The 62718-nt window shown below is 31.6% G+C and overlaps 1 protein-coding gene and 1 long non-coding RNA gene across 3 annotated transcripts; one reads left to right on the forward strand and one right to left on the reverse strand.

The window, feature by feature from the left end:
• Window positions 1-18634: 18634 nt before the first annotated feature.
• Window positions 18635-31831, reverse strand: LOC111705948 (oxalate:formate antiporter). 2 transcript variants are annotated; one of them, XM_023478662.1, is made up of 13 exons: window positions 31527-31831; window positions 31241-31306; window positions 30726-30804; window positions 28183-28261; window positions 26821-26886; window positions 25890-25984; window positions 24050-24187; window positions 23306-23551; window positions 22118-22287; window positions 21225-21307; window positions 20802-20929; window positions 19916-19981; window positions 18635-18990 (listed from the first exon to the last, which is right to left on the reverse strand). In XM_023478662.1, exons 1-13 carry the CDS (start codon window positions 31604-31606, stop codon window positions 18853-18855), a joined length of 1434 nt encoding a protein of 477 aa, XP_023334430.1. In that variant the 5' UTR covers window positions 31607-31831; the 3' UTR covers window positions 18635-18852. The 2 variants fall into 2 exon arrangements, with proteins under 2 accessions (XP_023334430.1, XP_023334431.1); XM_023478663.1 differs by lacking the exon at window positions 26821-26886.
• Window positions 31832-33465: 1634 nt separating this feature from the next.
• LOC111705949 (uncharacterized) lies at window positions 33466-38909 on the forward strand. Its single transcript, XR_002766108.1, has 2 exons — window positions 33466-34045; window positions 38700-38909. It is a non-coding gene; the product is annotated as an uncharacterized LOC111705949 (long non-coding RNA).
• The last annotated feature ends 23809 nt before the right edge of the window (window positions 38910-62718 follow it).

Genomic DNA, 62718 nt, shown 5'->3' on the forward strand with positions numbered 1-62718 from the left:
GAACGTAGCGTTCATACAAATTCAGAAAGTTGCAACCTTCAATTTGGATCGTAAAATAATCAATTTTATTCCAAACAAACGATTCAGATATTATAAACAATAGTCATAGATTACTTTTCAACGCATTCGTATAAAGTTAATATTTCATAATAGTTTATATTTTGTTTTTTAAAATAATATTTCGCTGAGGCTGGATTTTCGAACATTCCTGGAAAATATAAAAATGTCGTCTTCATTATCACAAAAAATAAAAAAAATATTATTAAATATCAACTATATACGAATGCGTCAAAAAATTATCGATGCATATTGGTTGCAATATATGAATAATTGGTTTGGAATTAAATAGATTCTTTTTTACGATCCGAGTTGAATGTTGCAACTTTATTTTTCGCAAAGGGTACCATTGTAAATCGGGCATTGCAACTTTTGCAAAGAGGATCACTGGAAATAATACGCTTGCACAGCCATTTTAAAGAGTTTTGAAAATAAATTTTACATTTCCTCAGAAAATCGATGTTTAATTTTCTTGGATCTCTAGATCTCTATGTATAATAATGTAGCGATCGAGAAAATGATGATTTTGTGAACAGGGAATATTTACCCTGTTTCTATTTTAGTGTTGTTTATCTCGAGTGAATAGATTTATAAATAGAACCCAGAGCATTTGGGTCCGAAAAGAGTTGGGAATTCCGACCAACGATTCATCTGGGAGTTTGGAACAACTAGGGATTCCCGGAAAGGACAAGCAGGTCAACCTGAAGGATCTAGAGAGTTAGTTTAAGATGATAAAATGATCGTGGTGTTTTGATAAGACTCGTGTACCTTATCCATCAATCAACCTATAATTCGTTTGCTTTTCTATTATTAATAGACTATTGTATCGTGACTCGTGTTAGGTCATTAGTGTGTGAACTTGATATTCATTTCGAGTAAGGTTTCGACTTTTTGAGTTTTTCATATAAAACGATAATTCCAACCGATTGTTGATGTGAGTTATCGAGAACAAGTAAACTAGGGATAGGATTGAATACTAGTAAATAATAGTTCCCTTCCAATATAAATAAAAGGATTTCCTTGGACACTTTAATATATTGTTATGTGGTATTGTCTCCTTGTTAATAAATCATAAACTAAACACTGAAGTGTCTGTCGGGTTGTGTGTCTGTTTGTACCTTTGATGCTTTGCTAGTAGGTGTTTTCAAGGTTTTGTGCTTTATCAAAAAGGAAGTAATTTTTTTGCAACAAACTCAAATTTTCTAATACATTTATCTTTTCAACCTAATGGTACTTTATTATTGCAAACTTAGACATTTTGATCTAACAGAATTCATAGTTTGATATCAGATATACCAAAGCCCTCAATTCCTTTACAGGCACGATTTGCTCCTTGTTATTACTATTTACTGTGTTATTTCTCTTCCTATATTTTTAAATGAATTCAATATCGCAGATTTTTCTGGTATCTTTGGTGGATTTTTGAAATTTAAAAAAATCGAAATTTTAATCATCCTGAGTTCAACATTAATGATTCCAAGAAAAGAATAACTTTTTAGAAAATTGAATACTTTCAATTTATTAACTTTTCGGAGGAAAGTTTTAAATTTTAATTCCCAAAATTCTGTCACTAATAAAACTGGAGCAGAGGGATAGAGAATTAGAGAAATGTGCTGAACCTAAAAAAGTTCCGGAGAAAGAAATTCCAGAAAAATTCTCCTGGTTTTTAACTTTTAAGTAGTATTTAGAACATTAATTTAACCAGAACCTAGGAGATCAAAACTTTTGTATTTTTAACCCCTTCAGGCCGAACTAGTCCATATATTTTTAACCCGATCGTCACGTTTATTTATTTTTAATATTTCCAAAGATCCATACCTATTAGAAGCCACAAAAATCCAGTAACGATAAGACAGATCTCAAAAATGTGACAAAGTACTGAGTCTTTGCCACAAATTTGATTTTCTAATTCTTATATTTTTACAACCAAATTGTTGGAGACCTCAGATATTTCAAATTATGATTTCTGCTATAGATCAAATAATTTGAATTTGAAATATCAAAGATTGCAAAGATTTAGGAATTAGAAAATTTAAGTAAGTGGGAAATACTCAATTCCTTAAACTCTTAAATGCTTCAAATAAAAAGTGGACAGCTAGATCAGGTGCTTTAGATTATATCCCATACCAAGGTTATAATGCAAGGAAAGTTATTTTAGAGGTGTACATCTTTTGTACTGCAGTGTACTGTCTCTGGGCGGTAATGTAAACACAAGACAGATGTCGAAGCCTTGACATGGGAACCATCTTTCACATGAAAAATCAATAAAATATTCTGGTCATACTCATAGGAAACTATTATGTGAAATATCAAAATTATCAACATTTAATGCTTTTAACCTCCTCGAATTCGTAACGAACACTGGTACATCTATTCGTGTTTACATATTCCACCCAGAGAGAACTGGTTTCAATATGTAAGCAGAGTATGCGCAACTGCAATTAAATTTTCTTGCATTATGACCTTGTCCCATACAAAAGTCCTGACCTCAAGACTCTTTAAGGATTTTTTAAAATTTTGAAATCTTGAAATATATGAATGTTGTAAGACATTCACTTTGTGTTGAATGTAGAGACATAAATTAATTTGTTTTGAGAATTAAAATTAATTTGAATAATAATCTAATTATCATCCTATGAATGGGAAGTTTCTGGCAAAGTAGTAATCCTAATTTCAAGTTTCAACATGTAGGTTAGGGTGGGGTGAAACTCCTAATTTCAAGTTTCAACATGTAGGTTAGGGTGGGGTGAAACTCCTAATTTCAAGTTTCAACATATAGGTNTGAGAACTTAAGACAGGGTATCGTTATTTAAAAATTTCAAGTGTCAACATGTAGGTTAGGGTTGGGTAAAAATTCTAATTTCAAGTTTCAACATATAGGTTAGGGTGGGGTGAAACTCCTAATTTCAATTTTCAACATGTAGGTTAGGGTGGGGTAAAAATCCTAATTTTAACATATAGGATAGGGTGGGGTAAAACTCCTAATTTCAACATACGGTAGGGTGGGGTGAACATCCTAATTTAACATATGGGGTAGAGTGGGGTGAACATCCTATTTTCAAAATGTAGGTTAGGGTGGGGTAAAACTTCTAATTTCCAAAATGTTTAAGTAAAGGGCACAGGGTGCAGTGTTAGTGGGTGCTTAAAAAATTAAGGTATGTTTAAAAGATTTCCACTTTCCTATCAGCAAATTCAATTTCATCTTTAAGATAAATTCTTCCATTAAATTTCCATAATTTTTAATGCTTCAACTCTTTCCATGAAAAAAAGTCTAAATGGTTTTTTAATTTAAATTTCGTAATAAATTTTCCGAAACTGAGATGTGAGAGAGAAATATTTTTAATATTTTTATTTAAGTCAGATTATTAAATTCAATCTTTGCATCGCTATCTTTAAATAGTTGTAACTTGTTGGTCGGCATAAATGCATTGTAGAGGAAAAAACCTGATCATATTGAGAAACATAAATAATCAAATATTGTACACAAAATAATGTATTGATTAAAAAAATAGAAAATAACAACGGTTAATCGTAAGGGGTATTGAAAAATCAAGACACTGATCAGATTTATCCGCCTCGGATGGAAGACGAATTTCCATTCGTCTTCTCTGATCAACTATTTCGTCAAGACTGCGATCAGTTCGGCTTATCCAGGTAAAATCCTCTCGTTTTGCAGGTGGAGATTGGGTTGTCTTGGACAACGTTTAAATAAAACACGCTAAGAGGGGCTTGGATTCACCAAGGAGCGTGACTTCTGGCTTGGGTCAAATAGATTCTAGTACAATAGATGGCTACGTAGAATTTGTACACTCTCAGTACAGCTGTATTCTGACGTCACAAGTGTCAACTCAGTTTTTGTGTCCAAAAAAATTATTATTAATTGTGATAATCTTAGAATAAGGTGATTATCATACAGTAAAATAAGTGCAATTTTATGTGTTTTTTAGTTTCTTTTTTTTTACTTTTTATTTAATCTTGAAAAACATGTCAAATAATGTGAGAAAATTTCATTTTCCTTCTTATATTTGACACTTGTGACGTCGTGTATAATCGGTTCATTTCTCTAATGCCACCTAGTGTACTTGATAATCTATTTGGCTTGGGTTTATTTCCATTGGCTAAATCTTGTATACAACTAGGATATGAGGCGGTTGTTATCCGCCCTACTACTAACATAGCCTACAGACATATATACACGTGAGCTTTCATGCGTACAATATCATACTTTATGGGTAACCCTTTTTGTAATATGCAGGTTTCAAACAATTTTCAATGTAACCTAATTTAGAGCCTAGGTCCAAGGATACGAGTTGGTAAAAAGAAAACCCAATTGTGCAAGAGTTATCAAAAAAGTTGGAGGAACTTGTGAAACTCGGTCAGTAATTGATTTATAGAATTATCGTAATAAAACTTACAGTTATGACCCACATAAAGCGGGATCAAAAGTATAACAGATTAAATTATAAAAATATATGCATAGAAAGTCGTCTTTATTGTATTGATATATACGACAACAACTATAGTCTATCAAATAAATTCTAATTTGAGTGAGTGAATAAGTTAATTGGAAAATTTAGTGTAACCTTCGATTACAAACAGAATCAATTGAATATGAAGTAAATAAAGATTGATCATGTTCTTTGAAAATTCTGAATTTTCAAATTCTCTCCACGAGTATTCAATAGAATAAATTATGGTTTTCTAAAGTTAGTTGTTTACAATAAAATATATCTCAACATTTTATTTTTCTTTTCAAAGTCTTATTCAACTCTTTTTAACCCTAAAAAGTTGAACTTGGACAGTTATAAATTTCCAACTATAGCTTTATAGTTAGTTAGTTAGTTAGTTAGATAATTAAGTTAATTAATGAGTTAGTTAGTTAGTCTGTTAGTAAGTAAGTTAGTAAGTTAGTTAGTTAGTTAGTTAGTTAGCTAGTTAATTAGCTAGTTAGCTAGTTCGTTAGCTAGTTAGTTAGCTAGTTAGTTAGTTAGTCTCTTAGTTAGTTAGTTAGATTAGTTAATTAACTAGTTAGTTAGTTATTTAGTTAGTTAGTTAGTTAATTAGTTAGTTAGTTAGCTAATTAGTTAGTTAGCTAGTCAGTTAGCTAGTTATTTAGTTAGTTAGTTAGTTAGTTAGTTAGTTAGTTAGTTAGTTAGTTAGTTAGTTAGTTAGTTAGTTTGTGATTGATCCATTGATAGAACGGGTTAGATCTTAGCCAAGTTTCTATACAAAGGTATCTTTGTAAGAACTTAGATCTCAGTACAAAACTGGGGTTTGCTTTTAGACATACTATCATTAGCGTACACTGTACAATGTACAATGCACAGTATATAATTCTACCCAATTTTCCATTTACAATTTGAGAACTTAAGACAGGGTATCGTTATTTAAAACCCGGGTTTTACGAACGGGGTTAAGGAAAAAGGAAACTCGAGAGTTTCGTTCAACGATACTCTTTTAAATTTCGGGCTTACTTACACCCATACAAAGATTTTCACATAATATTACTGAAAATAGCTAAAATTTTTAAAGCCGAACAAAATTTTGTGTGTGTAAATTTCTTTCAATTTTTATACAGCTTAATGCGCTAATGACTAAATAAGCATACTCATTCTAAGGATACCAATGGAATCGAGTATTTTCCGCAAACTCAAATTTTCTAATCCTTATATCTTTGTAACCTGAACTTAACTTAGAATATTTGATCTAACATTATCCATAGTTTAAAATATCTAAGGTCTACGACATCTGACTGCAAATATATAGAGATAAGAAAATTTGAGTTTTGGCAAAAGCTCAATCCCTTTTAACAATTTCTTGAATATTTCTTGATAATCTATGTTCTATGCTAATGTCAAGTAAATATGTAAAGATGTATTAGCAATTGTTTCTCATGTATTAAAGGGCTATTGGGAAGAAACTATTTTGAAGTTTTAATATGTAACCGGATACATTTGCTTTTAATATGTAACCGAATACATTTGCTTTTAATATGTAACCGAATACTTTTGCTTTTAATATGTAACCGGATACATTAACTTTTAGTATGTAACCGGATACATTTACTTTTAATATGTAGCCAGATACATTTGCTTTTAATATGTAACCGGATACATTTATACATTTGCTTTTAATATGTAACCGGATACATTTGCTTTAATCCTCCATTTGCGTAAAATCAACAGGAGCTACAAGGTCGCAAAGTAGTTTCAGTAATGTCGCATCAATTTTACCTTCTTCTTCTGTCCAGTGCAAGTGTAATAAAAATTCAGAGCTGAAAACTTTAGAATTGTGGAAATCGAGATTAATGCTTGATCCTCTCTTTTTCTTAATATCGAGACTAATCTAATCTTGTACTTGTATCCTGAAAAGTGAATAAAATTCAACCAATCAGAGTCGCGTATATGAAGCCGATAAATCGAAATTTTGCGCGCCATTTAAGATTAATATACAGAAACGGGAGGGACTCTCTTATTTTTAAAAACCGGTTTTTGATTTTTCTCTACTATATCCAAGAATGAACGGTTTAAGAAAAAAATCAAAAGTGTGTCCATTGGATACTCAGACTAAGTAATCGGTATTAAGGATATCTCATTCTAAAGTTTTCAGCTCAGGTTATATAATAAATATTTATATCAGTTTTCTTGTCAGCACTATTCTCCTGAAACTTAAGCTGTTCGTACTTTATCAAATCATCCGCAAGATATTGGAAGCTATGAAGAAGAAACCAAATATGTCTTGCAGATGACAAAACCAAATTTAGATCTTACAAAATGTGGGGCGAAATCTATCAACAATTAACATACATTGGCCCATTGGGTAACTCTAGTTATAATTTGAAATAGTCAGCAAAACCTAGCAATTTTATCATTTCACAAGCAACTCCAAAGTTTTATTGGTAGCTACATCCAAAGAACTAGATCGAAAAAATGAAATTTTATGGTCTCACGATCCCTTGGGACATACTGTTGCAGACCGCCCTTAATACTTAAACTCGGCCGAACTCCGCCCCTAGATTAATTCATGATTGCTTTATGGATACTGGTGTCCAAAAAAGTGACGACTTTAAAATTGTCTTTATTCTTTTTCTTTTTTACTGGGACACCAGTAAGCTTTATGTGAAGATAACCAAATAAAATGTTTTCTATGAAACTGTGTAATTTATTAACAAAATTAACTACGGTGACATCCAGACGATTTTTAAAGTCAAAAACTCTTTTAAACCAAGCTCAACATATGGAAAACAGTTTTAGGGTTACAAAGGAATTGAGTCTTTGCCACAAACTGATTTTCTAATCCCTATATCTTCACAACACAATGTAGTAGACCTTAGATATTTCAAACTATGAATTCTGTTGGATCAAAGAATCTAAGTTTGAAATATCAAAAGTTTAAGCCATAAAATTGAAAAGATATAGGGATAAGAACTTTTGAGTCTGTGACAAAAACTCAATTCCTTTATACAAGGGCCCTTATAATGACATTAATATGCATTTTATCTAAACAAATTTGGTTGCAGTAAGACCCAAAAAAACTGAGGAATAGGAAAAGAAAACTCAAATTATGATTTTTAATATTTGTTATTGTCCAATGGACATACAACTCAGCGATTGTACAGTTAGCATTAACCCATTTTATTTAATAAAACTTATTTCACAAGATAATGGAAACACTATATATATATCGTACTGCGTAGCTGTCTACACTGTAACAAATGTAACAAATATTCCGAGTACTATATCAGGGAAACCTGATACCTTATCTATATTCCTTCTAATAACTATTGTCATCATTTTATGCATACTTCGTAAACAAATAAAAGATTAACTTTATCGTTCATGAACCTTCTAAATATATTTATGTCACCCTATTTGACCTGTAACCTTATGTTTCAATAAATATTTAGTTAAGTGTAAAATTTTGAAGTTGAATATAGACCTGGCTTAACCCCAAGGTAGAGAAGACAGAAATACAGTGCGTTTTCTGTGGTTAAGATTGATTCGGAAAGACTGGCATTTTGTGACATATATTTCTCAGTTGTGTGAGTCCCCTGTATGAAAATGAACCCATGATACGAATAAGCAATAACTATGTTCGGAATTGTAATGAGAGAAATCTTTTGAGATGTTTACGGCCCACGTTATTTTGAGATGTTTACGGCCCACGTTATTTTAATTCATATTGTACTGCATCCACTGTTTTCTGGTCACCACTGTATATACAAAAGTTTTTAATTTGAAGTCTAGTACACATTAATCATCCTAAAAAAATTTTACGCCCTGATAAATCCCACCAAAATCCAGCAAAACCAAAATAATTCTCAGGGATGACTCTTCACAGAACAGGTAGCGTATAAGGATTATAGACGCGTACCGGTCGTCGGATAAGGCCATGTACATGTCGTTTGAAAGTGCGCATTACCGCAACCTTTATGTACAGGATGCACAGTAGAGTAGGGCGCTATCTTTAGATTTTAAACTTGAAACAAACTTTTCAGTCCAGGAATAGAAATTCGTTAATCTTAATAATTTCAAATGTAAACTCTCGCGAGCGGAGCGATAATGAATAATAACTATTGTTAATTGAATTGTTAAAGTGTAAAAACCAATGTAATAACAGCTGTAAGAATAGTAAATCCGCGTCAATGATCCTTCTATGCTACCTGTTCTGTGGGACTCTTTTTATTTTCCAACTTACCCTTGTCCTTATACTTCACCGATCTGACAAAACATAGATTGGATTATTGAACCCTGGCTAGAGGAGAAGATGGAGCTACAGGGTGTCCCAACAGACAGAAGGAGATGGAGTTGCAGTGTATACCAATAGACAGGAGAAGATGGAGCTTCACAGTGTCCCAACAGTCAAAGGAAGATGGAGGTGCAGGGTGTCCCAAGAAACAGGATAAGTTGGAGTTGAGGAGATGTAAACTTAAGTTGAGGAGGTTTAAATGTAAGTTGAGGAGGTGTAAGATAAGGAGGTTTAAATGTAAGATAAGTAGGTTTAGATGTAAGTTGAGAAGTTGTACGCGTAAGTTGAGGAGGTGTTAATGTAGGATAAGGAGGTTTAAATGTATGGTAAGAAGGTTTAGATGTAAGATAAGGCGGTTTAGATGTAAGATAAGGAGGTTTAGATGTAAGTTGAGGAAGTGTAAACGTAAGTTGAGGAGGTGTGAATGTAAGATAAGGAGGTTTAAATGTAAGTTGTGGAGATGTAAATTTAAGTTGAGGAGATGTAAATGTAAGTTGTGGAGATGTAAATTTAAGTTGAGGAGCTGTAAATGTAAGTTGTGGAGGTGTAAATGTAAGTTGAGGAGGTGTAAATGTAAGTTGAGGGGGTTTAAATGTAAGTTGAGGAAGTGTAAACGTAAGTTAAGGTGTGGATGTAAGTTAAGGAGGTGTAAATGTAAGCTGAGGAGGTGTAATTGTGAGATAAGGACGTTTAAATGTAAGTTAAGAAGGTAGAAATGTTAGTTGATGAGATGAAAATATAAGTTAATTATGTGTAAATGTATGTTGAGAAGGTGTAAATTTATGTTGAGGAGGTGTGAATGTAAGATAAGGTGGTGTGAATATAAGATAAGGAGGTGTGAATGCAAGTTAAGGAGGTGTAAATGTAGGTTAAGGAAGTGTAAATGTAAGTTAAGGATGTGTAAATGTAAGTTAAGGAGGTGTATATATCAAATGTAAACTATTGCAAACAATCCACGTGTAGTAGAAATTGTTCTATTTTCATGTCACGTTTTTTAAAACTAAATATTGACACCCAGAAATTTATGCAGAAACCAAAATATTTGTACATGGGATATAAGTTAACCTTAGAGTAAATATAGGGGTATCATGGCTTTTATGTTGCATAACATACTTTAAAGTACAATATACAGTATAATACAGAGTGTCCCAAAAACTTTAAGGATCAAGTGACGACTTTTAAATCGTCTTTGATTAAAAATAATTAATGCTATTCTAAAAGTATCCCTATTACTTGCATAATATATGACTTTCTTCCAGGTACATATTACATATAATACCACATTCTTATCGGATTTACTACGTAGCCAAATCAGCAATATTATTGTCACTCATTTTGTGTAATAATTATGATTATTCCACGAACTAGGTGTAAATAATAAGAATTATTATTATTTCTTTTAATATTATAACAATAATTTTGATTATTACACTTTCTTCCTACACATAATATACTATAATTTCAGATACACTGACTGCACATTCTGGAATACTTAAGCGTCGTAAAATTTATATTTTATGCAAACCAGGTTGAGAAAACAAAAATTAAATCTTAATTTCGAAAAAAAATAATTTATTTAGTATTCGTTTTCTATAATCCTTCATTGTTCGCAAACGTTTTTCGTAGATTTTCAGGAATTTTTATTAACATTACGAAATTTGAAGAATTTCAAGAAATCTGCGAACAGATAAGAATAAGAAATAAGAAATTCAATATATAAATAAGATGATGATAGAGAAATTATTTATTCTTACATTGATTTCTTCACAAATTTCTATTGAGAATTATGTTTTTATTAGCAACTAATTAGTTTACTATGGAATTTTTGTAACATTTTTCATCTTGATTCTTCAATCATTTTTAAAAACCGATTCTCATAATCATCCCCCAGAATAAACATTACAGGAGGATTTTGAAGATTAAATTTAGCGCTCTTGCTGAAAAATTATACAACGTAAAAAAAGTTCTAGAAATGAATCTTGAAAAAATGGCTCTACAATACTGCTCTTTACGCTCAGGGGCGGATACAGGATTTAAATCAGGGGGGTGCTAGATTAATTTCGGACCAAAAACATCCAGATTTGGGAACAAATTTTTTTTAAAGATAGATAGTTTTCCTCTTTTGCACTAGGTCTTCTTTCCCTTAAGTGCTATTTAGGAGCTATTCTGAAATTTCAGGGGGGTACAAAGTTCCTGCCCCCCTCCCTGTATCCGGCCCTGTTAACGCTCAACTACCATGTCTACCCAGTCTTTTCCTTTATAAAGAGAAGTTTTTTTTAATTGGCAGCTTCTCTGTGTTTCCTTGTTTTTGTGTATCAAAACCCACCCCCCCTCCCCTCTAGAAAAAGGCCATGAGAATAGGTATACAGTTGAAATGCACATTCATAGTCCAATTTTTTAAGGCCAGCTCATTGAAAAAAATAGACTGATAACTTTAATAGTTTGGGCGCCATGGAGGGTTGAAAAAATGCCAAAAAAATTATAAAAAGAAAATTCAAAATATTTTCTTTTGTCTTGAGCAGCTATCAAAGTGTGACACATGTTTCAACATCCATTTTTAATGGTTTTTCAAAAATATAATTTTAGAATTTGTAGCTTCTGCTTTAGTCACAGAAAGGTTATGGGCTATTTTTTTCACAGGCCGGACTTATTACCGCCATATGTACCCTACCCTATGCATATAAAAAAAAATGTGTTTACAAAAAATCCTTCAAATTACTATTCATCAAAAGTCAGAAAATTTCATGGTGATAGTGTCAAAAATGAAAGTGCTAGGACAATAATACTATAGAGGGGGCGGGGCGCCATATGCCCCCCCCCCGCCTGTTTAGGAATAATAGCTTTATATGTATCAAGATTGAAATTAAAAGTGGTTTTTATTTTATTGATAAAATTGCACACGATCATATAATTTAATTACAAAAACTATTTGGGGACCCTTTATGTTTCATTTAATCCTTGAAAATTTTATTTTTGTTATGCAATGCATGCTTGAAAAGGACCGTGCAATGCATGCTTGAAAGGGACCGTCCAATGCATGCTTTAAAGGGACCGTGCAATGCATGCTTGAAAAGGACCGTGCAATGCACGTTTGAAAGGGACCGTACAATGCATGCTTGAAAGGGGCCGTGCAATGCATGCTTTAAAGGGACCGTGTAATGCATGCTTGAAAGGGACCGTTCAATGCATGCTTGAAAGGGGCCGTGCAATGCATGCTTGAAAGGGACCGTGCAATGCATGCTTGAAAGGGGCCGTTCAATGCATNGTAATGCATACTTGAAAGGGACCGTGCAATGCATGCCTTAAAGGGAACGTGCAATGCATGCCTTAAAGGGAACGTGCAACGCATGCATGAAAGGGACCTTACAATGCATGCTTGAAAGGGACTGTGCAATGCATGCTTGAAAGGGACCGTGCAATGCATGCTTGAAAGAGACGGTGCAATGCTTGCTTGAAAGGGACCGTGCAATGCATGCTTGAAAGGGACCGTACAATGCATGCTTGAAAGGGACCGTGCAATGCATGCTTGAAATGGGCCGTGCAATGCATGCTTGAAAGGGATCGTGCAATGCTTGCTTGAAAGGGACCGTGCAATGCATGCTTGAAATGGACCGTTCAATTTATGCTTGAAAGAGACCGTGCAATGCATGCTTAAAAGGGACCGTGCAATGCATGCTTGAAAGGGGCCGTGCAATGTATGCTTGAAAGGGACCGTGCAATGCATGCTTGAAAGGGCCGTGCAATACATGATTGAAAGGGACCGTGCAATGCATGCTGAAAGGGACCGTGCAATGCATGCTTGAAAGGGACCTTGCAATGCATGCTTGAAAGGGACCGCGTGCAATGCAACTTCATTTGATCAATGACATGGAAGATATAGTCGTTTTTCTAGGTTTAATTCTATTAGTTTCTGGTTTCCTCCGTGTAGTAGTTCTAGAAATGTGCAATTCACTTTTGTAGAGAAACCACAATGGAAAATTTTCAGTTATCAAAATTATAAACTTATACGTTATCAAAGAAAGCTTTCTAAATTAGCGCTTGCAAGTTTAAATTTTGTTATAATATGCATAATAGTTTGTGCAAACTTTAAATTCAAACATTTTCTCTTTGTAGATTATATCTTTGTACTGTTATAAAGCTTAGATATCCCTTCTGGAAATGTCAGACTGGATGTACTTTTGTAATTATAAAATTTAATAATTACCAAAATATTTAAGTTTAAAATTTTCCACTCTAGAAATATGCTTTGCGGCATTTTTCTTGAAAAACTTTAAAATCTACAACTCACCACTTTCAATCTCATATAAAATAAAGCAAAAGTTAGCAAAACTGAATTAAATATTAAGATTTTGAGAAATTATTTAAACATCACAAACTCTCAGATACCTACTTACTTATTGATCGGATTTTTTAAACTTTATATCTTTTTACATTTATATTCAAATAGCCTGCTACACAATTGGACGCTTTTTCATTTTGGAAATGCACCAATGCAACCGGAAACATCCGCGAAGTTTAATATCTAACAAAGAGTCAATGGTTGCAATTTAATAAAAGCTGAAAACATTTTTACAATTTGATTATCATTGTGTTTTAAAATCATATTTTGCAAATTTTCCAAGAAATTGAAATAAATTGAAAAAGCAGAGCTGAAGTTGCATTAAAAGCAGGAAACTGACAGTTCTAAATGCATGATGTGTTTTAAATATTTAAGCAGCACTTTGTTTATACTTTTCAACAAAGTGGGTTTTATTTATGTTTAAGATAAACCATTAAAACAAAACAAAAAAGGCTTTCATCAACTTACTTACTGAGCTTACATCAGCTCATTTTAAAAAGAGTGTTTTAGTTTTTTAACGAGTATTGTGATAATTAATAATATGGATGCAAATGCTTTTCAATAAATGTTTATCCTTCAAAGGAATTGATTTTTCAAAAGAAACTGAAATGTTCTAACTCATATATCTTTGCAACCTGATGGTGTAAACCTTTGACATTTCAAACTTAGGCTGTATGATCTAACAAAACTCATAGTTTAAAATATACATGGTCTGCGACATCAAGGTTATAATCGCAAGGAAAGTTAATTGCAGTTGCGTATACTCTGCGTACATATTGAAACCAGTTCTCTCTGGTCGGAATTTGTAAACACGAATAGATGCATCAGTGTTCGTTTAGTATCCGAGGAGGTTAAAAGCATTAAATTTTGATAATTTTGATAATTCAAATAATAGTTTCCTATAACCAGAATATTTCATTGACTTTTTATGTGAAAGATGGATCCCATGTCAGGCTTCGACATCCGTCTTGTGCTTACATTACCCCAGAGACAGTACACTGCAGTACAAAAGATGCGTACACCTCTGAAATAACTTTCTTTGCATTATAACCTTGTACGACATCATATTGGGTTGAAAAGATATAGAGATTTAAAAATCAGAATTTCTGAAAAAGTTTCCAGAATTAAGCTGTGGAGTAAGGCCATTCCTCTTTATATCCCGTGGTGGTCATATTTTGCAGGGATTAAGTATTTATCATTAAGTTTAAAATTGTCATTGGCCACATTGAACATTATTTTAAACGCTTGATCTCGATATCAGAAATAGGAAATACAAATTTGATGTATCCTTGATAGGGTTTAAATATTGCATAGTTTTATAGACATTCAGTAAAGTTTTTTCAGAATACAGTTTTGAAATGTTGGAACCTCATCTTTTTAACAATTCTAAACCTGTTCAAGTCTTAGGAAAATTAACAAAGTTTTGTCAATCACTAATCACTAATAGCTGAGCGTTTTTCGTGAAGAATGATCGTTCTTTTACGGGAACGAACGGAACGGAATGTTTTTAAAGAAATTAGGAACACAACGCTCAATTACCATAGTTCGTAATTTTTACATTTAACATATTCGCGAACACTTTTTACAGAAAAGATAAATTGAAAATGGAATTTGCATTTGTGTGTTGAAATAAACCAACCCTTTTACTCGGAACAATGTTAGGAATAAAGGAATATTTTTGATTTCTAAGAGTGCAATCCGACTCAAAGGATAGAGTGAGAGTGGTTTTAAGAGTGCTGTGGGGGGGGGGAGAAAAGATTTTACAATCAATAAATCTATTCTAAATAAAATGAAAAAAAGATAAAAGATGCTGCTCTCGTTATTACATCCAAATCGAGTTGTTTGTCTGTCTCTCTCTGTCTGTGTCCAATAAACGTCAAAATGGCTGAACTGATTAAACTCAACTCACTTGACCCCAGGGAAAGTTTATGGATGGTCAAAGATGGTCTAAATATTGCCAGGAAAATATTGTAGAAATTCATCATTTTTGAAAATGTGTAAAGGAATTGAGTCTTTGCCACAAACTGAAATGTTCTAATCCTTATATCTTTGCAACCTGTTGGTGAAAACTTATGACATTTCAAACTTTGATTGTTTGATCGATCTTACATAATTTACAGTTTGAAAGATCTAAGGTCTGCGATATTGGGTTGTAAAGATATAAGGATTGGAAAATCAAAGTTTGTGGCAAAGACTCAATTTCTTTAAAATGAAAAATCTACGAAATACGATTTAAAACAACAACAAAAGGGAAGCTTAAATAACAACGGTTACCATCAAAAGTTGTTACTAAAATAGGGCGCGAAGTGCCATTGAAATTAATTAAATTTCTGAAACTGATGCCAAAATGGACAAAAAATCTTTACTTGCAAAAAAAGCTTTTTCTATATTCAAATTGTAAATTTTGTATGTTTGAGTGTATGATTGTATTCAAAAACATTAAAACTAAATTTAGAAAATAAATAAAAGTTTTCCATTGTTTTCTAAATTGCATAAGGGGGTTAGGCTCCAAGACATACTGTAAGAACCAAAAAACTGCGTAATAGGAAGACGACTTTTGAACTCCAGTTATGGACTCCAGCCCAATGAATATGGATACATTATTGTTAATTGTGCACAAGCCATTTTAAGTAATTTGTTAAGATACTTACGTAAAATTATATTTGCGTTGTAAAAACATCTAATGTACTTGAATGTTGTTATCATGTTGTCTTAACTTTTCCACAGTTTTCTGGTTCTCACTGTTTAATAAAAAAATTGAATATGAATAATAAATATAAAATATAAAACCTTCTTTGAGTATAAATTTAGCTTATTTTGATCTTATATGATCATTAGCTGATCAATCATCACACGCACCTCACATCTTACATAACTTTTTTCTATTTATTTATAAATAAACTATTTTTATTTATGTATAAGTATTGCATATTATAAATAATGCGTCAAGATATCCAATATGTATAAGATATATATTATTAAAGCTCATTCAGCCAGGGCTATTATGTGTTATTCTGAATACAAATTCAACTGTTGCCGCATTACACACATTCAATGTTTTTTATGATAGGTCGGTATATTTGTATACCTGATTAGAAATAGGCATATTCATCTGTGTTTGAAAATTCAGTGTTTTTGGTTATAAGCATTTTTATAAAAAAAATCTAAGTAAATTGAAAATATTGTTTATCAGTGTTTTAACATGGTGTAAGAAGAAACACTGAATAAATTGTGCACGTATATAGAATCTCTGAAGTTTCTAAATTCTAATCCTTTATGGGTACCCCTGTAAGCCCGAACAAAGCAAAACCAATCGAATTATCGAATGGTGCAATGAAGACGACATTTCCCGTATATTGAAGTCAAGAGTATCTAACCTTAATAAACAATCTTGGAACAAACAGACATTTTTGAAAATGAACCATGTACCATGATCCAAGTTTTATGTTATATTATACTATGTATGTCGGGCACCTTCTTGATTTATAAAAAACCATTCGTTCCACATTCGTTAAGTTGGGATCGTTTCCATCTTAAAGTTTCACCTCCGTTCGTTAATTTTCCAAAGTATGCGATTGTAAAATATCAAAGATCTGCGACATTAGTTTTCAAAGTTTTAGGTACGAGAAAATAAGAGTTTGTGACAAAGACTCACTTCCTTTAATCAGAATATTTAGGTAACTTTCAGTTCACCCGCCGCGCCCGATTCACAACTTTACCCAATTGTTCTTTATCTTAGTAACAATAAATATTGTCATTTTACCCTCCAGAAAAGTGTTACATTTTGACAATACCTATCTTGTTTCTGCTGCACAAATATACAAATATCAAAGTTACTTAAGAACTGTAAAGCAATTGATAAAAAAGATAATTTTGAACTAGAAAAAGAAGGATCACTCAAATCGGACATCTAAAACGTTTAATGGAGTATGTACAGTCCATTAAGATTATATACAGTAATAATCAGAAAGCTTTGTATATGGGAAGACGACGTTATAGTCAGTTTTAAGTGTATTTGATTTTGTTTAAACGCAAATTGTTTAACTAGACACTTATTAAACCACTAATTAATTGAAATGGGTCTGTTTACACTGAACAATTACTGTGTCCCATGCTCATTGGACTAGTTAAAGTAATAACCTAAAGGTCTATAGGTTGTCTTTCTATTTCAAAGTTTTTTAATTATACTGTATTACTTTTGCATAAATTTAAAGCATAAATAATTATTTTTTTCTTTTTTCAATATTTATTTAATAAAACAATAATGTTGGTAAGTTACCGAGGTATTTATATTCCAGGGAAGCTAGGGATATGTTATCCAGACTAAACAGTTTTATTTTGATACAATTATTTGAAAGAATTCGGAAGATTTAAAAAAAATATATAGAAGTCGATCTAACACGATTTGATTTTCAAGAGGATAAAGGAAAATCTGACAACAGTGTTTCCCATTTAACACGAATAAAATATATTTTATGTCGGAGTAAGTGACGACATTATATTATTATTGTCTTCTTGTAATTAATGAAAAAGTTTGAATGTAAAAAAGTAATCTAAAAATGTTGAACAGATGGAAGTCGAATTAGAAGTCGTCACTAGACTTGCATGTTAGTAGGGACTCCCATGTATCTATGTTATAGTAGGGACTCCCATGTATCTATGTTATAGTAGGGACTCCCATGTATCTATGTTATAGTAGGGACTCCCATGTATCTATGTTATATATAGGGACTCCCATGTATCTATGTTATAGTAGGGACTCCCATGCATCTATGTTATAGTAGGGACTCCCATGTATCTATGTTAGTAGGGGCTTCCTGTATCTATGTTAGTAAGGACTTCCAGTATCTATTGTTACTTTCTGTTTTTGCGATTACTCAAAAAGTATCGGTCGGAGGATGCTCAAATTTTTTGACTTTTCTAACTATTACATACCCTTTCATTAAGCTAAAAGCTGTACTTTGTATACCAAATGCCCGACTCGTCAGGTATACTGCCTAAATGCCTTATGTTATCTTTACCAGACTAAATCCAAGTTTAGACCAACATTCAGTAATTGGATTTCAACATTCTAAAGATCTTTGGGAAGTTGTAAAGAAATTCTGCGTGATTTTTGCACAGACATCTCAACAGGGAAGTTGCATAATTTTTGCACAGACATCTAAACAGGGAAGTTGCATAATTTTTGCACAGATATCTCAACAGGGAAGTTGCATAATTTTTGCACAGATATCTCAAGAAGTTGCATAATTTTTGCACAGATATCTCAACAGGGAAGTTGCATAATTTTTGCACAGATATCTCAACAGGGAAGTTGCATAATTCTTGTTTTTCTTGAATACACATTTAGGTTTTAAAAATTTTGCAAATATTTTAGCATATTTGAATTTGCTGGGTCAAAGGCTTATTAAAAATGTATCATAGTTAGAGAATTTTTAGCAAAAAGTATAAAAATTTTTGCAAATTTTGCTAATTTTTTCCAAACATGTATCATATGTTATAGATTTATTTCAAAATAAGGATAAAGTCTATTTTGCGTAAACTAGACGACAGTCGAAATAGGGTTAAAGCAAAAAGTGCTGAATCAGATTATGAAGTGAATTCGGTTTGTCTAAAGTGTCCGATTGGTCTGTTTCAAAATCTCGGGTATAAATTCGTCTTCATGTTCCATACTTTTATAGGACCCTCTTTACAATACATCATCCTCCTCAACTGAACTTGCTCCTGTATGCTTCAGATGAAAGATGTTTAGGTAGAAAGAACACTGTTACTAGACCCAGAACTCCTATAACTGCAGCAACCACAAACATACCAGAATATCCCAGGAATGCATATACAACACTGATCTAGAGTAAACAAGGTTTAGATACAGCTGGTTAACCACAAAGGACGACTTTAAACTCGTAAAATATCAGAATCCGAAGGTAAAGTTACATTTTATGTCTTGAAATTATTCTTTAAATGGATCAATAACTTTTTTTTAAATGAGCGAAATAAGTTTACATAGTGGCAGGAAATCATATATAAATAGGCTTTCAGGAGCGCTCCGCGCCCATCTTCTATTTAAATTGTCGCGTTTATTGGATACATACAAACAGATAGACAGACAGACAAGCAAAGTATATCAAATATCAATAACTATATAATAAGTAATCATTAAAGAGCAAAAATTATAATTGTACCATTAGGAAAGTTTAGTTTTGTTTTCAAATCACTTTCGTTGTTAAATGTCGTCTTTTTTTTGTTTTACCATTTTGTTATATTAATGCTTTTAGAACAATTAAGTTAATGAATGCATTTCATGGTTTAGAATTTAGAAAGATAGTGAGAGATTGAATTGTAAATTAGATTAAACTAAAATCTAATTATACATGCAGAAGAAAATGCTTTCCGAAATTTACATGAAATATGTTTGAAATCAATTTTAACTTTTGAATTTTTAAAATTACCCAAACATTTCATTTGTCCGAGTTACCCTGCAGTAAGTTTGCTTATGGTTTTAATTTTTGATATTCACAGTTTTGTAATTTTATATTTATTAGTTTTATTATTAAAGAATAACTATTTTCGGGGTTACACACACAGAATAAGACTCCGGAGACTATATTTAAGGTAGAAGACTTATTTTTAACCTGGAAATAGTCATTTTGAAAAATCAAAGGTCGTCTGTTCAGGGCTTATTCATAAAAAGTCCCAAATTTCAAAAATTAAAATTTTAATAGAATTAAAGAAGACGGCCATCATTCCACTGTTTTGTGGTTAATAACCTACCTTAGTCAGTACAAAGATGAAACCAGCGTAGGCTATTGACTGAGTAAACATTAGTCCAAAGTTTGCCTATAAATGAAGGATCTTGTTAATGACTAGTGGGAGTGCCCGGCGCTGCCCAGGTTTATATTATAGTCATTGTTAATGGGAAGACTGCGTTATAAAAGTCCTTAAGTGTAATTGATGTTGTTACAAAGCAAATAGTTTAACTAGACACTTATTAAATCATTAATTTAGTGAAATGGGTTTGTTTACACTGCAAAATTACTGTTTTCCATTCTCATTGGATTTTTTTTAAAGCTAGAACTTGATAATAACAGTCGTCATCCTATTTCAAAATTTTCTGGTTCTCACTGTACTATGTCGTCTTCCTATTTCAGAATTTTCTGGTTCTCACTGTACTTTGTCGTCTTCCTATTTCAAAGTTGTCTGGTTCTCTCTGTACTTTGTCTTCTTCCTGTTTCATAGTTTTCTGGTTCTCATTGTACTTTGTCGTCTTCCTATTTCAAAGTTTTCTGGTTCTTTCTGTACTTTGTCGTCTTCCAGTTTCATAGTTTTCTGGTTCTAATTGTACTTTGTCGTCTTCCTGTTTCATAGTTTTCTGGTTCTCATTGTACTTTGTCGTCTTCCTATTTCAAAGTTTTCTGGTTCTCTCTGTACTTTGTCTTCTTCCTATTTCAAAGTTGTCTGGTTCTCTCTGTACTTTGTCGTCTTCCTATTTCATAGTTTTCTGGTTCTCATTGTACCTTGTCGTCTTCCTGTTTCATAGTTTTCTGGTTCTCATTGTACTTTGTCGTCTTCCTGTTTCATAGTTTTCTGGTTCTCATTGTACTTTGTCGTCTTTACATTGTCAAACAATTTGGACACACTTTATTTTCAATCAATTAACCTGATAATGATCGGGGCCGAAACCATCATTGATCGCTGGAGCAATAATTGGATAGATCCCAGGGAATGCAGCAAATAAAACAGCCATACATGTTCCGTAGCAGCCCTTGGCGGCCATACTGTCGGCATCTAAAAAACAAAAAGTTAAAAAAAAATGTGATATTTTTTACAAAAGTTTTATTTCTTCTGAACAGAGATCAAAATAATCTTTCTGTTTTCTAAATAGGAATGACGAAAAAATTTCATTCAAAGACCTTGCCCGAATTCCAACGATCTCCATCCATTCTTTCAAATTTTTGAAAAGTCTAACCCCAATTATTATCTTATTATCTTAACTTTTCTTTAAAATTTAAAATCTCTTCAAACATGAAGCGATTTCAATGCATTTAATTTTTTTTAAAATCTTAGATAAAAAAGTGTATACCTAAATATGGAAGAAAGGGGAATAGTGCAGTTGTTATTGTTACAATTGTAGCTAAACACATGTAGCAACCTCGAAATCCAAGTCTAAAATAAAAAACAAATATTTATTGTGGTCATCGTTTTACACTTTGTTGGTTCTCACTGTCACATCTTCATGCATATAATACTTCACCGAATTTTTGGCTCTACATTCCAAAATGTTGTCTTATAGTATTTTCTTATTTTTTTTGTTATCAACTTAACATCTTTATCTGATCAATAATGTGGAAGATATTGTCGTTTTTATGGTTTAAAAAACTTTTTATACTTTTCTTCTAGAGAAATTTGCAAAGTCACTTTTGTAGAGAAACCACAATGGAAAATAATCGGATTTCATGATTATACACATTAATATCTATTTCATACTCATGGTCAGACAAAGCTATTGAAGGTACCGTTGTGAATCGTTGAATAAAGAGTCTGCAGTTCAACTCACATTGGTTCAGTGGTTTACAGAGGTATGGTACCCCATGAGCCCAAAACTTAAGACTGGATATCGTTATGAAAACCAGTTTTGAAACCCGGGTTTCACGAATAGGGTTTAGGAAGTTTTGTGGATATCAATATTTTTGTTATGAAATTATTCTATTTAGTTTCTTCATATTCTCCATTTTTTTCGAATCTCTTAAATCAAAATCTACAAAAATACTAAGACCCCAAAAAGTAAAGTCGGGAGTTTCGTTCAACGATACTCTTTTAAATTTCGGACTCAGTATAATAATTAAAACTGATCGTGAAGGCATTTTTTAAAGATTTCCACGCGCAGATTTTATCACTAAATATATTAAAGATTAAAGAAGATATTTAGGTCATTCTCTTCTGTTTCGTGTGACAACTTGTAAGTACATAATTTACCTATCGTAAAGGAATCCCCAAAATATTCGGCAGAGACCATTAAAAACATTGCTGATGACACCGATCAGAGCAAAATAATGGTCGTCGTTGATAAATGTGAGTCCAAAGGTTTTCGAATAGTTTGAAATAATTCCACTTGTCAGAGTTATATTAAAGAATCCCATCCAGGTCTGAAAGTAAAAGTATTAAAATGATATTCTTTAATTGAAGAAAAAGTCAAGTGTATATAATATATATGCCCGAGCATAACTCATGAATACATAGATTGATTTGTTTCAAATTTTGATTTGGGGAACATTAAAAATATTCTTTCTTAGTTGATGAGGTTAAGTTTTATATAAAAGTTTAGTTTACAGGTAAAGCTGGGTTCCCAAAATAGTGATATATTGGTATTCTAATATCCAAGCTTTTACGCCAAAATGCGTACATAATACTTTAAAAACCTGGTATTTTCTGCAAGCAAATCTTCATATTAGCCTAGTACATTTTTTTGAACAATTCGTTTTTTGAAATTTTGTGATTAGTCCCTGAACACTATAAAGGCTGGGGGGTCTAAATCTTTAAATAGCCCATTTGTTCAAGGACAGCTCGTTAAAAAAAAGACCGATAACTTTTATAGTTTGGGTGCTAGGGAGGGTTGAAAAATGCCAAAAAATAGGTCAAAAAATGTAAAAAATATTTTTTTTGTTTGAAACAAATATCAAAGTGTGACACATGTTTCTGCGTCCATTTTTCAAGAGCTTTTCAAAAAATAGTATTTAAATCTGAAGCTTTAGTAATTTTTTCCACAGGCCGGACTTTTACCCCCTCCCCCCCCTGTACCCTATCCTATGCAATTAAATCTCAATTTAGAGCAATAAACGATCTAATATGATATGGGACATTAAAATATAAACAGTGTCCGAATTTAATGAATTTGAGCTGCGTCTTAAATCCGCCAAAAACCGTTTTCAATCAAGCACCGGCTTAAATATTGAAACATTGAATACAATTTTAAGTGAAACCAACTATATTTGAGCCGTGGCTTAAATTTAAGCCACCGCTCAAATTCATAAAAAATCCTTTGTTTTTAGATGCGCTCAATAATTTATTCAAAGATTTAATCCAAATCGTTCTTTTTTTGTTAATACTCTAATTCTACTTCAGTGCCGAAGAAGATGCATACTGAAGACGACATTTAAAAAGTACCTGGTAGAATGTTCTAGTTCTGAGAACTTGTATCGGGGTTAGACTGAAGGTCTGGGTCATCTGATCAGTGGAAGTTTTATCCTGGATACTTGACATCTCGTCCTGGTCCTCCTTACTCTGGTTGGGTTCGGAGATAAGGATGGTTGCGATGATACCGAGAGCTCCGAATACACCTCCGAGCAGGAGAAACATGTTCGGAATATTCTCCAGAACTTCAGGATCAGTGAAGTATTTGTCGCATTTGCTCTAATAAATATGATTGATCATTGGATTTGGGAGGTCGGATTGGATTTTATTAAAATCTAAATATTTATTATGGTTTATAAAATTCAAATTACAATTCAAACAATGCATATAAATCACATAACATTGGTTTAGCTGATAATTTTACTCATAGCCGTAGCTTGCCAGACAATGGACGTTATTTTTAGATTGCTAATGTATGAGTCGACAGGTATATCTAGCTGGATTCATCCTTTTGGAGCAAACAAGTGAAAAATTCAGCAATTTTTCCTTTTTTGTTGGACACAGAAAACATTGACATTGACATTACCCTAATATTGGATGGGATAAACGTGGGGGGGGGAAGGGTTGATTTAGGATTGGGTTCTTGTTTTGTATTGTCAAAGGGTATGCTTGCAAGAGTAAGGAAGAGGATTTGATCAAAATATGAGATTTTGTAAAACTTGGTATAATTATTTCAACTTCTTTAGAAAGTTTGAAAATTGTCCACGAGTTCCTTACCTCTTGGGTTCCATTGAATGTACATTTCTCATCCACTGTTGCCTTGATATTATCCGGGTTGACAAAACTAGTCTGGACCGGGATCCAGATAAGAGATCCGAACCCATACCCTGATAAAACCAGACTGCTCACCAAACCCTAGAATTATAATAATCAGAACAATCCCTTTAAAAAAATATTTATATACAGTGAAACCCTTAATAACGAATACATCGAAAGAATTCATCAAATGTCGTATTCTTCACTAATTCTGATAATGGAATGTTGCAGATATTTAGTTTTTTAATTAAATGATTATATGGAACTCTTTAAAACTGTTCCCGCATATTCATGGATATTTATTTATTTTCGCAAATACTGAAATTTATGAAATATAGTATATAACTCATTGAAAAATTGTCAAGACGACATTTGATAAATTCTTCCGATGTATTCGTTATTAAGGGTTTCACTGTACATATATTCATGATTTAGAAAAAAATGGAGTTAAGTTTTAAACTTATTATTTTTTATTTATAGAGTTTTTTCTAATCCATATATCTTAGCAACCTTCGTGGTGTAAACCTTCTATTTTTCTAAATTAAATTATCTAATCTAACCGAATTTTCAATCTGATATATCTCAGGTCTACGACATTGGGGTGCACAGATACAGGGATTCGAAAATAAGCGTTCGTGATAAAGAATAATTGGTTTTACAGGTATTTAAAAACTGTTTTCGTACCGTCTAGTTGTTAATGTGTGCAACTCTGTACTTTCGTGTGATTTTTAATTAAATCTTTTATTCTCATGTTTTTGGTAAACCCTGTTAAAAATTGATCGGTCCAAAAACTTCCTGTTCAGTACAGAGTGATAACCAGAAAAGTCTGTAATAGAAAGACGACTTTAACACTCAATTCACTAATTTAAATTGTCCAATGATCATCAGACAGAACAATTGTGCAGTGAAAACAGACCCATTTCACTCAATAAGTTAATTTTAAAGCTACTGCTAAAACATTTGCTCAAATATATATTTATTACTTGAATGTCGTCTTATTCCAGAGTTTTCTAGTTCCTTGCAAACTAATGTTAATATTCTAAACTATAATTTCTATTAGATCTATTCTGGTAAAATTTTAAAATATCTCAGCAGTACAGTCAATCACGCATAGTTGTAAAAACAAAGTAATTAGAAAAACAGGAAAATAATCTGAGCTGGGAAGCTGTTTTGTTGATATCGAGATAAATGCATGATCTCGATCTATTCTGCAAATTAGTTAAATCTTTGTTCGATATCCCGCACGGTAATCGTACCCTAATGAATAATTGAAATGAAGAGATTAAGCTTTGATCCTTAAATTAAAAGTGATCACACTGGATATTGAGATCAAGTTACCAGCTAAGATTAATAGTAGTTTTATGCAAGTGATTAGTTCAGATGCATATTATTACTATTATGATTAATTTAAAGGATATTGGCGGACGTTTGTGTATATTTAGGATTGCAAAATGTCTAGTGCAATAGTCAGACTTTAATGCATATCAGCTCAGCACTCATCAGTATTAAATAAATAGCTCTAATTATTCTTGAAATGCATAGCTGTTAATGCACTAACAAGCATGTATTTACAGGGGTGAAGTGCAGGAAGGTTGGCAATGCACACAGATTTGATGAAAACTGTTGAATAAAACGACAACTTCGCAATCTTATGTGCATTTGATTTTGTTTTAAAGTAACTATTTACACTCGTAATTTGAAATCAGCTATTAAGTGAAATGAGTCTGTGAACACTGCACAACGTAGATCAGACAAAAAAGTCGTCTTCCTATTCCTCAGATTAATGGTTGCCTCTGTATACCTTCATTGAACGTGGAAACCACTTCTGCGCTGCTCCAATAGCTGTCGCATAAACAAAACAGAATCCAATACCATGCATTGCCATTGTCAGGACAACTAAAATTAACATATATCAAGGAAATTTTTTGTGAAAACGTTTTTTTTGGCTAAATAAAAATTCAGTTTAAAATTATTCTTCATTTAAATGCGTCTAAAATGTTTAATAATTTAATAAAATCAGTTCCATTATTTCACTTCAAAGGAAAGTCGTTTCTATAAAAAAAAATTGGAGCAAAAGATTTCGTTTTCAAATTCAAATTGAGGGACTTGGCCGATTCACAACAGTTCCCTAAACACCTATATGTGATCACACATCTGAATTAAATTGTCGTTTCTGCATTCTGACAAAGCTTTTCAGAGAACCATTATGAACCGGACATGCCACTCTATAAATATAAGGCAACTTGAAGTTAAATAATGGATGAAGAAGAAAGATGAGATCCAAAAAATCAAGTAATAAAATTACAAACTTGAAAGAAAAAAGATTATTACTTAATAACAGATTGAGGAAATGTATTTACCTAACATTACTATTTCCCTTGCGTAATCTTGTTATTTACTTAATATATTTTTTATTTCACGGAAATATGCTGTTCACTGATATGCTTTCTTATTTAATGAACATTTTCTGTTTACAAAATGTATTTTTTATTGAATAAAAATTAAGCTGTTTACTTTAGCTTTTTTTCAAATTATATATTTTATTTAATAAATATTTTTATTCACCGAAAATTTTATTTTACCACAAACTTACATGTTCTAATCCCTATATCTTTGCAACCTGGTGATGTTAACAATTGATATTTCTTAGACTATTTTATCTAACCATATTTTATAGTTTACGGCATAGACTCATGGTTCCTTAGTTTTTTACATAAATATTCAATTCTCACCCAATGAAAATTTGTTTTTAATGGTGACACTGGTCAACAGAAATCCAGCACTGTAAATGAATGAACCTTAAAAAATGCATTGTTCAATATCTTATTTTAAGAAATTTATATTTTAAGCATGGATTATGTTTAGTAACTAATACTGTATTAGCTTTTCAATTAAAGGAATTGAGTCTTTCACACAAATTCAATTTTTGTAATCCTTATATCTTTTCAACCTTTGATATTTCAAACTTCCATTATTTGATCTAACAGCATTCATAGTTTGAAATATTAAAGGTCTACGACATTGGGTTTTAATGATATTGAAATTATGAAATCAGAGTTTGTGGCAAAAACTCAATTTCTTTCCATAATTGAATACTAAAATCGTGCTTGACCATATTTGTTTTGTCAAACTAAATCTGTACCTAAACCAAATATCGTTTAGATCGAAGACAATTTGAATTGACTGGGGTTGCGATGTACTTTTTCATTAATTTAAGTTAAGGTTTTTCTTAACTTAAATTAATGAAAAAGTTCACCGACAAAGGGTCAAAGAACACAGGGTCAAACGACACAGGGTCAAACGACAAAGGGTCAAACGACAAAGGGTCAAACGACAAAGGGTCAAAAGCGCGACAAAGGGTAAAACGACATAGGGTCAAAAAATGGGACAAAGGGGCAATTTTTTTTTGAATTTTGACATCTGATACAGTTAGTATTTATTCATTATCATTTAGGGTTAGGTTAGGTTAAGACACTTTCTGGGCCGAGCGCTGCGGCTAGGACAGGTTGGGGGGCCAAGCGCTGCAGCCACGAGCTAGGTTAGTTAAGAAACCTTCTGGGCCGAGCGCTGCAGCTAGGCCACAGGGGGGTTAGCGCTGCGGCCATATGGTCAATTATATCCATGTCTAACATATAAGATCCATGTAAAAAATTGATAGGAGGGTTGCGAGTTTCCTATGATTCAAATCAAAAAATATTTTTATCATTTTGACCTTTTGTCGTTTGACCCCTTGTCGCACTTTTGACCCTTTGTCGTTTGACCCTTTGTCGTTTGACCCTTTGTCATTTAACCCTTTGTCGTTTGACCCTTTGTCGTTTGACCCTGTGTCGTTTGACCTTTTGTCGGTGAATCTTCTCTCTGGCACCGATTATTCTCCTTAAACTCTATTATTTATCAATTATCTTTGCAACCTGCCGGCGAAAATATATTTTCAACATTGACTGTTACGTTTGGTAATCATAGGCCGACGACATAAAGTTTTAATGATATAAGGTTTTAAAAATTTGAAATTAAAGCGAGTAATCAGTTCCAATATGTTTAAGATTTTGCTTTGCTAAATGAAAAAATCTATTTTATAAAATTAAATTTCCTACCAACTAGAATTGAAGGTCTGACCCCTATTTTTCTTGCAACAACTCCAAGGAAAGGCATGCAAAATCCTTGCAGCAAGACCTAAAAAACTGGAATTTAATACCTAAAAAAAACAATTAAAAATGAAAAGATATTAAAGAGCCTATAAGCAAATAAAAGTGTGCGTAAATAATGCCAATTATCATTTAGATCAAAGTGAATAATTACAGTATATCTAAATATTCTTTGCTTGTCTATTAGTTTGTAGCCAATACAATTTTGTGTGGGACCTCATATGACCTCAGGAAAGGTTTATAAATGATTAAATTTCTAAAATTAGCCTCCAACAAAATTTAAATTGTCATTAAATTTTGAAAATCCTACTAAATTTTGTCCTACAATAATGTCTCCTTCAATCTTTTGTCTTACGGTAATTTGTCCTTCAATAATTTCTCCTCCTTTCATTCGTCGAACAATAATTTGTCCTTCTATAGTTTGTCCTACAATAATTTGGCCTACAATAATTTGTCCTTCAATAATTTGTCCTATAATAATTTGTCCTACATGATTTGTCCTTCAACAATGTGTCCTACAATAAGTTGTCCTACATTAATTTGTCCTTCAATAATTTGTCCTACAGTAATTTGTCGTGAAATAAATTGTCCTACAATTATTTTTCCTACAGTAATTTGTCATGAAATAATTTGTCCTACAGTAATTTGTCATAAAATAATTTGTCCTACAATAATTTGTCCTCCAGTAATTTGTCCTACAGTAATTTGTCATTAAATAAATTGGCCTACAATAATTTGTCCTCCAGTAATTTGTCATGCAATAATTTGGCCTACAATAATTTGTCCTTCAGTAATTTGTAATGAAATAATTTGGCCTACAATAATTTGTCCTCCAGTAATTTGTCATGAAATAATTTGTCCTACGATTATTTGTCCTACAATCGTGAAAATCTTAATTAAATGATGTAAATGCGTTATTAAGATTTTTTTTAAATTTTAACTTTATCAAAATATTTGCTAACGGAACCTTTTTTCAACCTCCATTGATATTTCAACATTAAACAAGATAATATAGTCCAAGGTCTAAACCATGTGAAGAATTAAGGATTATACAATATCAGAGTTTAAGGCGAGTAATCAATTCTTAAAATGTGAGACAGTCAGCAATGCCAGCACTACCTTGAAACTCAAGATTTGCAATCTTTCAAAAGCAAAGTCATCAAGTGTGACACTTTATAGAATCCAAAAACTATAAAACTTTAAAGGGTTTAAAGGGAATGTGCTCGGTTTATACATCCATGTCATTCACAACGGTATCCTGTAAACTTGTATACTGACTGATAAAAATACAATTATTGTTGTATTACTAACTTTAAAAGGTTTAAGTTCTGTCAATATTCTTCCTTTTCGTTGTTGCATAAACCTGCAAGTAACATGAAATCCTGGCGACAGCCATTGTAAGAAAATTAAGCACTTATATGAAAGAGATATGCGTTTTTTAAGTTTGCTGAGATTTCTTAGATAAATCATATAACAGGGGCGTACTGCAAGGGTGAGCTTTTGGAGCGCGTAAGCGCGGTGAAATTTAGTCTTAGCGTGACCCCCAAGGGGTCGTTTTTACTCACCTAAAAAACCTTATTAAGGAATATGTAAATAAGATTGATCTAATCGAAAGAATTTTATAAATTATTATAAAATGGAGAACAGATCAATTGATAAGAAAATTGTAGACATAGCTACATATTTAATGATAAACTACACAATTTTAACAAAATATCATTAAAAACCATTAAATTAGCTAACATCTCAAGATCCTTAAAAACCAAACCTAGATTCATTAAATAGACATATTTAATGATAAACTACACAATTTTAACAAAATATCATTAAAAACCATTAAATTAGCTGACATCTCAAGATCCTTAAAAACCAAACCTAGATTCATTAAATAGACATATTTAATGATAAACTACACAATTTTAACAAAATATCATTAAAAACCATTAAATTAGCTGACATCTCAAGATCCTTAAAAACCAAACCTAGATTCATTAAAACAAAACAACTCCTAATTTCATGAAGGCGATTGGCATTTTAATATTCGCATTAAATTCAAAATTCCGAGTTAGCATGTTTAGAAAAACAAGGTCAAATTTAAGCATTTGATATACACCAGCAGACAATTGACATTTGAAAAATAAAGCAAATATTATATTAGATTTCGTATTTACTTAAAAGCAGCATTAGACAAAACAATTTTAAAAACAATTAATTTTTTTTAAACATCTAAGGCTGCGATTTGAATAAGCTGGTAAAATTTAGTCTCAAGTCTAATTTTAAACTACTAAATGACTTAACTACAAATCCCATCTGTCGGTTCTAACTTTGAAAATTTAAATTTAGACTATAGGAATTAAGACTGAAAAAATTTCTAAGAAAACTGTTTAGTAAAAATCCTTTAGAAAATAAGGTTTATATCTATATATCTATCTATCTATCTATCTATCTATATATCTATCCCAATATCTATATATCTATCTATCTATCTTTACCTTGGTTGTGGTAACAAAAACAAAGTCTGCATATGTAAGTTCAGGATTATATTTTATATATTCTCCATTCTCTTCATACCTAAATTATTTAAAGCATTATTATTATAATTATTATTATCGTTATTATAATCGTATTATTAAAGAATTGCTAACTTTTTACAAAAATCAAACTGGAAATGTGTATTTACCTATTCACTCCCAGAAAAAATTTTCTAAAATTTGAAATTCAACCCCATGTACTAGATCCAAATGTTTTCAAAACATACAATTGTGCAAATTACAGAAATGCATAAATCAACAATAAAATACAAAATGAATTTGAATTGAATTTTATACTTCCAAGGGTTATCTATCGCAATTGAGAGAACCCACATTTTTTTAGAAAAATGTTTATTTTATTGTTAACTTCCGCAAACAAATTATTGATTTTTTTTTTGGTTAAAAGTTAACAAAATTAAGAACATATTTTCTTAATATGTAGTTTTACCATTTTTAGATATTTTCAATATATTTACCCTGATGATCTTGCATATGATGTTATATATGTGTTGAGATTACTATAACTGAAGTCAGATGCAAAACTTTAAATATGTATTATTCAATTTTATAGATTCTAGAGAAATAAATTGCGACAAAAATTTTAAAAAGAATTGTTAAAAAAATAAAATTGAGCTGAAAAATCGGAAAATATTTTTCGTGGTCTGAATACATTTTGATATGAGTTTTTTGGTGGTGAATTTTTTATAACAAAAAATGCAAATAAGATAAATTTTTATTTTGCTTAACAATATTGATATATTCCTGAGAAAGAGTAGAAATCCGCCAACCACGCAAAGTACACCTTGTACGGGTAGCTTCAAACTTGGGAAACAGTGCTTCATGATTGTACAATTTTTACTGTACAGTTGTAATGTTCATAAACTTTAGCTGTACAGTTATATTGTACACCAACTTGAGCTGTACAGTTGTAATGTACAACAACTTGCAGAGGGCCTTGTCCCTTGTATATGTAAATTTACGTGTCACTGAGTTTACATAGAATATGTATTGTCTGCTTTATGCAAATCATGCATTGTCCCAGGATTGACTATGAAGGATTGACTATTCTGAAAATATATATTTTGTAAGAAAATTTTCACGCTTTCATGCTTTTCTCTTTTACAAGTTCTTTGATTTTGTAATTTTCGACACTCGTGTTATTGAAACATGTTTAAAGGGAGTGTTTGCAAAAGTTTACAGAAACGTATCACTGAAATAATTGAATTATAAACTTTTGTAAAGAAAATTTGATTTAAAAAAACAATCTTCACGAGCCCATAAAACCTTTGCTTGCGTATACTGAGCTTGATCCTTTTAGTGTAAGAAAAGAATTTGGTGTTAAGTCTTTGCCGCTTAAAATTTACATATTGATCTAGCACAGTGTCCAGATTGTGCGGACTAGGTTCGTTACTTGGCAAATAAAGACGACCTTACATTTCTTCTCTAGAAATCAAACTCTGTTGTATCAATAGGACTACTGAGAATGATCCATTGGAATAACCTTTGTTTGGACGTTGTTGATTTGTAACAAATTGTAACGTCAAAGGAATTGAGTTTTTGACACAAACTCTGATTTTCTAATTCCTATATCTCTGCAACCCAGTGTCATAGACCTTAGATATTTCAAACTATGAATGCTGTTGCATTAAATTATCTTATTTTGAAACATTAAAAATCTATAACATTAGGTTCCATAGATATAGGGATTAGAAAATATAAGTTTGTTACAAAGACTCAATTCCTTTGCGCTCAAACTCATGATTTACATGTCTCAAATGAATCCTAAAAAAGCTTTCCACAACACTGCACACTCAGTTCAACTACCATACATAGCCGGTCTGTCCCTTTAATGGGAGTGAAATTAAAATTTCAAGTGACCCTTCCAGCAAAGATGACAACGTCCGATTCACAACAGTACCTTTACAAGCTTTGTCTGATCAAGCATGAATTAGATATTAATGTTTAGTGTTTCGAAAAAGGAGTATTTTCAATTGTGATTTCTCTACAAGAGTGATTTGCGCATTTCTATAGCTGAAAACCATTTAGGAAATATCTGGAGTTACAAACGTTTAAACCTATGAAAACTACAATTTCTTTCACATTTTTGATCAGATAAAAATTTAAAGGGTACCCTTGTCGGATATTGCCCTCGCTGTAAAGTCGGAGGTTCAATAAAAATCACGCTTTAATAGAATTTCATCACGAAATTAACATTCCGTAAAGTTGCATCTCTTTGCTCTGTGGTAAATGTTGTAATATAAAAGCTAAAAATGTTTATTTTTCTTATTAGATTTTTTTTTAAATGGAGAGTCAAAGCAATTGCCTGGACGTTTACGGTAGCTAAAGAAAAAAACGAAAATAAAAATAGATTTTGAATTAATTTAATTTTTCGATTCGGATAAAAATAAGGATAATTAATATAAAGTAATTTTGTGGAGATACTTGTAATCAATATGAAAGTGAAAATTATACTTTTATATTTATTCAAACATTAGAATTACATCTTATTTAAAACTTTATTCTTCTCACTCCGTTAGAAATTCTGAACTTGAATGTTTTTAAAGTTTAATCAAAGCAATTTGTTTATGTTGTTTATTAAAATCAAGTGCTTAGTTCTTTTTCTCTTGAAGCAACAATAAGTGCAATATTTAGTTTAAATAAGAAAAAGTTGAGGATTTGCATAAGATGCTTTTAACATACCTGTTTTTGTAAACAATATCGTCACGTGACCCATTAGGGGCAATCCCGCAAGAATGTTGGAAAAGTTAAAAGATATTTTGAAATTGATTTAAATCTTGAATAAATATAGACTTTCTCTCAATCACGTCAACATTCTTGGGTTAACTTTAAACATTGCATCGCTGATATCATCTGAACTATAATTTAAAAAGCACTCTTGGTATTTTCAAAAATAATCCAGTAACCGGTATATAATTATAGCATATTAATGTAATTTTGATGTCCAGGTATTTTCAATCAGAAAGCCTTTAATTTTGAACCCATTTCAGTGCACTAAGATGCAGATTATTATTTGTTATTATGAGAGTTCTTTCATTGATTGGTGCGAAAAATTAAATATTTCTGGTTTTTGATCGGCTGTTTCAGATGTTACATACGCCACTTAATTGGTTGAATTTTACATGCTTTTCAGAATATAAGCTTCAGATTAAAACAGTCTTGAGAATAATAAAAAGAGGAGATCAAGCATTGATCTCAATATCCACAATTCTAAAGTTCTCAGCTCTGAATGATTAGATTCAATCAACTAATTGTCTTATCAGGTAATCCCATATCTGCAGGTAATAAGTACATAAGATAAGAAAAGCCTATAAACAAATATGCAGGATGACCCCAATATGACAGAGAATCTATTGTAAGTTATATGCTTATGATAGATAAAATCTTGTAGTTTTAACTCTTTCTTTAAAAATAGTCTTTGTTTGTGCCCTGTCAATTTTCCTTTTTTCAATTTATGGGGACCTGGAGATCAAAAAGGGCCCTATGAGCTGAGCCTCTGAGGTTTTAATCTTACCCTAAGAACAAAATTAGATTGAACTCAAAACTTTTAAATTTTAAATCTTTTCGAACTGTGCTCCGTCGGTTATCCTCCCCCCGGACATTTTCTTTAATTGTTTCTTAATTATCATTTGGTGGATTTTCTGTTCATTCCCAGAGTTAAACTTGAATCCTTTGATTTAAAGAATACATCGTGGATATTGAATTAAATCTTGATGGAGGCTATGCGCTATCACAGCCTCACAGGCAGAAAAAAGAGATTATTTTTCGTGCTTTTTGTCTTTTTTAATTTTGGCAATGTTTAAAAACAATAAATTCACTTCTTAGATGAATAATTTTTATTTGTTTCAACATATTTAACTCCTTTTCTTAAAAGTTGTTGACAGTTTAATTTTGCCACTATCGGGTGGAAAATTTAGATTTTTTTGTATTTTTTTTAGTATTTTAAAGTTAAACATTCATTATAAGGAAGCAACAGACTGCACGTGAAGATATGCTAACACAACTATACCTAGTTTTTAATCATAAGATAAGATAAACGTAATATTTCAATTAAAAATTATGAAATTTTATCTAGAAATTAAAGTTGCACAAGTAAACGTATATAACAGTTGCGTGGAAACACATCTTTGTCTGGAAATCTAAATTTTCTCAATAAAAAGTCCACACAAACGACTGGGAATTTTTAAGAAAATGTCAGAATGTTTTTCTGGTTCTTTCAAATTCCCAAATATAATTTTGAGGCAAATCCTATAAGGGGTTCCTATAGGTTGAGCTTGGATATTTGAACAGGTTGAAAACCAGATATTACTACTTTTAATATATGTAGATAAGACAAGTTTACTTTTCACTATTCATATTTTACGCAACTAAACAAATACAGACATAACTCTGTTTGATAATATAATAAACTTCAAAATGAAAAGTGTGTGGAACGAGAAAGAAAATTTTTAGGAATCATTTAAGACCAATGAGACGTTTTTACGGTGCATATTTGTTCAGCAAGAGCGCAAATTCAATCTTTAAAATTTTCATAGATTGTTCATTTTTAAGATTTTGAGAATCGGTTTTTAAAAAAATATCCAAAAACGACGACAAAAAATGTAATAAAAATTTTACAGTAAACTAATTAGTTGTTTGGAACAGGTTGAGACAATAAAAATTACCCATTATGTGCGAAAATAAGTAATATTATTCAGTTATTGGTTTCTTTAATGTTCATTGTTAACAAACATTTTCTATAGATTTCCTGGATTTTTTAATGAAAAGACAACGATAGAAGTGTTTGAAGAAACTTACGAACAAATTCATAAAGAATAAGAAATTTAATAAAATTAAGAAAAATAAACAAAGATTTATCGAAAAAATTCACTGATGATTTTTTAACATTGTTTGTTGTCGTTTTTAAAAAATTAAAAAAGTGATTCTCAAATGTAACCACCCCAATGGATGATTTTGAACGTCGACTTTGCGCTCAGTAATTATACATCATTAAAACTTTTACATGTCTCAGGTGAATTCTAAAACACTTCTCCACAATACTACATTCTAAGTTTATCTAACATAATTGCCAGTCACTCCCTTTAAGAAATTAAAGCTTTGTAACAAAGGAATTGAGTCTTTATAACAAACTCTGATTTGCTAATACCTATATTTTTTCCACCTGATGGTGTAAGCCTTTGATATTTCAAACTTAAATCTTTTCATCTAACAGAATTCATAGTTTGAAATACCTAAGGTCTACGGCATTGGGTTACAAAGATATAGAGATTAGAAAATCCTAGTTTGTGACAAAGACTTAATTCCTTTGAAAAGAAATTGCCCTTCCAGATTCATATTTCACTAGGCGTCTCACTAAGCTTAGCGCTAATCTTCAAGTTCAACTTTTAATTGTGGCTCTATCTGTGAATGTGCAAAATAACAAACAAAAATTCGCGGATTTAAAAACATTTTTTCACGTATTCTTTTAAATGTGGAAATTTTGAAATTAATGAACAGAAAAATAAATCTGGTTATATATGGTTATATATATTCAGCGGCTTTTTTAATCTACAAATATGAACGTTTTGTTATATCAATAGGTTTACTTCTTTTTCTTAAACAGATATTCAAAATGGCCACCATCCTCTTAAATGCATAATTTGGCTCTGGTACAAAAGTTGTCATCAACCCTTGGCAGAGTATCTCGTGAGATTTCCTTGACAAAGTTCTCAACTTAACAATAACTCTCTTGAAGGCTTTAAACAACAGGAACAGTCAATAGTTACTGATGGTAAAGTTAGTCATATGTCAGAAGAATAGTTCAGAGCTGAAAACTTTAGAATGGTGGATATCGGGATTAAGGCTTAATCCACTCTTTTTCTTAATCTCGAGATTAAATATTGCTTGTTCTCCACTCATTTTTAATCTTCAGATTATTTATCCTATCGGGATTAAGGATATCCCATTCTAAAGTTTTCAGCTCTGAACAATCCAAATCTTGGCTTCTTTAGAAAACACCATGTTGGAATATATGGCTCAAATGAAATAACTGAATTTGCGCATTATTTGATGATAGAATTGTGAATTTCCATAGTATACAACAAAACGTTCATATTTTGATTACTAATATTTTTTTACTTTTGTAACTTTGAGCATTCATAAACCTTCCCTGGGGTCATTTGAGGTCCCACAAAAAATTCGGGCCCGATCGGTTCAGCAGTTTTTACGTTTATTGAGCTCAACCGGACAAACAGATAAGCAAAGTTTATAAATAGATAAAGATGAGTTATATCTTCTTAAAATAAGTCTAGAACATTTTCTATTGTTTATTAAGATTGGTTATTACTGGACGCTGTGTTTAATGTATGACATTCATGTTTTATAGTTTTTTGTAGGGAGGGGGGTATTTTTTGGGATTCATTTTTAATCTTTAACTTTCAAAAAACCATGAAAGAAAAAATACAGACTTATGTATTGAAGAGAGATAAAAGAATTGTACCGAAAGTAAACTGTTTAATTTGATTTCAAATCTTAAATTGTTTAAAAATTATATTTTAAAATTTCAATGAAATATTAGATAATTTTAAATGTTATAGGTGATAACTTTTGATTGGCACGGAACAGATTTTAACCGACTCAAATCAAATTTTCTTTTTCTTTTAGAAAGTTTATATATTCATGACAAAACAACATGAATTACTAAACACGTTTTCAAACTAATCGAGCATATTTATATAGCTTTCATATTATTAAAAATTGAAAAAGTCTCAATTTTGAAAAGAAGAAAGTGAATTATTTTCTGAAATGATTTAATGAACTGTTTGGAAATAGTTTTTTTTTGAAAACTTTAGTTTGCAAAGAGGAAAAGAAACTTGGAAAAAAAGTTCAAACACATTATGTAATATTTAACCACATTATTTTATAATCAATTTGTATTCCTTTCCTTACGCTGTACCAAAGACTTTGCTAAATATAAAGACGAGGCGTTGGAAATTTATCCGACTATTGTGTACGCCTGTACAGCTGTATTTTGACGTCATTGGTTATTTTGGTTGTTTGAGAGTCTAACGATCGACATTAAAACCTTAGTTATTTAACACAATTGTGAATGTTTTGTTAAAAAAATAACTAAAATTAACGATATTTATTTGTATCTTAAAATGTATTTAATCATATGTTGGATATGAGGATCGTTTGGTGAATTATAGCTGAATTTGTGATAAAGTTACGCATCTCTTTTGTATTAAAAATAGCCAATAATTGTTAGTGAAAATTTTCAGATGTCGTCAAATATTTTTCCTGAGGTTCTATGGAATGGAATTTTAGGCGATGAATCTTAGGCAAACAAATGATATCGCATAAATTAATGTATTGATTACTCTTCAATTAATCTATGGGAATTTTGTTTCAAAATATTCACCATTAAAGAAAAAATATCACAGAAGTTTCGTTAAAAATGCGAATTATTGGACGACCTTTTACTTAGAAGTCTTTTAAAGCTGATTACAATAGTTTTCAGGCATGAATTATTTTTTAAAAAGGTGGATTAAAGAAATACATTGATGAAAATAAAACTGGAAAATATAAAGACGACTTTTGGACTCAATTTTTGATTAAATAGTTCAATGAACATAAAATACTGCAATTGAGCAGTGAACATGGAGATTGTCTAAATTTCGTCTACAAAGTAATTGAGTCTTTGCAACAAACTCTGCTTTTCTAATCCCTATATCTTTAGATTCCAATGTCGTAAACCTTTGATATTTCAAACTATAAATGCTGTTAGATCAAATAATATAAGTTTGAAATATCAAAGGTTTACGACATTGGGTTTTTAAGATATAGGGATTAGAAAATCAGAGTTTGTGGCAAAGAATCAACTCCTTTTGGAGTATTATGTAAACAAGTTCAATGCATGAACAATTCTGATAAATTCAGGTTCATCGGTGCCACTGCCAAGCAAAGTATTTATGATACTCAACTACCAAGCCAACTAAGAATAGGAGAGTCTGCGTTTACAATGCCAGCAGATCCAAAAAGAAAAAAGTTTGAACGAAGGCTCTTTAATTGGATAATAGGAATTCCTTACAGAGAAATATCCCGATTTTGTAAAAACTATTACATTGTTAAATAAATATTATGAAGTTATATTTTTCAATAATTCATTTAAATCAGGTAGTGAGAGAATTTAATCTTGAATGAAAAAGTAATGAAATAAAATAATTGATTACTGTTGAAAAGTACAAGGTTACATGCATACAAGATACGTAACATTAATTTTCTTCTTATAAACACTTAATATACTTCAAACCAAAAGTAAATGTTCTAAAAGACTGGTAGATGTAATTTCAAGTTACCAACCCATTACAGGTCCTATCAACAACGGTACCATTTAAACATTTATTTGAATAACAATGAGCAAGATATCGTCGTTATTTCAACTTAAAAAGTGATGAATTCTGTAAATTATGTTCATTGTCTTTCCACTAGTCACTTTTATGGACTATGAACAAATAAAATATTTCAAGATAGAAAAACTAAAGTTGTTTCCTTGTTTTGTTTTTAAATAATTATTTAATTCCTTACAAAAGACGACATTATGAAACGTCAGTGTTTCTGGAGAAGACGACCGTTGGTACGATCTTTCAGTACCCCTGAAAATGCGTCAAAGGAATTGAGTTTTTGGCACAACTCAGATTTTCTAATTCTTATAACTTAGCAACCCGTTTTCCTAGACCTTTGATATTTCAAACTATTAATTCTGGTAGATCAAATGGTCTAAGTTTGAAATATCAAAGGTTTACACCATCAAGTTGCAAAGATATAGGGGTTAGAAAATTTAATTTGTTGCAAAAACTCAATTCCTTTGCGTAGATTTTCTGATGCGCTATCTTTAATTATCAAAGTCTTTGGTACACTGTACTCTGTAAACAGTACATTGTGTTCTATAAATAGTACACTGTACTCTGTAAACAGTATATTGTGTTCTATAAATAGTACACTGTACTCTGTAAACAGTACATTGTGTTCTATAAATAGTACACTGTACTCTGTAAACAGTATATTGTGTTCTATAAATAGTACACTGTACTCTGTAAACAGTACATTTTGCTCTATAAATAGTACACTGTACTCTGTAAACAGTACATTGTGCTCTATAAATAGCACACTGTACTCTGTAAACAGTACATTGTGTTCTATAAATAGTACAGTGTACTCTGTAAACTGTACCATGCAGAATGTACATTACAAATACATAACTTTGTAAGAAAAAGCAAGGTATAGTATATAACGTATTAACGGCCTGCAATACACTACTGATTACTACGCTTGAGTGCACAGGCACTCTCTATCTAACTATCTAACTATCCTAATATTGTTTATCTTCACACACAAACATACAAATACACAAACAAAATGCTTAAAGGAATTGAGCACTTATTTTTGATAAGTATCTAACTATTAAATTAAAAGCAGTGTTATTTATTAAAAAATGTATGATACTGAATTTGTAATTTTGTGAAACTTCGAATGATCCGAGAATATGTAAAAGTTCATATTCGTAATCATTTTTATTAATTATAATTAATGATTATTTTTATTTTTATTCTTGTGTTATGAAACTTATTAAACTTATGAAATATCATTTACACCCTAATTAACATGATTTTATGTATGTTTTATTGCTAATGGATTTTACGACCGTCAAAATGTAATCATAAAATCTATAAACATTTCAATTGATTTTAAAGTACTATAAGGTTGTCATTAAGAATGTTAATATTTGACTATTTGCACGGTGGTTAGAAATGGTAAACTATAAGTTTTTTGCATAGCTTCTTTGCCACTATAACTTAAATGTTTTAATCTCTTTATTTTTGCAGTATACGACAAAGATAAAGGTATTTAAAAATCAGAATTTGTGGTAAGACAGATTTCCTTTACAAGACTAAAACTTCCAATCCTTCGTAGAAATAGGAAACATTAACAAAGTTTAAACGGAGAATTATTCCCTTTTCTTCAAAATACTTTATATGGATGTTACTGGGTTCACTGATTTAAAAATGTTAACATCTTAATTTATATTTTTTTTGGTAAAATTAAATTAATAAAGAAGAATGGTACCCCTAGTACCCCCTCCTAGCTGAACACTAAATGATCTAGTTTCGGTATTTAAATACATATTTTGTTGACTTTTCTAAATAAATGTTGCACCTGAGTGCTCGTGGAGAAAGCTGATACAAGAACGGACCGCGCAAATTTAGAATCTAATTAGCAAGTCATTTTTAAACGTACGTCAGTTTTTGCCGCGTAACAGAATATTGTAAAATTTTGATGTTCATATAATTTTTTATGTAATATTTTTTTATAAGGACAGAGGGACACTTTTACAGGAAGCCAGATAAAGTTTGGTATGGATCAGAGACTATAGTTTCCGGAAAAAATGACATCCAATTATTCAAAAGGGTATTTTTTGGGTAACATATAATACCTAACAAAAAAGATCTTTTAAAAAATTATTATTGGCAACAAACTTTGATTTTCTAATTCCTATAATTTTGAAATTTTACTATGTAAGTCTTTGATATTTGAATATATATTTTGAAATATCAAAGGTCAACATAAAGTTACAAAGATATAGGTTTGATCAAATAATCAAATCCTTAACTTCTAAGATTTTAGAAAACTTTGCCTTTAATTGTGCATATGAAAATTTTATTTCACAAGTAAAGAGGACTTTTTGTGCATTTCTTTGCAAGGATGCTGGCTGTGATAGATTTGTTTAATTTGATTGTGCCCATTGGTTTGGCATTTATCATTTAAGAGCTTGTTTGATAGCTACCCTTGTGTTCCTCTGCAACATTCAGAGCCAATGAGATTGTGCCCATTGGATAGGCATTGATTGTTTAAGAGCTTGTTTGATAGCTACGCTTGTATCCTTGTGAGACAATCAGAGCCGATAAGATCATGCTCATTGGTTTGGTAATGATTGTTTAAGAGCTTGTTTGATAGCTACGCATGTGTCCCTGTGTGGCATTTAGAGCCGATAAGATCGTGCTCATTGGTTTGGTATTGATTGTTTAAGAGCTTGTTTGATAGCTACGCATGTGTCCCTGTGTGGCATTTAGAGCCGATAAGATCGTGCTCATTGGTTTGGTATTGATTGTTTAAGAGCTTGTTTGATAGCTATGTATGTGTCCCAGTGTGGCATTCAGAGTCAGTAAGATCGTGCTCATTGGTTTGACTTTGATTGTTTAAGAGCTTGTTTGATAGCTATGTATGTGTCCCTGTGTGACATTCAGAGCCGATAAGATCGTGCTCATTGGTTTGGTAGTTATTGTTTAAGAGCTTGTTTGATAGCTACGCATGTGTCCCTGTGTGGCATTCAGATCGTGCCCATTGGTTTGGAATTGATCACTGAATAGTTTGTGTCCTTGTTGACAATTATTGCTGACAAGTTGTACCTGGGTTGATACAGTTTTGGACGAAGTTTTAAGAGTACACTATTTACTACATGAATGCAAGAAAAAAGATTGAATAACTTTCGTCATATCTGAAGTCTCATCCTTTCATGGGAAAGCAGAAATTTAAAATGATTGATTGAAATATCATTTCTTATTTCTTAATTTCTTAATATTTTCCATCTTCGGAAATATCTTAACAATGTGTTTAAACTGGGGGGTTGTTTGTACACAAACTCAATCTTAAAGTATGTAAAATAACATTGCTCAGGCACTGAAATATAAACAAACATTACGCAAATTGTCCCTAATTGGTATAACTACGCATCTTGTATAAGAACTACTCACGGAGCTAGACAATACATCCTCATCCCAGCCTCCAATACTACCTACTAGGTCATAACATCCATCCAACCTTCAGGGGGTATCCTCCCCACCCCCCTTCAAAGGAAATTCCCCCTCTCTCTTTTCCCCCAACCCTCGGGATACGTCTAGAAATAGCTTAATACTTATAAGGAATATAGGGGAGCTTCTGTAGGATTCCTTTCATTTAATCCTAATCCATGAAACTTTATACATGAACACGCAGTTTTAGGATTCCTTTCATTTAATCCTAATCCATGAAACTTTATACATGAACACGCAGTTTTAGGATTCCTTTCATTTAATCCTAATCCATCAAACTTTATACATGAACACGCAGTTTTAGGATTCCTTTCATTTAATCCTAATCCATGAAACTTTATACATGAACACGCAGTTTTTTTAATGTTTTTTTGTTGTAATTTTTAGAAAGCGTGAGAATTAGCTAAAAAAAAATGGCTTCGCATGCACAATTTTACTGATTAAAACGCTAGCCCTGTATATTGTACCTTAAATATCATCAAATCAAATATATTTGCTTTGATCTGGAATTATCGATGTTCAAACAGTTAAGATTCATGTATTTGAGATCAAACTTTAGAATTTTAACCCTATTCCCGCTGGGGGGGGGGGGTCAATTTGACCCCCCCCTGTAGTTTTTTTACATAACTCAAAAAGTATTGGTCTGAGGCTGTTGAAATTTTCTGACTTTTCTTACATACCCAAACCCTCCCTTTAGGCCTAAAACCGGGCTTTAATACTAACTGCCTGAGTCCTCAGGCACACTGCCTGAATGACTGCTTTTGCCTGTAACAAACTAAATCTTTGTTTTGACCCACTTTCACTTGTCAGATTTTGATAAAATTTAGCTTTTTGGAAAGCCTATGACATAAGGAAACGGATTGCACAAGTTTTGCGAAAAAAAATTGCAAATTTTTTGCAAACAACCTGTCAAAGGAAATTTGCACATTTTTAGTTTTTCTTGATTAAAAATCAGGTTTTTTAAAATTTTGCAAAAATTTTTGCATATTTGAAATGGCATGGTCAAGGGCTTTTCAAAAATGTATAATTTTTCATTTTTTGGACAAATTTTTTTTTGCAAACATTTTTACTATAAAACTGGATTTTGCGATAAAAAATTCAATTTTCGCAAATTTGCAATTTTTTTTGCAGATTCTAAAAGTAGAGCACAAGAGCTTTCTAATGATGTATCATTTGTCATATTTGGACATAAAACATGGGATTTAGAGGGGGGGGGTCAAATTGACCCCCCCCCCCCAGCGTATCCTGGTTTTCAAGTACCCCAGCAGGGATAGGGTTAACCCTGTTTATAAAATCAGAATTAGTGGTGAAAATCCCAATAATAATTATTTTAACTACTTTACAGGGAAGCGAAGGGGAATTTACTTTATCAAGGGTTTACGAGACCAATTTTGCCTCCAAACATTAAGAGCGCAGCAAGGGGTGTTTTTAGGCAAAATTGGTCAAGGGAACCCGTGGTTAAGTAAAATTTTTAATTTCCCGAAACAGGAGTTGTTCACAATTTTATCGTCTTTTGAGAAGGAAAATGTGCAATTTTATCCGGAAAAAATCGCAGAGCGGGTAAGTAACTTAACCTCCCTCTGTTAGGAGAATTAAAAGGTGGTAAAAGATTTTAGTGTCTGATTTTTCTAATTTATATTATATGTCATATATGTATAGGCTTGCCGGATAAACTTAATTATATTGCATATATGCCGAGGAATGCTTTTGTTTCATTTTGCATGCGTTTTATAACTCAGAGTTATGCAAGTTTGAAGTTGTCTGATGTAAAACGTGATCTATTATAAAATCAAAAATTCTTCGGAAAATCTTTAAACTTGAGATGCATGTTGTGAGTTGAAAGCTTGGAAACTTTTTATTTATTCTTTCAATCTTACACCTTCCTTCAGAGCCTTAAAAATGCTTTTAACAATAAAGTGATTGTCAACAATTTTTTCAGAGGTTCTAATGTCGTAATAATTATCGCATGATGAGAAATTATTTTTGAATATTTAAAAAACTTCTTTTTACATTTTTGGAATTCTATGACTGGAAACTGAACAACAAGAGGTTGCAAAGGAGTATTGATTAGTAAATTTGAGTGTTTAGGTTCTTTTAAACGACATTAGTTAAATAAGTTTAATTGTCCCTTTATTTTTTGTTGTGCCCCCCCCTTAGCAACATTGTGCCCCCCCCCTTAAAAACACCTTTTTNACACTCCCTCTGAATACTGTGGTGTAAGCTTCAGTGGACTCATCAGACACTCCCTCTGAATACTGTGGTGTAAGCTTCAGTGGACTCATCAGACACTCCCTCTGAATACTGTGGTGTAAGCTTCAGTGGACTCATCAGACACTCCCTCTGAATACTGTGGTGTAAGCTTCAGTGGACTCATCAGACACTCCCTCTGAATACTGTGGTGTAAGCTTCAGTGGACTCATCAGACACTCCCTCTGAATACTGTGGTGTAAGCTTCAGTGGACTCATCAGACACTCCCTCTGAATACTGTGGTGTAAGCTTCAGTGGACTCATCAGACACTCCCTCTGAATACTGTGGTGTAAGCTTCAGTGGACTCATCAGACACTCCCTCTCAATTCTGTGGTGTAAGCTTCAGTGGACTCATCAGACACTCCCTCTCAATACTGTGGTGTAAGCTTCAGTGGACTCATCAGACACTCCCTCTCAATACTGTGGTGTAAGCTTCAAGGGGTAAATAATAGTGTTGGAAGCGTTTGTTAAAAAATATCTATATTTTCATGGGAACGATACATATTATAATATGATATCAAATGTATATTAACACTGAAGGCAGTATTAATTAAAGCTTTTTAAAGAAGGCAAAATTGAAATTTTAAAGTAATTTTTATATGGGTGCCCCCCTCACGCGTAGGGGGGGGTCTGGGCTCCCCCCCCCCTCGTACGCCCCTGTTAATGACCCTTTTTAATTAAAAGTTCATACAAATTACTTATACAGTCCCTTTAAGTGTTTTGCCAATTGTTGTTTTACCTACAAAGAAACTGTTTCAAAAGAAAATTTAATGTGTTTCGTAATTTAAATCTGATTATGCATAGCACACCTACATAATGTTTATTCTTTTTTTACACATTTGTATTTCTAAACAACATCAGTTGTCTACGTGTACAAAAAAAGGTTTTTGTTGCATGCAACATTTAAATGAATCCCGTTATATTTAAAACTTTGAAGTTTACAAAAAAAAAATCTTTGATAAAAATTTTCTTCTTTTGGTTGGTTTTTCATTTTCAAACAATTTAATGTCATTATAATAATAATGACAAGTTTTGACGATTTTCTGTTTTCATTGGTGGATTTCAAACATTTTAAAAATCTAAAGACTTGTTCTGAGCAATGTCACTTACACAAAAAAAGAAAAGTAATAAAAGCAGGTTTAAAGGAAAACCTACCAGAGTTTAATTCTCCTTTCTAATAGTATTTTGGAAGAATTGTGAAGTTTTTTTTACCATTTAACCCTATAACGGCGGGGAGGTCTGAATCTTGTATAGCCTTGAAAAATACCTTAAAGAGTAGGTGTAGGATTAAAATGCATGTTCATTGCCAATTGCCATATCAATTCAGATGTTTTGAATTTTAATGAATTAAACCAAAGGGAAGATTGAGATATTTGTCTTCGAAATTTTTTTGCCAGACCCATTGACGTCCTTGTGGAAAAGGGGGGGCGGGTGAGTTTGCAGTTTAATCTCTTATAGAAACTTTTTTAAAAGTTTGCTTGAATATTGAGATTCAAAAAGTTATGAATCCATTCTTAAAATGAGAATTAACGGAACCCGAACAAGACACTGATATCCTCTCTCTCACTTGTTGTGAACAAAAATTGTCCATGGGGGGGACGACCGTCAATTGCCAAGGGGTATGGGGAGGGGGGAATCCCCCCCCCCGCCAGCCGCCTCTGGAAAAAAAGAAACCATGGTGGTGAAACAAGGTTTAAAGGGTACAGAAAAACAAACAGAAGATGGATTTTCTCTTTAATTCAAAACTAGTAATCCTCGAAATGATAATATAAAGTACGGGAGAAAAACGAAGAACTTATTGAAATCCAGTAATAAAGCAACCTGCAACTAGATACCAGTCCTCATATTTAATAGATTAATTTTGGAAATATTATAGTGGTTAAATATCAAATCTAACTTCTGAAAACTCCTGATTGTGAGTTTGTCTTGTTTGTTTATTTTTCTTTCTCAATTCAAAATTTACAAAAATGTCATCTCCGACATGTAAAAACATATTTGAAATTAAAATAAACAAAACATGAAAAAAAACATAAGACTCGAAATTGAACAACATTAAAAAAAAACCCGTGCCTCTATATTTCATCTCAGCACTTATTCAACCCAATTATATAACATTATTCCATGCGTCCGTTTCCCCATCTCATAAAATTTAAATCCTTTTTTAAAAGATAAATTTTGAGACTTTTAGAAATATTGCCCCGTTTGTTCCCTTTCCCATTTATTTTCTATTCGTTAGGAATTTCTTGGGCTGAGAACCGCGTCTAGGACAGTCTAAGGACCGGGGGCCAAGCACCGGGTCTGGAACCAGAGGGTTTAATAGTTGTCTGCCTGCCAGTCTATATAGCAAAACTGTACACTGTTTACTAATTTAAGTGAATGAAGGAGATTATGGCCCAACCTACAGTATCAAGTACTTTAACCTCGATGTCGAGGACAGATTTTAAAATAATTCATAAAAGACATTTTATAAAATAAATAGGACGTTTCATAGACGGGACATTTCATAAATAGGACATTTCATTAATAGAGAAAATGTTTCATCCTGTCTAAACACTGAGTTGGAATTTTCTGTTTTTATTTGATTTCTGTGAACTGCATCCTGCTTAGGGATGGAGATCGTTTTGAGGTTTGTGATTAAACATCGCAACATTTTTTTAATGAAAAGATGAACTAAAAGAAACTGAGATGCTTTACACTTTTTGAAAATTTTGATTTCTAAAATTAGCTTTTTTTACATTAGGCCAAAAAATTCTCTGATCCCAAAGATATTTATTGTGCAATAACATAAAACCAAACTTATCGAGCATACAAATTTGAAATAAAGTTTACATCTCATGGATTCTAGTGGGGCCTTGATAATATCAGAAAACTTTGCTTGTTCAAGAACAGACGTTAAAACGATGCACATTAGCTGCTGCTGCTGTTTTTGCTGTTTTTCCTTCAGGAGAAACAGTTAAAGGTGAGCAGGTTAAAGAGTTCAACAGACATGGTCAGCGAGGAAGGGAAGGTGATACATCTATTTTCTGCATTTGAGCCATATTCTCCGTAATTTTTCAACCGAGTCACCTCATAATGTTCATTGTTTGTTGTATTTCAAGTTTTTTAAACAATAAAATACTTTAAAATTAAATATTTTCAAGATCTGTTCCCCCACGTAAAACTAACTATAACGAAGTGCATCCTGTCTGTATCGGAATATTTATAGTCACACTTTGATTTCTCCTTCAAAATCCGTCAACAAAGGCGTAAACAACCTTACACACTTAAATATTCAAAATATTTAGTCAAAAAAAAAGTATTATATATCAAATACTAAATATCTACATTTAATGTGCGAAAATAGGGTCTAAAGTTAAGACTTTCTTGATGTTTAACCGGGAACTCTAGTTGATCGTGCCCCCCCCCCCCCATACAATGGCATTTTGAATCTCTAGTCTTATCGTCGTAAACTAAAGTCCTTTGACATAAAACTGAAATTAGTTGACATAAAAAAAGGTCAAGTTTTCAAAAGACTGAAATCAAGTTGGCATAAAACTAAAGTCTAGTTGGCATACAACTAAAGTCTAGTTTGCATAAAACTAAAGTCCAGTTGGCATAAAACTGAAGTGTAATTGTGATAAAACTTAAGTCTGTGATTAAGCTATTTTAATTTATTTATTTTATACTTCTTCTAAACGCTAAAACGACAACTTGCATTTTAAGATATTTAGAGAAGATGCATTTAAGTCTATTTACTTACTAGTGTCGTCTATTTCTTAATTGTTTTGCACTTTCAGTTCTCTAGTTTAAAAGAGAGATTGGTATATTTCACAAGCTTAACCCTAACCAACTTGGGCTGTTTTTGCCTGATATAGATGGAGAGGGGGAGGAGTCTCCACCCCTCCTGAATGATTTGTTCCTTAAAGTTGAGATAGAGAAGTGTGATAAATGTTCCTAGTCTAACTTTTCAAGACCAGCTCATTGAAAATTAGACCTCTAATATAAAGGTTATAGGGTGCAAGGAAGGCTTTTAGAAAAGTTCAAAAAGAACGTCGGAAAAATGATGAAAAGTATTTCTTTTTACTTATGACAAATGTTAACAGGTGACACGTAATTTTCATGTCCATTTTGCAAGGGATTTCTAAATAAAAAATAAATAATAAAAAAGTAATTTACTGTTTTTGATTTTTTTGAAACACCGACCAAACCCTTGACCGTCCTCCAACCTACCCTATGCATGAAAAAATATAGCTAAATTTGTTAACAACTATGAAGTTGAAGAAGTGAAAAAGTTTTAGTGTTCTAGAGTAAGCCGTTTTAAGTAAAAGCTAAGAAAAAACCCACCTGGCAAAGGGTTAAAGAAGAATTGGCAAGTAATATTTCATTTAAAGAAGGACATACCGGATTCAAACACATTTAAAACTCATGCAAACTTAAGATTTAAAAACTTTTCATATTCCTTTTTTTGATTAATTAATAGATTTAGTTTTTCTCTAACACTCATTTTCGTATTTTATACATTTTACATTTTAGCCCTACTGATAAGAACAGTAAAATTCATATATAAGAAGACAATTGAAGAATTTACATAATGTCGTCTTGAATGTTGTGGACTGAATAATGATGTCAGACTTTATATAAACAAAAGGATTACTGAAGCTGTGTTGTATTTTCTTAAGCTCTTAGCTTCAAAAGAATGTGTGTAACTTGCTAAACATAATCAAAATTTCTTTGTGAAAGTCAAAGCTTTTAATGGGATCGAAAATGTTCGAAATTTATTTTTGTAAAGATAAATCTATAGCAAAAAATACACGGAACATGTTATCCAATATAGTTGGGCGATGATTCACGAGAAAAAGGCAAAATTTTAACAATTCTGCATCTTATGTCTTCTTAAATATGAGTTTTACTATAGTTAAATAATTAAACTGTAAAATAGTGAAAGGCAAGAAGATTAAAGATTAGATACATTAAATTATGAAAATATTTTTTCAAATATTTAAGAAATTTGAATTTACAACACATACGCAGGATTTAATTCAATATATTTACTTGAAATAGATATTTTTACAGAGTTAGTTTATACAAGTTTTCCCCAGTAATCTAATGATTCCTGTTAAACAGTTTGAACAGTTTATTCTACAGTGATAACCAGTAAACTCTGGAATATTAAGTCGACTTTTTTACTCAAGTTATGACTTTTAATAGTCCAACGAGCAATAATGCAGCGTACACAGACCCATTTCACTAAATAAGTGATTTAATAAGTGTCTTGTAAAACTATTTGCTTTGTAACAACATAAAATACACTTAAGTATTGCTAAAAAGTCGTCTTCCTATTTCAGAGTTTTCTGGATATTACTGCATTTTCTCAAACGTTAAGTAACTGTTGTTGTCATTTCCTCCATTTTGAGAAGTAGCAGTTTTCAAATCTTTATTAAAACAAAATATGGAAGATGACACTAAAATAAGTAAGTGCAGGGGTAGGTCAAACAGGCCGTTGATAGGCTTGGTACCAGAGGGCGGGCATAACTCTCCTAATTTTGCCTGGCTAGGTTTATACTGTACAGTGAATTTTGTCGAAAAATGTTTCCTTATGACTGAGTTGGTATCATAGAGTACAGTGGGTTTAATCCTAAGTACATCTATTTGTACGGTATTGTGTTGCAGCAGATTATTTCTTTTTATGTTGAAAACCCTTTTTCTACAAAACAGGCTTGCTCAGCTAGGCTGCGCTTGCCTAAGTATAAAAAGGGTTAGCAACGCTTTATAAGTGCCTAGTTTTGCCTGTAGTCTTGTCTCTACCATATCTGCAATATATATGTTTCAAGGTATTTTTCTTGATAAGTTTAAGACAGAGTTTTAGAAGCTTTAGTTTAGAGAATTGATTCTATATGAAAAGGGTTTATTTTCACTTGAGAGTTTCCTGGATAGAATAGAGAGAGAGATTTATTTAAGTGTAAAAGCAGTATATTTTTAAAAGAACTTATTCAGATTTAGTCATACTTTAAATGGGGTAGATCAACTAAACCCGTTGTGCTGTGTTAACAGAGATTTCACAGGATTCTTTGTATTGTTTATATATAGAATAGGATAAATAATATAATTAAAATGTTGGGGAAAATAAGAAGTCAGTCAGAAGATTCAAGGAAGAGTGGAATAAGTAGATCAGAAAGTCAAGAATTTATTGGGGGGGCGTTTGGGGAGGCGGAAGAACGCATAAGAGCGCTAGGAGAAGTTACTTCACACTTAGACAAAAAAGAAGTAAGCGGGGAAGTATTAGATCATGCAATACGAAATCTTTTTGATAAGTACAGTCAGGAGAAGGATAAGGATAAGATTGATCCAACTCAAATCCTGTTTGGTTGCAAAGTAAATCATGGTATTACGCCGCCAGAGAACTGTCTTTCAAAGACTAGTAAAAGGACAGACTTGGATAGATTTCAAAAATTGCAGAGAATTTTTTCCACAGTACCGATTTTCACAAATGGGGATTCATATTCTGTGCGTGATTTCTTACAAAGTATGAACTCTTTAGTTGAATCACTAGATTTTCAGATAAGTGAAAAAAAGTTTGAGATTCTCTTGTTAGGAAGGTTAGCTCCAAATATTAGGTTAGTTATGAACTTACATCGTACTGACTCCCTGGAGAGTTTGTATGCAAACCTATTAAACCTATATGACATGTCTGAAAGTCGTTTGTCCGCTTTGTCAGAAATTATGAAGTGCACTAAGAATAAGTTCAGTTCCCTTAGGACTTATCTCGAAGAGATACTACGTTTGATAGGTTTAAGTGGAAAGAGCAAAGAACAGGAAAGCCAATTGCTACTGTTCTCCATGGATTTGATACTCCCTGAAAGGGTTAAGTGGCGTTTACGTGATTACACAGATCAGTATGAAAGTGTACATAAGACATACCCTCCTGTACCTCTTATAATAAATTTTGTACACCGTTACAGAACTGACATTGATCAAGAGCTGTTAAAGAAGGGAAAAGAGAGAGCGTATAACATGATTGAAACTATAGAATCAGATAAGGTAGATAGACAGGACAAAGAGAGACTAGTTTGTACGGAATGTGGTAAGACTGGTCACAATGTAGATTCCTGTTATAAATTAGCGAGGTGCTCAAAATGTTCAAAGACAGGGCACACTGAGAAAATATGTAGGACCAACTTGAATTGTAGAAAATGTGGAAGGCAGGGTCATACAGTAGAAAATTGTACAGCTAGATGTAGGCTATGTAACAACCAAGATCATATTTCTGTTCTTTGCCCTGTTTATCCAGGACAAGAACCAGTTAAATCATTTTGTTCAAACTGCATGAAAAAGAATTCTTTAAAGTTGTTCCACCCTATTTCTCAGTGTGTAAACTCTCCAAAAAACTAAATTCCTTACCTCATGATTGTAGTTCATTGGATTATGACAAAAATAATATCATAGAAAATACTAAATTAAATATAGTTAAACCTGATCGTGTTTTAAACTTTAATGCGTGTAAAGTCACAAAATATGAACGGGCTTATTTAGATGAAACAATCATTGAGGTGAGAATAAATAAATTAAAGTTCTGGGCTCTTTTTGATTCTGGGAGCGAAGCTTCTTTGATTTCGGAAATTTACGTTAATAACTACTTTCCAGAATGGAAAAAATACGAGGATTTAGTAAATGCTCCGGAATCTGGAAGGGGGGTAAACGGAAAACATTTTAACATAGTTGGAACAAAACTGTTCTACGTTGAAATTGGAAATTTTAAAAGTTTGGTGCCTTTATGCATTTCACCAATAAATCAAGGAATAATATTTGGTTTGGATATATTAAAAACCTTTAACATAAGTTTAATATTTTCTCCAGAAAAAAAACGTATATTTCAAGCAGAGGTTTACCTACATACAAAGTTTGAAAATGATAAACATAGAGCTGTAAACTCTATGAAAATAACTTTATATCCAAACCAGAAAAAACTAGTTTCATTTTATTCTTCAAATATTGTAGAGGGGGAGGATTACGTTGGCCATGCCCATCATTCTTCACCGTCTTTAGTTTTACCTTCTATTTCCAAGGGGAGTAATAATGTTTTATATTTAGTAGTTAAAAATGACTCAAGAAAAAAAGTCTGTTTTAAGAAAAATGAAATTATGGTGAATTTAATCAAATTTGATGGAGAAATAAGGAATTTAACGAATTTAGATACCTTGTCAATGATGAAATCAACATGTAATTTGCCAATTCCGTTTTACAATGAAAAATGTGAGTTCAACAAAGTATATTATTCAGTAGAAAATGAAAATATTTTAAGATGTAACTTTTTTAATAATGTTTTTGCGGAACCAAGTAAAAAAGAAAAAGAAAATGATAAAGATTCATTACAAGAGCTGTCTCAACTAGAAGGCATTGAAATACCGCAATTTCATTTCCCAATACGGAGTGTCCAAGAAATTTTAGATAATGATTTAAATTCATCGTTGAAACCAGAACATCGCACATTTTTAATTGCACTGCTGAATAAATATCCAAACCTTGTCAGTCAGTTTTCTTATGATTGTGGGGAGTTGAGATCGTACAATGGGGATAAAATCCTGATGGATATCCCATTGAAAGGGGAAATACCGAGATTGACAAAAGCTTATAAACTTTCAGACAATGAGCAAGAAGCCTTAAATGATATCCTTAATTTTCTTATATTCTTTGGGCTGGCAGAAAATGTTGACTCCAACTCAAATTATGGATCCCCAGTTTTCTTAGTTGAGAGACAATCCTCAAATAGGCCTCCAAGACTTATTTTTGATGTGCGAAAAATAAATGAATACATTGATGCCCCGACATCTACATATTCTACATGTGTATTTGACCCTTTAACAGATATTGTAGAAAAAGCAGACTGGTTAACACATCTAGATATAAGTAATGCTTATTTTTCCATAAAATTGTCAGAAAAAAAATTAAAAACAAATATAAGTAATATATATTGTACAGATAGAACAGTAAGAATGTTTTCGCCTCTGACCGGTTTTTCCCTGATACCATTATGGTGGTCAAATGTGATAAACAAAGAACTAAATCTAAATGATTTTGGAATCTTTGACCCGTTAGAAAAAGAGGGAAGTCTATTTCGTGCATGGATAGATGATCTATTGACTGCATCAGCAGGATCTGACAATAGACATAAAACAGAGTTAGTAAAGTTCATTCATAGATTAGCCTGGCTAGGCGTTAAGATTAACATTAAAAAGAGCAATTTTTTTATAAATATTAAGGAAGATTCTTTCAGTTTACTAGGATTTGATATAAAAAAAGGAAGAATTGTACCAAATTCAATGAAATTAGATTGCATATCACATTTAAAAGGCCCACGTCAACTAAGGAACTTCAAAAGTTCCTAGGCATGATTAATTTCATTAGAAATGTACTTCCTCTTCAAATTATACATTTGGCAACTATTCTTTATCCACTTTCTTCAAATATAAAGCCTTTCCTTTGGGAAGAGAAACATAGTATAGCTTTTGAAAAAATTAAAGAGATTTTAAAATCTAATTTTTCTTATACTGAAGGTAGAATGAAAAATGCGATAAATATTATTTACACTGACGCGAGTACGTCATTAATGGGAGGGGTTTGTTTTCATTATAATACTGAGAATATAGTTGCGGACCCACCCCTAGATCTGATAGATAACAGAACAGTATTTTTGAATCAGTTAAATCACTATAAAATAAATTGCAGAACGGTCCCTTTAGTAAAGCATGATAATGAGTTTGAAAGCTTTATTTTACTGATTCTGAAATGTATATATATACACGAGAAGAAAGATTTGGGAAAAAATGACATTGATTTATTTTTAAACGGGCTGTTCAGCTGTATCACTAAAATCAGAGGGATTCTTGGGGCAGGGAGTGAGATTAACATGATCTTACAACGCATTATATTTGAGAAAGTAACAGATGAATATTTCTTGGAAAACTTTCAGATAATTCTTCTATTATTTGGATTTATTGCAAAGAGGAATATAAAAATAGTATTCGGGATGAATACTATTGTAAAGAAACCATTTTTTGCAATAAATGAAGAATTTGATATGGATAATTTGATTGGCTTTGATTGCACAACAAACCAGTTTGACTTGTTTTATATTTTAGAAGATTTTAATTTTAATGAAAACACTTTGAAAACAAACAACAAATTTGCACTTTCAACAAAAAAGCCAGAGGAAATTTTTGAACTTTTTAATAAAGAAATAAAATCTGAAAATGCATCTAGAAAAATTAGATTAGTAGACCAATTTTCTAAAACTTTCGCTGATTGCGACAAACATAAACCTATTTATCAATTGGAAGGAATTGCTTTGTTGTATGCATTAGACCATTTTAGATTAGAGATTTTAAGATCACCTCTGTCAATTTTAGTTACAGACTCACATGTAGCATTTTTCCTCTTTAGTGGGAAAGTTCAACAGTCTTGCAAAAAATTAATAAACTGGAGTTTTTGAGAAAGCTTGCAGAAATATATTTAATCTCCTGTTCAACGAAATAACCAACCTTAAATTCCCTACTTTTTTATTTCCAGGGAGGATAATTACTTATCCTCCCTATTTACAGGGAGGATAATTACTTATCCTCCCTATTTACAGGGAGGATAATTACTTATCCTCCCTCTTTACAGGGAGGATAAGTAATTATCCTCCCTGTGATCCATACAGATTTATCAAATAAATAATTCTCTAATTTAATTTTATTTTTACATTTATCGCTCTCTCAATCAATTTATAGAAAATGTTTCTGTAAAAATGCCCTTTTTATTAACTATTGTTGATGTATACTCGAGATATTTGTCTGTATACTTGTTACCTACAAAGAAAACAAACCTTGTTATTTCCTGTTTACGTAATTACCTTGGCACGCATGGCCCGGTGAAATACATTGAAACAGATAACTATAGTGGGTTTAAAAGCAAAGAAATGATAAAGTTCTTGAAAAATCAGGGGATAGTGAGACCTGAATCTAGTCCATATAGGAGTAGGAGTAGAGGCATAATTGAGGGTTATAATCGTCTTTTGCAGAATGCAATTATATCTTTGTTAAATGTCCAAGATGATAGCACTGAACATTGGACAGAACTAATTAGTACAGCAACCTTTTTATTGAATAATAGAAAATTTTTTAACGAAGAATTAAGTCCAGCTCAAATCCATTGGAGTAGTCTAAACCCTAGAACGCAAAATACTCGTCCTGAACAACAAATTTTGAACAAATCTCAAATGCCATATAGGTTTTGGGAGGTAGAAAAGATAATTAGTCCTATGTTTGATAAGGCAGAGAAAGAAATGAATGAAAACAGATTGTCCATTCAAAAGAAAAGACCTAAATTCAAGCCTGTTTATGAAGAAATTCCTTTTAAGATTTTAAAAACTAGTGCATTTAATGCGTTGGTGGAAAACCAGTTTGATCTTTCAACCACAGTACGAGCAATCGAAGACTTAAAACTGATTAAAATCATTAATGACAATGATTACATTTTAGACATCATGCCAAAAGAAATAATTGAATTGATGCAATTAATTACAAGTGAAAATATCATTGGTTTATTTAAAAATAAAGAAGAAAGTCTAAAAACGGTGGTTAAAAGATCAACATGACAGATGACAGCTAAAGACAAAGATTTGAATGAAATTTTGGAAACAATGTTTGAAGACGATTTTGATAATTTAAATGATCATGTTAAAACAGTTAGGTTGTTAGAAGATGAACTATAATGCTCGGAAATAAAGCCCATTTTACACTTTTTTTTAATCTATATATATTAAAAAGAGACTGTTCACGAATTTGAAAGTGAAGTTCCTATCTAAATGTTTTATTAAATTTAAGTTTTGGCTCCATAGTCCGGAAAAAATTTATTCACTGTCATATTGTCTGTTTTGTCTAGCCATTATTTTAAATATAAATTGGTGGAAAACCAGTTTGATCTTTCAACCACAGTACGAGCGATTGAAGACTTAAAACTGATTAAAATCATTAATGACAATGATTACATTTTAGACATCATGCCAAAAGAAATAATTGAATTGATGCAATTAATTACAAGTGAAAATATTATTGATTTATTTAAAAATAAAGAAGAAAGTCTTAAAACTGTGGTTAAAAGATCAACAAGACAGATGACAGCTAAAGACAAAGATTTGAATGAATTTTTGGAAACAATGTTTGAAGACGACTTTGATAATTTAAATGATCATGTTAAAACAGTCAGGTTCTTAGAAGATGAACTATAATGCTCGGAAATAAAGCCCATTTTACACTTTTTTTTATCTATATATATTAAAAAGAGACTGTTCACGAATTTGAAAGTGAAGTTCCTATCTAAATGTTCTATTAAATTTAAGTTTTGGCTCCATAGTCCGGAAAAAATTTATTCACTGTCATATTGTCTGTTTTGTCTAGCCATTATTTTAAATATAAGATTGCATTGTAGATTGCGTGTCTAAATAGCTTAGAAAGACCGTAGCCAACAAGGGGCAGCCCAATTTTGGTAATGTTTGTTACAAGTGCGATGTGACGAAATTACACATTTAATATTTCTAACTAAAATAAAAAAGTAGAAATAAATTTTATATATCTTGGAAAAACAGCTTTTGACTGAATGCCAAGTATTATTTAATAATAAAAAACAATCCTAATAGAAAGGATTATTTGGAAATCTTCTTGCAATGAGTTGTGTAATAAAAATATTTTTATTTGTGTGGGTACCCAACTTTGACGGTTTTCCACGTTTGATTTAATAAGACCCTTTCATTCCTTCTTCTTCTTTCTCCTTTCTTATTCTTCCATTTCATTGCAGCTCCTTTCATTTTCTTTTCCTTCTCCTTTCGTCTTCTTACAATATCTTCCATCTCTTTCCTTCTCCTTTATTCACCCTTCCTTTTCATTCCTTCTCCTTCCAACTCATTACATCTTTTTCATCTTTTCCATCTCATTTCTTCTCCTTTCAACTCCTTTCATCTCTGTCCTTCTCCTTTCTTCTCCTTCTTCACCCCACTTTTTCCTTCTATTCCATTCATTATCCTTCCTTCTCTTTTCTTAACCTTGTAACTCCTTCCATATCTTTTCATCTTTTTACTATTCCTTTCTTCTCCTTTCATCAACCTTCCTTTTCCTTTTGACTCCTTCATTCTACTTTCAATTTTTCCTTCTCCTTTAACCTCCTTTCTTTCTTTCTCCTTTATTCTCCTTTCTTCACACTACCTTTTCTTTCCTTCTCCTGCCTTCTACATCTTGCTCTTTTGCAAAACTTTAAAGTAAAGAAGAAAATATTATACCATAATAATTTAAAAACATTTACAATAAAGTCTCATTGATAGATTTTTAATGTTTAAAAAAATATTTTTTCTTTATTTTTTTAAAAACAAGAAAATATTTATAGAAAAAAAGGCTCATAGATTTCTAATTTTAAAAAAATAATTCAATCTCATTAATATGAATATGAATATAAAATAAAATGAATTCAATTAATGCAGAATTGATAAAATAAAAGCTTGAAATTAAGGAATAAATCAAATTTTCTTGTGTGGAAATTTAATTTTTTTTGGATATTTTAAGTAAAATGACTGGATTTTTGCACGATTCAGCGTTCTAATGATTGATATTAGAATTTTTTTAAATCATTTTTTGTAAAGCAGCGGTACTGTATACGAGAATGATATTTTTAAAGGCAGGAATGATGAACTAGATTTTTTTACGTCAACTGTATGACGAATATTTTAACGTGACAGAAAATTTAAATTTGAAATATTAATGTAAAATGTGGCAACGAGATAAAAAGAAGAAAATAACATGATATTAATTGAAATCTTCAAACTTTGTTCTTGAAAAGTAGGACGTTTTAGAAGGTTTAAAATATTTACGTGGTTAAAACTGGTTGAGAATTTAAGTACATAGGTGTGTAGGCTGTAGACATAAAAGAATGCTAGATATGGTGGACGAACAAAAAGTTTAGATAAGGACCGAGAACGTGACATTTCATTCTGGTTAAACCGAAAAGAGAGACAGATAGATATGAAAGAATGCCTTACGAGAGGTTAAATATGATAAGATATGGGCCGAGAATCTAACATGGTAACCAAGGTTTCAATAAAACAAGATTTGAAATCCAATTCTTAAACAATAAAAGAATGCTGGATATGGTAGACATACTGAGTTAGATGAAGAAATAAAAATTGTTGTACGAATACACAGGTTATTTTCACGGACTAGGTCCTGAACATTATATTAAACATTACTTGTCAGACACCAAGAGTTATTTCTAAAAAGTCAAATAATTAGAAGATTAAAAATTCATGGTTTTTTTTATGAATTTAACTTAAATATATTCTTAGAGTTTGAATAAAGACAAAAAGAATTTCTAAAGTATAAAATCTAGCTGTATAGTTTGAAATTTTGAATATAAAAATTAATAAATGACTTGATTTTTGCACAGTCAAGCATTCTAATGATTAGAAATTAGAATTTATTTAAGTTGTTGATCATAAAACTGAGGAACATAATTATGACAATAATAATTAAAAAGGCAAGTTAAATTACTTTAATAAAAATATTAAAGTTTATGGTTTGTGTATTTATAAATCTGTGAAAGATTATAAAAGATTATAAAACATGTTTGGTATTTAAAGGTCGGAGTGGGACCAGTTTTCCAAAGGGTAAAGTTATGTCTGGAGATAAAAATGGTCAGACAGAAAAAGATGACACAGACAAGATACTGAACAAGATTGAAGAACTTGAAAAACGCGTTTTTTGAACAGTTCTTGTCTATACATTATACAGTGAACAGTATTTTATGGAAAGATTTAAATTAATTTTAAAGGGGGGGAGGAATATATAGAAAAGTTAATTAGTTAAATAATGAGAAAATAACATTAAAGGGTTACACAGAGTTCATTTCAGCATAAGCTTTATAAAAAGAAGAAATTGTATCGGATATGTCCAGGGATCATACAGTATTATTGTGATGTACTGCGTATAATTTGTGAACATTTACGTGAAGTGTACACTTTGAACTCCTTTTCAGGCTCAAAAAGACTGAATAATTTTATACCATTTATACGTTTGTACTAGACACAGTTAAAAGCTGAAAAAGAAGATAGGCGCAAGCGCCCTAAAAGCCAAGTTTCTATATACTTTGCTTGTCTGTCTGTCTGTCCGTTTGTATCCAATAAAAGTCACTGTGAACCGATCGGGCCCAATTTGAGGGACCTCGCGTGACCCCAGGTAAGGTTTATGGATGACCGAATTTTCAAAAATTTGCCTCCATCAAAATTACATTTTTGAGAATTTTAAAAATCTTCGAAATTTTCTTTTATAAAATCCGCAAAAGTTTTTGTTTGTTTTTGTTTTACAATGTACACAAAGAAAACATGTTCACAAAAGAAATGGAAGATGGTCGCGAAGCGCCACAAAAGCCTAGTATTGTATATTGTATATCCAGAATAGATATATATTGTATATTATATATCTTGAATAGATATATATTGTAAATTGTATATCTTGAATAGATATATATTGTATATTGTATATCTTGAATAGATATATATTGTATATATTGAATTTATTGTATATTTGAAAATGTTTAGGTTTGGTTTGGTTGAAGTATTCTCCTGGGACTCTTGACCCTACACTACCAAACTTCTCTAACCAAGGGAGTGTGAAATTCACACAATACACACACACACACCCTCTCACACTCACACTCACAAATTACAGAAAACATACACACCTTTGTAGCAGCAACTGCTACACCTGCACACAATCAACTACCGGAAAGGAATTGAGTATTTGCCACAAACTCTGATTTTCTAATTACTATATCTTTGTAACCCTCGGTGGCAGACCTTAGAATTAAAATTATGAAGTATGTTAGATCAAATAATCTAAGTTTGAAATATCAAAGGTTTACACCACCAGAATGCAAAGATTAGACAATTTAGACTCTATTCCTTTGAGTCTTTGCCTTCGGACGAAACCTCCCAAAACGTTTTGTTCAGATTTCATTTCTAGAAAAAGAAAAAGGAACCTTATGGATAAAGTTATTTTTAAACAAATATTAGCATCTTCAAAGTTTCATTTCCTTTTTATGAAACCGGATTTCCGATGCTGGGTTTTAAAAATTATACCTAATTCTTAAGTTTCGGGCTTTGAGCTAAATATTTTAATGCCAACTTTAATAAAAAAGAATTTTTTCATAATAATTTAGTTTTAAAAAATGACTAGATGTTAAGCATTAATTTTAGAAACCAACAGGATATTAAAAAACCGTTTTTTTTATAGTTATTCTTCTTTTTTGTTTTAAACTGTTTAACAAAAAAATTATTGATGTGATCAAAATGTTCAAAGCGCATTCAAAACAAAAAAGTTGTTTGCGTCAAAATCTAATTTTCTCATCACAAAATCTTTGCAGCCTGATGGTGTAAACCTTTCACATTCAAAGCTTTTAACATTTGATCTAGCAGAATTCATAGCTTCAAATTTCAAAGTCTAACTCCTCTGACTGCAAAGATATTAGGATTAAAAAATAAAATGAGGAGATTAATCAGTTTCTTTTATCTAAACATTTAGTTACGATGATATCTAGAACCAAAGACGCTCTATAAAAAAATCCTGCATCAGAAACTCTACGCAAATTCTACGCGTACACACTTGTCTGACAAAGTCAAATGCAGAATCTTAATATATAGCGTGTTTCTCCAGGTCCAATTGTAAAATTCGATTGTACTGGTCATTTTCTCCGCTGTGTCTGTATACTGGTAGTTACCCTGATCTAACACAAATTGAGTTTTCAAATTGAATTGAGAAAATAGGAAAACTAGTCAGGGTCGGTTCTGGTTCAGGTACTCACACTTTAACAAAGGATACAGAGGATAAAGGATACAAGATACAAGGTAAACAGTATACTGGATACAGAATACAGAATACAGACTTTAACCAAGAACATACAAGAAACAGGATTCTGTATACAAAACCCAGGATACAAGACACAAGACACCAGATACAAGATATAGGATACATGATTCAGGATACATGATTCAGTAAACAGGATACAAGACACAAGATACACAATACAGGACACAAGACACCAGATACAGGATACAGGATACAGTATTCAGAATACAGGATACAGGATACAGGAAACAGGATACAGAATACAGGATACAGGATACAGGATACAGGATACAGGATACAGGATACATGATACATGATACAGGATACAGGATACAGGATACAGGATACAGGATAAAGGATACAGGATACAGAATACAGGATACAGGATGTAGGATACAAGATACAAGACACCAAATACAGGATACAGGATATAAGACAACAGATACATAATACAGGATACAAGACACCAGATACAGGATACAGATTACAGATAACACAAGATTCATTCAAGATAAATAATACAGGATTTAAGATTTAAAAAATGCAGGGAACAAGAAAACGATATAGAATACAATATTTAAGAGGCATTGATACAAAATACAGGATAATTAAAAGAAGATGTTGTATAATGGAGGTAAGGTACAGGATACAAATTCAGCATAATTAAAAGAAGATGTTGTATAATGGAGGTAAGGTACAGGATACAAAATACAGCATAATTAAAAGAAGATGTTGTATAATGGAGGTAAGGTACAGGATACAAAATTCAGGATAATGAAAAGAAGATGTTGTATAATGGAGGTAAGATACAGGATACAAAATACAGGATAATTTAAAGAAGATGTTGATAATTAAAGAAGATGTTGTATAATGGAGGTAAGGTACAGGATACAAAATTAAGGATAATGAAAAGAAGATGTTGTATAATGGAGGTAAGATA

The sequence above is a fragment of the Eurytemora carolleeae genome, unplaced genomic scaffold (assembly GCF_000591075.1).
Source record: "Eurytemora carolleeae unplaced genomic scaffold, Eaff_2.0 scaffold690, whole genome shotgun sequence".
NCBI classification, from domain to species: Eukaryota; Metazoa; Arthropoda; class Copepoda; order Calanoida; family Temoridae; genus Eurytemora; species Eurytemora carolleeae.

Coding starts and splice junctions, on each gene's coding strand:
- LOC111705948 (XM_023478662.1), bottom strand. CDS start 31,606: ATGAAGCACTGTTTCCCAAGTTTGAAGCTACCCGTACAAGGTGTACTT. Junction 23,552..24,049: donor CATTCAATGGAACCCAAGAG/GTAAGGAACTCG, acceptor CATATTTATTAG/AGCAAATGCGACAAATACTT. Junction 19,982..20,801: donor TCGGCCCCGATCATTATCAG/GTTAATTGATTG, acceptor CTTCATTTATAG/GCAAACTTTGGACTAATGTT.